The 72,089-nt window shown below is 41.9% G+C and overlaps 1 long non-coding RNA gene across 1 annotated transcript; it reads left to right on the top strand.

Annotated features, from left to right (window-relative positions):
- The first annotated feature begins 30,253 nt into the window (after window positions 1-30,253).
- Window positions 30,254-65,158, top strand: LOC309615176. The gene is made up of 3 exons (XR_014236591.1): window positions 30,254-45,403; window positions 55,751-56,032; window positions 57,316-65,158. It is a non-coding gene; the product is annotated as an uncharacterized lncRNA (long non-coding RNA).
- Window positions 65,159-72,089: the final 6,931 nt, after the last annotated feature.

Genomic DNA, 72,089 nt, shown 5'->3' with positions numbered 1-72,089 from the left:
TACTCTGATTTATTCCCTTGAGTTAAGCACTGCCTTTCTCTAAGATGCTCCTTAAAAGGCAAATCCTTCAAGAAGGCTAATCATGAAGTGTTCGATGCTTGATAAGAATGAAATTCACATATTAGTGGTTCCCAAATCTAGCTGATCATCCCAAGCCCCTGGGGTACTTGTTACGCATACAGATTCCAGGGCCTCACCCCAGACCTGGGGAGGAGTTGGAATATCTAATGATGTGAATCTACATCTGTATTTATAAAAAAGCTTTTTAGGTATTTGAATGATTTGGGAATTTCTTACAGACTCCCAGACATGCTTCTATGTCTGATTTGTCTTCCTAGGAAGAAAAGAAGGGCAAAGTAGCAGATCTGTACTGGGTCCTTTGGAAGAATGAAGAGTCTAGAAAGAAGGTAAAGGGGGTAATTTTTTTAAAGGCTGTGGAGGCTTCCAAAAACAGTTTGCCTACCTTACAGATTTGCTCTAAATTAGCTGTGTCAGTGTAAATGCGCCTCCATTCAAAGCCATCTTTATCAACACAGTTTCATAAAACCATTGCAGAAGACTTTGTTTTCCTTCTGGCACTTCAAATATTGAAGCCAGTCAACAGGTTGATACTGATCCTCTGGCCTTGATATTTTGCTGGTTTAAATTAAGAACCAGTTTATGTCAGAGGAGAGAGAGCTTAATTAATTAATTAAAAAGAACACGAGCACATTCATTTACATCAGCAGGTTACTTCAGTTTACCTGTAGGTGTGATAATCACGGATGGAGGTCCTGGTGATGAAGCATCATCATTTTGGCTTCTGTTCCTTCCTTTCTCAGTTTCCTTATTTCTTAGACTAAAAGGAAGAGATTAGAGTAGATTCTATTCTTGGGGCACATGAAGGTAATGGGACTCCATGTGCTATTTTCAATAACTGAATAAGAAACCAGGATTAAACATTGTATACTTATTTTGCAGTAAAAGTGCATGACCTAACAAAAGAAAAATCATGTTTCTTTGTTTTTTTGGTAATAAGTATTTCAGCTCATTTTTTTTAACACTGGTTCACTCACGTTGAATTGAAGTTATGATCTGGAGTTATACTGTTGATAAATAGATAAATAGAAAAGAAACAAAACGTTTGAAAACATAGGGTCCATTTGTTCATTCATTTGGTTGTTTCAGCTAAAAGGAGGTTCAGATGTCACTCCCGGGAAGCATTTAGATAACAGAATTAAAAATATTCCAAAGCCTTCCAAACACAAAGCAATGGGAGAAATATTTTAAATAGGGCACTTTCCATGAGCTCACAAATGGGAAATTCTACCACATTCTAAGCCCTCTGTTTTATGGTGGGGCTCTTATAGGAAGCAGATTCTGAGATGGAGACTTTCAAGCAGGAAGTTTATTGGGAAGTGCTCGTAGGAGACACCCCAGTGAGGGAGTGAAGGCAGTGCTTTGGGGCAATGCAGAAATCCTCAGCCAATCTTACAGAGAGCTAAGGAACTGGGATGACCTTCAGAATGATGGCAATTTCCAGAGAGGTACTCAGCAGCTGAGCCATCAGTCGCGCAGACTCCAGGAGGTATATGGAAGCACACCAGAGCATCCACCCAAGATGGGTTCTGCTTTCGTGCAGTCACTGATGCTCTACGTCCTGTGATATATGTGGGCACCCGTTCCCCCCACACCCCTAGGACCTGTGTTGTCACATATAACGTATAATGCCTTTTCTTTAGACTTCCTGGTTGCTGAAGAGCATTAACAGAACACATTGAGCTACTTTAAGATGCCAATTCTTTATGTTTTTTCACAGGAGGTAGGTCTCAGAGTTGAACGCTCATGAATTCCCTTACTGGTAATAAGACTTTGGCCATGAAGGGAAGGATGGGGCAGGGAAGAGAAACTAATAGTTACGTGTACCTACCATATGCCAGGTTCTGTACTAGACTCTAGAGACAAAACAATGAATTGGACACAGTAGGAATGCACAGATTTGCAAATTAGTAGTTGCAACAAAGTGTTATGGGTGCTCAGAATGGAGTATGATTATATTCACTGGAGACACAAGAATGAGTATGGTGAGTTTCCCATGAGGAGTATTCAGGGAAAGTTTTCTATGAAATGTGAAATTTGAAATGAATCTTGAAAGATGACTAAATAGTGGCCAGGGAGTGGCACACGGAAAGATGTTCCAGATAGAAGAAGCAGGGTATGCAAAGACATGGGGGCCTGGACTTGCTTGGGAAACTCCAATCACTGTAACGTTGTTGAAGCTTAGGTTTGCGGATATGTAATGCTAAGTGGCAAAGCTTGAGAAGTGGGCAGATCAAAGAGGCTTTGATTTCTTGTCAAGCTCTTTGTATCTTGAAGGCAAATGGGAAGTTCTGAAAGATCTATGTGTATTTCCTCCTTAAAGAGAGGAGTGACATGATCAGATGTACATTTCTGAGAACTCACCTTGACAGTACACATCAGCACTAAGCTCAGGCAAATTGTAAACTCTTTGAGGGACAGGCCTTTTTGGTCTTCATTTTATATAAAGGTCATGGGTAATCAGGAAATAAAAGCTAAGACTATGGTGCTTAAAATATGCTGACTTTGCTTCATTTTTTTTACTAAATAAAAGCAAATGTGAGGACTCACATTTATCAGCCCCATCCAACATTACAGTCTTCATTAAAATCAAACAACTCTATTCACCTTTGCCAGGCCACTTTAGAAATTCATGCTATTGCTTTCTGTTTATCCAGAAGCAGTCTAATAAAATTTAGACAGAGAATTTCTTTAGAACAAGTTTGACAAAGAAAGAAGCCTTCTTAGATATACTGAAAATGTAGATCAAAGAAGCAGTCATATATCCATCAATCCATCGATCCATCGATCCACTGATCCATCCGTTCATCTATCCATCCATCCATTCATCCGTATCTATCCTGGCCCACTCCGGGTGCTGCACAAAACACCAAGGCTGAAAGGATGAATAAACTCAGCCTTTGTTCAAAGAGCTTAGAATCCAAGTTCAGAGACACATATATAAACAGATGATGGCAATACTACATGGTGATGTAAATGCTATTATAAAAAAATATATTTTCAAATAAAATAGAAAATTTATTTTGAAAACATTAAGCACTTGAAATTGGAATACCAGGGTTTAAATTCCAGACATGGGATTTACTATCTAGGTAACTTTGACCATGTTATTTGACCACACTGTCATATAAGTTAAAAAAAAAAGTATACAAAGGAAATAATGATTGTACCTTATCAAAAAGAATCAATTGAAAAGCCATTCAAAGTATGAGCTCAGTAAATTTGCTACATATAAGACAGTACTTAAAACCCAAGAACATTCATATACACCTTTTGTGAGAGACAATCCACCATCAGTCCTAAGTGTCCATGCATATTCTTGCTGGATATGCCAAGAATTCAAGGCCCTGGCCTGGCCATGCTTTACTCTGGCCAGCTCTCAGGCTTGGGTTTGCAGTAAGCTACTTTGAGGGATGAGATAACATCTCTACCCAGGGGAAAAACAGGCTTCCTTCAGCTCACTATTCAAGTGGAGAATACCCCAATCTCAGCATTCCTCTCCTGTCAATGCTGCCCACTGTGTGTGCCATCATCCAGGCTGAGCCCTTTGCTTTGTCCCTTGGGGAGATGGAGAAGTCACATGAGCATAATGCTGACATGCTGGCTACTGCTTCTACCATGAAGAGGAAAGTTCTTTTTCTGACCCAGGATTCTTGTGTCTTCTGCCAGCATTCATGAAAGAGTAACAGGCTGGCATATTGGCTTGTAATTAGTGTACAATCTCAAACCTTGCCTGCTTCTTGACAATAACTATAATAGCTATTTAATACCATAAACAAAAGAGATCTGTCAGCACCAACAAAAATATGGTATGTAGGGATGATTTATGGAAAAAGTACTTTTGACTTATAAGAAGTCACCTTATTATATGTATGTGTATGTGTGTATGTATAAGCATACTATATATAAACATACCATATATAAACCCATATGTTTCCTTTCTCTAGTCACCTGTGACAGTTTCTTTATTACAAATGTTTGTGTATCTATATAGTATATATACGTATTTGTACATATACATACGTACACATGATATATATGCTATGTGTATATAATGCATATACATACAAATACACACGTGTATATATGTACATATACACAAATACATACATATAACACATATATACACATACATACAAATACATATATACATACATAAATATACATAAATACATATGTATCTATATACACAAACATTTATGTATATATAAATACATAGTGAATAGAGAAGGGACACACATATGTATGTTTATATATAGTATGTTTTTACATACACACATGCACATACATATAATAAGATGTGAGCTTCAGAAGGTTGGGAGTCAGTACTGCATTCTATGAAAAGATAGCCCCCAACAGACTAATAATTCAAAAGAAAATCCCTTAGCACACACTAAGCCTTATTTGATATGTAATCCTACCTACTAGGAAATACTTTATGCAAAATTCCCATCAAATAAGCTCTTCTTTCCTGTTTTTTGGGCTGCCAAAATCAAATACAGGCTCTGGGGCAAAGGTTAATCACATCCCTTTAAGGGGAAAACCCTCTAAAATCTGATTGCCAAGTGTTAGGAGAAAGTTGTAAATATGTAGTAAGTTCTGAATTAAATTTAAGGCTATTTTAATTATAAAAGCATTAATGACAGCAGGAAATTTAATGAAATAGTGGACCATGAAATCAGTGTTATCATTTTAATACATAGCAGAATATGACAAACTCTGTAAGATTCCTGTTCTCTTTCATGTCTATTACAATTTCCTTCTATTAGTTTCTACAAATAGAAAATTACATATAAAATTGAGTTTAACCAAATCTCTGTTAAAATCAGACAATCTGATTTGGTATTATATCACCACACTGAAATTTCATTTAATTTAGAAAGGGCTTCTCCTGGTGTCTTGAATACTAACTACTTTTCTAACAACACGTATGCAGCTCTGGGTTTGACAGGGGAATAATCCTTGTGCTGAACAATAGATCAAGATTTTAACAGACAGAAAGAATGAAGATGGATAGAAATGCAGAGCTTGACCCAACCTCCTATAGGAGAGATTTCAAAAGCATTTCTTGAAATGTTCTGAAAATATTTACTCTTCTTTATCATCTTACAAAAGAATTCTTTCTGTGAAAAAGTTGAAGATTCAGATGTCAGGCCTGACTGTCTCCAAATACAGCATGTCAGAGTCTCTCCCCTGAGATCTCTATGAAGAATAAAAAGCCTTAGAAAATAGGTCTTCTGTGTTTTTACTATACTGACTAGTTGTTAGCATAGCGGTCTGCTGTAAATTGGTAATGATTTGAGGTTTTCTAATCTTTCACACAGATGAGAAGTGTTTCAAAATGAAATATTTTAACAGTAGCTTACTTTGTTTATTTCAGAGGGAAGGACTAAATCTGGCAGTTAGGAGAGAGGTGACCCTTGCAGGAAGAGTGCTGATTTAAAGGAAAGATGAGGGGGAAATCTGAGTGTTGATAATGTTCTTGATTTGGGTGCTGGTGACAGAGTGTGCAGTTGTGAAAATTGACTTCTATAATTATGATAGGATTCTGTCATATCCTATCATATGATATGCAATTTTCTGTATGTATGTTATACTTTACAAAGTTTTTTTTTCATTAGAAAGTAATTGCCTTAACCTTTTCTGTTAAAAATACAGTTGCCTGAGATAATGTAAAAGTCTCAGGCAGTAAAAATTTCTAGGTTAGAATTAGTGGAAATTCCTAGGTTCGGTTTTATGTTGTACACCATAAAGATAAGATTAGAAGCAAATAATAGGATCCCTATCCCCTTTGAATCTGGCCAGTCCACTGTGACTTGTCCAATCTATCTCCCAAGAGCCATCCAATGAAAGTACCCTTAACCACGAAATCCTACAGAATCCTAAAATGTATGCCTTAAAATGAAAGCCTAAGCGATTAATTTTATTTTGATTAGTCTCCAAGTTTGCAACCCTCTGTCAGCACCTAATCTGTATTGAATCCCATAATCTAACAGACAGTGAATCACTCACTCGTTTAGGCAAATTGTCCTTCTGAGCATCTAGAAATATAACTCGCTCCAGCCCTTCAGGGTTTTTACACATCTGGCCAACTCTCTTCTCCCTTTTGGTTAACCCTATCCTCAGTGGTAGGGCAAACAGTTCTATCCCCTGACTCTGGGTTTTTAAGGAGATTACTGCAAAGTCAGGCTAGGAAGCAACGCATAGTAACAAAAGTAGCACAAAACCAAGAATCAGAATGAGAATCCATTGTTCCAACCCTCACTTTACTTTAATAGTTGTATGAACTTGTACAACCACTTTGTAAAATAAGGGTCAAATACCTGCCCTCGTGGGTTTATCATGAGGACTGAATACGATAATGTATGAGAATATACCTTGTTCTCATAACAGCATAAACAGCAATGCAGGAGTTATGACAGTAAGGTAGCTTATATATCGCAGGCAATGTGTCTGTGCTCAGGGGCAAGGAGTTACTATCACTTTGAAAATACTTTTAGCTCTTCTCCTGTAGAGAGGTATTCACAACCACAGTCAAGGCATAGGAGGGCAGAACTGTTTTTGTTTCACTTCTGGCCACTTCATTAGGCATCTTTCAAGGCAGCGTGACTTAGCTAGGATGGCAGGGCAGATGCCAAATTACAGTGCCAACCCTGTGAGACAGGACGGTCCTCCTCTCTCCTTCCAGATGACTGTCTGAAAGAATTCTGTGTTTGTCCTCAATTTGCTGTGTTGGGAGCTTCCCAGATAACTGACAACAGTGGATTGTGACCACAGCATTTAGGTCATCAGAGGCATCTTGGAGCAAGTCTGTACAGAAAACATTAAATGAACTTAAATTTTAAGCTCCGATGATAACGAGCAATGGGTGCTCTATTAAGAAACTGGGTTGGGGAAAAACTGACTTCTTGGGATTCTTCAATAGATTGAGACCATTCATTCATTTAGAGGTGGAATGTTTCTTGAATCCAGAAGACATTTGCTTGTGGGAAAACGATAGTATAAACTTGGACTATCTCCTGTGAAATCCTGGGGACCCCATCCCCACATAATTCAAGCAATGTTTTAAAAAATATTCCAGTCAACCCTGCTGGAATTCCGAAACTTGCCTCAAAGGGTTTGCAAGGTTACATAGCCCAGAGGGAGTTGACAACTGAATTGAATTCTTTAGCTTTACAATTTCTTTACCCAGCTAGAGCTTTTTACATATGACATTATTTACTTCGGGGTAGTAGCCTCTTTCTTGTTCTTAAGTCCCAGATAAGCCATAACTAATACTTAAAGAATTACGAATGCAGAGAATAGACAGCTTAAAATAAACATAAAGATGTTTGCAATTCTCATGGAAAGTAACAATTCTCTATTCCAAGGAATACAGGCCATAAATATGCCCATAGACCAGAGTTCTAAATTTTTTTCAGGGGAAGCCAGGTGGCCAAGCAAGTTAATTATATTGTTGTCCTAGGGGCTGGATGGAAGGTCATGCAATGTGTTCAAATGCTTCCTGCAGTTCTGTGTATTGGAAGAATGGCACGCTCATCAAAGTAGCAACCCAGACATCCCGTTTTTCGTCTTATTTCATTGCATGCTTTCAGAGGCTGCAGCTTTCTAGCCGTAACCTGGCATGACTGGGAGAGACAGAAAAGGGGGGACAGATGGGAGGCTGTGGAAGAGGGCCTTACACTCCCACACCCCACCCCCAAGAAGGCCTACGGCATTCTTTTAGGAAGGAGGCCCGGGGGGTGGGGGGTTGGTGGGTACCCGAAGATACAGAAAGAGTTGTCAGCCAAAGAACTGGTGTCAGGTACAGGTGTCACAGGCGCTGGGTAGGGAAGGCAGAATTCTCTGGGCTGGGATTTTCAGCAGCCAGTTACCACCCTTGCTGGCTTAATGCTGGCATCTAAGTCTTCATGTTGCATCCCTTGTGTTGAATGTTTGCTTAGCCAAGCTGGAGCTGCCTCTTTAAAAGTACAAATTTTCTCAAGAGAAGCAACTCATTAAGCCACTTAACACCTCATCATGAATGAATCTGGACAGGTGAGGCTGTGGGGGAGGGATTAGAAAGGGAAGGTGAGGGAGGCCAAGCATCAAACTATAAATTCATGCAGGGCCTTGCCCAGGGAGGGGAGGCCGGGGTGGGGCATCTGGCAGAGGAGACGGCTTGCTTGTTTGCCTGCGCAGTCCTGGGGTAGTGTCCCGTCAGGGGAGTTGGTCATCAAGAGAGGATGGCCAGCGGTGGGGGGGGGGGTTCCCTGCTGCAGGAGGGGTGCCTTCCCCCCCGCCCCCCGCCTCCATTCTCCATCCTTCTCAAGCCTCTTACTCTTTCTGTCCTCACCCTCCTTATGGGTTCCTCCCCAAACCCTCCTGTGTTTGGCTCTCAGGCCCTTCTGAAGTTCACTCTGTGGCATTTCTGTGTGGACACAGCCTTGTAACCCCTCTCTGGTCGGCTTGCTCACTCAAGGAAGGAGTAGGTGGGCGGGCAGGAGCTGCAGTGTAAGGGCTACAATGAAACACCTCGATGGGAGGAGAAAGGAAGTGGGCGATGTTGCTGAGAGGAGATAGAGCTGAAGGGCAACCAGATGAACATTCTGGAACACCGAAGGGCCCTTCGCATGGGGTGGGGACCCCTGTACTCCACCCTCTCCGAAGGTCACACAGTAGAAAGGGAGATCGATGGCAGGTGATGGATCGTGGCTGGAGTTAAGGAAGGACTATCATCCTCCTTTCAAAAACCAGGGCAGATCAAGGGATCAATCCAAGAAGAAGATATAACAATTGTAAATATTTATGCACCCAACATAGGAGCACATCAATATATAAGGCAAATGCTAACAGCCATAAAAGGGGAAATCAACAGTAACACAATCATAGTAGGGGACTTTAACACCCCACTTTCACCAATGGACAGATCATCCAAAATGAAAATAAATAAGGAAACACAAGCTTTAAATCATACATTAAACAAGATGGACTTAATTGATATCTATAGGACATTCCATCCAAAAACAACAGAATACACTTTCTTCTCAAGTGCTCATGGAACATTCTCCAGGATAGATCATATCTTGGGTCACAAATCAAGCCTTGGTAAATTTAAGAAAATTGAAATCATATCAAGTATCTTTTCTGACCACAATGCTATGAGACTAGATATCAATTACAGGAAAAAATCTGTAAAAAATACAAATACATGGAGGTTAAACAATACACTATTTAATAACCAAGAGATCACTGAAGAAATCAAAGAGGAAATCAAAAAATACCGAGCAACAAATCAAACTACCAATGGCATTTTTTACAGAACTAGAACAAAAAATTTCACAATTTGTATGAAAACACAAAAGACCCTGAATAGCCAAAGCAATCTTGAGAAAGAAAAATGGAGCTGGAGGAGTCAGGCTCCCTGACTTCAGACTATACTACAAAGCTACAGTAATCAAGACAGTATGGTACTGGCACAAAAACAGAAATATAGATCAATGGAACAGGATAGAAAGCCCAGAGATAAACCCACACACATATGGTCAACTTATCTTTGATAAAGGAGGCAAGAGTATACAATGGAGAAAAGACAGCCTCTTCAATAAGTGGTGCTGGGAAAACTGGACAGCTACATGTAAAAGAATGAAATTAGAACACTTCCTAACACCATACACAAAAATAAACTCAAAATGGATTAAAGACCTAAATGTAAGGCCAGACACTATAAAACTCTTAGAGGAAAACATAGGCAGAACACTCTATGACATAAATCACAGCAAGATCCTTTTTGACCCACCTCCTAGAGAAATGGAAATAAAAACAAAAATAAACAAATGGGACCTAATGAAACTTAGTAGCTTTTGCACAGCAAAGGAAACCATAAACAAGACGAAAAGACAACCCTCAGAATGGGAGAAAATATTTGCAAATGAAGCAACTGACAAAGGATTAATCTTCAAAATTTACAAGCAGCTCATGCAGCTCAATATCAAAACAACAAACAACCCAATCCAAAAATGGGCAGAAGACCTAAACAGACATTTCTCCAAAGAAGATATACAGATTGCCAACAAACACATGAAAGAATGCTCAGCATCACTAATCATTAGAGAAATGCAAATCAAAACTACAATGAGGTATCACCTCACACCGGTCAGGATGGCCATCATCAAAAACTCTACAAACAATAAATGCTGGAGAGGGTGTGGAGAAAAGGGAACCCTCTTGCACTGTTGGTGGGAATGTAAATTGATGCAGCCACTATGGAGAACAGTATGGAGGTTCCTTAAAAAACTAAAAATAGAAGTACCATACGACCCAGCAATCCCACTACTGGGCATATAACCCGAGAAAACCATAGTTCAAAAACAGACATGTACCACGATGTTCACTGCAGCTCTATTTACAATAGCCAGGACAAGGAAGCAACCTAAGTGTCCATCGACCGATGAATGGATAAAGAAGATGTGGCACATATATATAATGGAATATTACTCAGCCATGAAAAGAAACGAAATTGAGTTATTTGTAGTGAGGTGGATGGACCTAGAGTCTGTCATACAGAGTGAAGTAAGTCAGAAAGAGAAAAATACCGTATGCTAACACATATATATGGAATCTAAAAAAAAAAAAAGGTTCTGAAGAACCTAGGGGCAGGACAGGAATAGAGATGCAGGTGTAGAGAATGGATTTGAGGATGTGGGGAGGGGGAAGGGTAAACTGGGATGAAGTGAGAGAGTGGCATGGACTTATATATACAACCAAATGTAAAATAGATAGCGAGTAGGAAGCAGCTGCATAGCACAGGGTGTCTACCTAGAGGGGTGGGATAGGGAGGGTGGGAGGGAGATGCAAGAGGGAGGAGATATGGGGATATATGTATAGGTATAGCCGATTCGCTTTGTTATAAAGCAGAAACTAACACAACATTGTAAAGCAATTATACTCCAATAAAGATGTTAAAAAAAAAAACAAAAAAAAAAAACCCAACCAGAGCAGGAGTGAGGGAAGGCTTTGTCTTAACCAGGGATAGACTGCTGGAAAAAGTAGGAGAAAAGAAATAATTTGTGGAGTAGAACAAGTTTCCAGTTTTTAAGGTTACTGAATGCTTTTTTGTGAATTAAATTGTATGCAAAACTCTAACAGAAGCTAACCTTCTCTGGTTGAACTGGGGATGGGCTGCTAGGAAGGCAGACTGGTGATTTCTCCTCATCCGCTGAGGCTCTCCGGAGGAATCCCGGGCTTTCCTGAAACACAAATGAAAAATCCCTGGTTGAGCATTTATAGTTTACACAGCACTTCCTCATACTCTAACCCATCTGATCCTAAAAAGAGCCTTGGCATCATTATCTCCTCTCTTACAGGAGAGGAGATCAGGCCAAGAGAGATGAAGGAAGTGGCCACAACTTAAGTCTTGTACCAGCGGGCATTCCGGCTGCAGAGAAACTACCCGCTCCCAGCATAGCCTCCTGGGAGTCATCCACAGACCTGTAAGAACCCCAGAGTCTCAACCTTCTGGAACCTCGGTGAGAAAGTCATACAGGCATAACTGCATCTGCTAGTTGTTCTATGTCCAAAACACAAAGCTGACATCTCGAGCTACTGGCGATGATGGAAAGACAGAGAGCAAACAAGGACCGTGATCTTGATGTGTCTGCCTGCTCTTCCTGCCACACAAATGGTCTGGAAATGGACTGCACCTGGGACACAGGAGTCGGCCTGAAGGCTGAGAGAAGGGCTCGGGGAAACCGGAGGAGAGGACGAGGTGGCAGAAGAGCAAGCTGATGCTTTTAAACTAGTGGGGAAAAGGGAGGCAGATGTGCAGTGGAAATGCTGGCTTGAAATTGCTAAAATCAGGCAATAAATAAGGCAACATCTGTCTTGCCTAATTCCAGGCACAATTCGTTCAAAATGCGATGCAGGTTCTACCTCTGTCACTCGCTCTGGGTAGACTCTCGAGGTCAGCCTCATGTGGAACGGAAACGTATAATTGCAGTTTGGTTTTGAGCTCGGTCCACACCCCTAGTTCCCATCTTGTTATGTTATGTTATATGTTATGTTATTTCTTCCTCCTTTCCTTCCTTCCCTCCCTCCCTTCCTCCCTTCCTAATTTTCATGCAGAATTTGCTCTGAGGCATTTTAATTGGCCTCAGCACTGCCTCTCTCCTCTCTCCCCTCCCTCTTCCTGACTCTTTCCCCATTTGCCTTCCCACCGTCCTTTTAATCTGCCCACATCTTTCTCTCCCTGAAATGCTTCTTCCTCTCTTTGTCTCCTCCACCTCTCTCTCCAAAGACAAGAAAGAGCAAAGAAGGGCAGTAAGGGAATTCCACAGCCTGAATGCCTTCTTCCCTGTGTTCTCTAGGGCCCATTATCAGGGGAAGTTGCTGCTCTGTAATTAAAAAGCAGTATTGTATTTTCCTCATGTGCTGATATATTTTAAAATATTCAAAAAGGAAAAGACTGGTTTCACTGCATGACACAATATGATTTATGTGGAAGAGCAAGTCTGGTAGAAAGTATCTTTCTTAGGAGCAGGGATAGCCCGCAGGCAAGGTTAGGAACCATCCCAGGCTCCGACCTCCTTTCTGCTGCCACAAACACCCACTGACCAGGGCTCTCCATCCTCCGTGGGCAGCATGGAACAAAACAGGGGACACAGGGCCATTGTCCTGAGATCCCAGAGCAACATTTCCACGTGCTCAGCTGGGTCTTACAGACTCTGGACTCCCGCCTTGCTTGCCTAGGACATTTCTAGAAGTGCTTGAGATCGTAACCGATTTCTGGGGATGTGCCTCTGACCTGCCTACACCTTCCCAGTTTTGCCTTTTCTTTCTGCTTGCCTACTCATCTGGTTTCTTACATTCAAGGTCTGGTAGCATGATATGTTTGTGGTACAGAAACATTGCACAGTAATAAGCATTTTTTAAGAGAAGAAAATAGTATTAATATGCAGAAAACCATGATCATCAACTTTGACCTCCCTCCCTAGTGTTTATTAGCTTGTTAGTGGTATCACTGCAACTTTGTTGCATATTTTTATCTCTTTTCTCTGTCATTTACATGATGATCATACTTCAGCTTTTTTATATTCTACCTGCAAAATGGCCCTTGACTCTGTCCCCTCCTTTCCCCGTCTTGGGTCACCGCCCCAGCATGGTCTCCTGTTATCGCTTATCTTAAATGATGCCATTCTGGGATTCTTTCCCCTTTCCTATTCACTTGCCAGATCATTTCCTAAAATCTGAGATATGATTCTAACACTCCCCGGCCTAAATATTGCTGCCGGCTCCCCACTGCTGGCATCGTGTCCATGCCCCTAGCGACCTTCACCCAGCACATTTCCCAGTCCCACCCCCCATCCTGTGCCCCCTTACCCTTCATCACATCTCAGCCCTTGTTTTGATAACAAGGCAGCCCCATGAGACCCCTCCCCTTGAACGTGCTCTCCAATGGCTAGCCTTCACGCTTCAGGTCAAACTGTTTCCTTTTCTTGGAATATGTTTCCGCACATCCACTTGTCTAAACCCAGTGGAACGTCCAAGGCAGAGCTTAAATGCTGTCTCTTCTGAGGAGTCCTCTTCTGTCAGCCAGGCAGAGTGAAACACCCCACCTTCTGTTCCCGTAGTGCTTGGTTCATCCACCGCTTGACATACCCACCATTTCCCCTGCTATTGTAGTTATTACTTACAGGTCTGTTTTTTTCTACTAGACCATGGTCTCTTAAAGATCAGAGTTGGGTTTTTTTGTTTTTTTGGTGAGGGAGGTGTTTAAATATCCGTAGCACAGGTCCTGGTATCCAATAGGCAACAAGTGAGATGTAATTAGGGCCTTGGTGATTATGGCCTGTGTAGAGTGAGATTTGCTGACTCTGAAATCACCTGGTTACCCCTGCAGCTGGCACACATTAGGGGCAATGCCCCTTGGGATAGCCAGGCCCCAGAGGAGAAGCCCTTTCCAGCAACATAAGGTGAGTGGACCAGGGGGTTAAAATGGGACTTTTCCTGTCTTGGGTTTTGTCTGAAGTTTCAAAGCTGAGAACAGTGGATTCCAAGTATCTCCACATTCTAAGGCAGATGTTAGACCATTTTTGAAAAATTTGTAAAAGGGAGTAATAAAAACTTGTTGTATCAGCAATATCTAGACTACAAAAGAAAAGATTAAGAATTCATTAAGTGTTCTCCAAACCAGTCTCCCCAGTTTCATTCTTTCTCCCCTTTCTCCCTGGTATTCTTAACACAGCCACTAGAGTGATAGGGGCAATTGCACCTCTTGTCTCCTCAGAAACATGTAGGCGTGGCTCTCACTGAGTGAGAGCCCAAATCCTTGCAATGGCTTCTGAGGCCCGGCAAAGGCAGGTTTCATTTCCTCTTGAACCTCACCTGCTGTTCCACCTCCCCCTGCTCTTTCTGTTCCAGCCACACTGGCCTCCTTGCTCTTCTTCAAACCTGCCTCAGGGCCTTTGCACTGGCTTTTCCTGGCTAACTATCACACCTTCAAGTCTTCGCTTAAGTATCACTCTCTTACTGAGGCCTACCCCATCACGCTATTTAAAATTGCAAGCCGTAAATACTAGCACTCCTGATTCCTCATGTCTTGCTCTGCTTTTTCTTTTTCCACAGCAGTAACACACTATCAAATTGAATTATTCATTACTTTCTGGTTCATTGTCTGTCTCTGAGGGTGGGGATGTTTCTCTTTTCTGTTTGTGAAGCACCCATTCTACTGATGGAGCATAGAATATGCTTGTTTTCTATACTAGCCATTAGATAAGTCAGGATTTCCAGGAAGGAAAGGATGGCTTATCCAGCTTACTTCCCATAACAACCATATTTTTCCTTGGATTTGAGTCTGCTTTGCATGTCTGCTCTTGAATTCTTCAAAATGGCCCTTTCACTAAAATAATCTCTCACTGTTGTTCACTAGGATTTTAAAGAAGCTATTCAGAGTAGCTTTATCATAAAAGCAGTCTCCTTTGAGTTGTAGGTAATAAAAAAAGATTTTCTGTCTTGTTTTCCTCTTGCTCTATCTCATTTGTGTCATTTCAACGTCTCACCTTACTGCTTTCCCAGGTGGAGGAGATCATTCATCTGTGTGTTCTAACAGAAGACAGTGGGAATCAATTGAGCCAACTGAGGCAAAAACCAATAGCTCTAGGAAGAAAAATTGTGGAGACACATGAAATTAGTTGAAAAGACTGGTCGACAAACCAATCTCTAAAACCAAGCTCGTACAAACAGAAAATGAAGTAACTGTTGTCACAGATTTCAGTATGTGCTCAAATCTCAGAATCACAGCTAGAAGCACAAATATTGAGTCCTTATGTTACCCTACAAATCAGAGAGATTTGGCGGAAGGACTGCAGGCTTGAAGCCAGAAGACTGAGCCGTACCCTGACTGATCCACTAACTCTTACGTAGGTGTGGGTCTGTCAGTTAATCTCTACGTGGGGATGGTGACACACAGGTCATTCTATTTCACGGAGTTATGGAAAGATAAATGAGAAAATATTTGAAAAGGCACTTTGTTAAGTGCTCTATAAATATTGGAATCATTTATTCCAGGATTAAGGGGATTCGTTTATTAGCTTACAAAACAAAGACACTTAGATTCATTCGAATCTCAGCGAAAAAATTCAACATTGCTCCATTTCCTTACACCGGGAAGCAAATCCTTATACTCTTATGGGTCTACATTCATCAACTAGGGAATCCAACCCTCAGCTGCCCTCTTTCCCACCAAGATTAAGAAACACAACAGTGGCAGCTGGAAAAACACAGAAGTATGAGTAGGAGATGAGGATTTCAGACTTCTTAAAAGTCTTCACCTCCATTACTTTCTAGATCAGCAGAGGTTTTCTTGTGACTGGTGTTGCCCATAAGGTATCATCAGCGTGAACCCTGAAGGCCCCTCTACTCTCCAAAAGTTCTGCCATTGTTGCCTCCAAAACCACCATAAGGGATTCTATTTCTTTATATTGAGGCATTAACTTCTGCTCAAATCTCTTTGAATTGTCACACAAAAGAAAGGGGAAAATGAGGTCCAGAGTACCAGGTGACCCTTGAGAATTAGAGGCACTGGCTGCATAAAGAAAAGAATCACTTAAAAAGAGGAAGTGAGAAGATACTGGAGATCAACCTTATCCCCTCTGATCATTACCTTGAGCTGTCCTGCAGACAACAATCCCTCCTGCCCCGACCCTGACTCTTTCTAAGCATGATGAAAAATGCTGAACAGCAGGCACTGAAGCACAACTGTGGGTTGTTACATTTCTTTAGATGTCTTACTTGCAATTTGAAGGCTAAACAGAATTTTCAAGATGGAGATCAGTTTTGTCCTTAGAGTGCCTTGGCTTTTATGAAACTCTGCCCGCAGACAACTGCCAGCGCTAATTCCTGCCAACATTTAGCACCATTTTTTTTTTCTCTGATATGTGCTATCAAGGAAACATTGGGGGTTTTAGACTGCTTAGCAGCTGGCCCAGTTGTGAAGCACAAACTTAGTTACAAGGGCCTGGATCTTTACCAGCTGTAACCAGAAGAGCTACCTTGGGATTTAGTACAATCCCTGGAGAGCCCTGATCATCTTAGGCTAGCATTGCTTATTGTAAGAGAAGCCTGGGATACCCCAGAATTGATCTGGGGATTCTAATGCAAGCCTCTTTGGTCACTGGTTTGTATTTTAGGCTACAGATGTATATGTTGACTTGGTTTACATGAGGCTTGTCACTTTAAAGTGCTGCCTTCTTTTTCCAGATGAGGTTATGGAGGGTAGGGAGGGATGGGAAAGAAGGAAGATGAATCGGCAATGGTTGAGGCCAAAAAATGAGATGATTGTTTTAATATGAGACTAAGCAGTTTTGTAAAGACCCAATTTTCGTGCTTCGTTTGAGGGCAAGTCCATCAAATAAACACAAAGGTGATTCTTAGCTTTCTTCTGTCTGTGCCTGTGAAATGCTATTTAAAGCTGTTGAAGAAATGTTGGAAGAAAATGGTTTTAAATGTCAAAGGGAACTCACGAAAACTAAAATTACAAACAACCAAAGTAATCATTGCCACAATAAGAAAATCAGTCATGTGAATTGCAAAGATCTTCCATGATCCCAAGACAAAGTCTTAACTGCTCCTTTTACAGGAAAAACATTGGAGGGCAACTCATAACTGTCCAAGAGGGCTAAACCCAAGGTGATGATAAATGCTTACAATTAAAGGTACTTGGTAAAGTATTAATTACTTTTATCAATCTCCCTTGGCTTCAAAGATGAGGCGAGAATCTGTCTGGAAATCTAAAGAAAACAGGATTGAGAACAAAACAAAATTGTGACTTTGGAAAAATAATCAGCACTTTAAAATTGTATATAATCTTTCTGTCTTGCTTATTTGGCCAGTTTTGAGTACCCAAGGGGCTTCTCCTTTCCACCATGTAAATAATGCACTTGATTATCTGCCTGTTTGAGTTTATTTAGAAGTAATACAGTATAGAAATTAAGAGCAAGGGCCTTGGAATCAAACTGCCTGTGTTCAACTCTGCCATTGACTAGCTGTGTGACCCTGGTACCTCACCACGTACCTTTAATGGTAAGGATTTATTATCACCTTTGGCCTCTCCAAACTCCAGTTACCTCATTTGTTAAAAGGGGAGAGTGTGGGACTTCCCTGGTGGCACAGTGGTTAAGAATCCGCCTGCCAATGCAGGGTACATGGGTTCAATCCCTGGTGCAGGAAGATCCCACATGCCGCAGAGAAACTAAGCCCGCAAACCACAACTACTGAGCCTGCATGCCCAAACTACTGCAACCCGCCCGCCTAGAAACCGTGCTCTGCAACAAGAGAAGCCACTGCAATGAGAAGCCTGCACAACTGCAACGAAGAGTAGCCCCTGCTCGCCGCAACTAGATTCTCTCGACTAGAGAAAGCCTGCATGCAGCAACAAAGACGCAATGCAGCCATAAATAAACAAATAAATAAATAAATTTATTTTAAAAAAAGGTGAGGGGGAGAGTGCCTGTTATGTACGTAGTAAGTGCCCAGTTAATTTTAGGTATTATGACTGTAGTGAACACTACTGGTGCCCAGCCTACATTCCTTTTACCATGTACCCATCCTCCAGCTGTTTTCAGTGTTAATGCTGAAAGATCACAATTAATCCCTTTTTTTAAAAAAATTATTATTATTTATTTATTATTTATTTTTGGCTGTGTTGGGTCTTCGTTTCTGTGCGAGGGCTTCCTCTAGCTGCGGCGAGCGGGGGCCACTCTTCATCGCGGTGCGCGGGCCTCTCACTGTCGCGGCCTCTCTTGTTGCGGAGCACAGGCTCCAGACGCGCAGGCTCAGTAGTTGTGGCTCACGGGCCCAGTTGCTCCGCGGCATGTGGGATCTTCCCAGACCAGGGCTCGAACCCGTGTCCCCTGCATTGGCAAGCGGATTCTCAACCCCTGCTCCACCAGGGAAGCCCAATTAATCCCTTTTTAAAAGACTTGCTCTTGTCAAGAGAGAGGAAACTCGAAGGGGAGATTGCAACACACCCTGCTCTCTGCTGCTGGCAGCCAATGATTGACTGACATGGGTTACAAAAGGCTACAGGCCCTCCCTGCCCTCTTTGCCCTCCTTCACTTCCCAGCATGGAGCAAGCCAGAGACAAACTTCTCTCGAGATCACATTCTTGCTTAGCTCATTCCCTTTCCCATCCTGCTTCTCTCCCTTCCTTATGGGATATTTTTTCTCCCTAAAAACACTTCCTCCATAAAGTACTTCCTCTCATGCACTTGAACGTCTGTTTCAGGTTTCTGGTAGCCTGACCCAAGACAAAAACCATATTTCTTTGATTTTAAGCCACCCATATTTTCACATTTTAACAATTCTGAAATCAGGATGTATCTTAAAATCACCGTGGCTTTGGCTAACATGGTTTAATGTCATTTTCTGCACATTGAAATAAAAGAGTGCAGAAAATCCTGGGACAACAATGGAGCATTCTTTTGCTGCTTTGCCAGCATTCTTGATGGCACAGAGGACCACATTTTGTGGAAAAACAGTCATCAATGGCTGAGTTGAAAAGTTGAAAAGTTAAGTAGTCATAGTCTGAATGAGTGAAAGTTTTAGGAATATTTTAATCTATTTTGCTTTTGTTTTCCTTTTGCATTTTGTTTAAATGCAAAACAGTGGTATGTAATAGGTTTTATCAAACATCATTCTAGAAGAGCTCTTTCAATAACAAAACAATTTTTAAATGATGATTATGACAAGGTGACATTGCAGTACAGTGGGAAAGTGATGGTCTTTTAAAAAATGCTCTGAATCAATTGGATGTGAACATTGGTCACTGGGATGTCCACATTCTTCTATCACCCAAATCAACCTCAGATGCCTTGTGGCATCTGTGTGAGAGATAAAACAATGCAACTACTGAAAGATATCACAGGAGACCATCTTCATGAGCTTGGGTTGGGGAAATATTTATTAAGCAGGACCTCAAAGGCTCTAGTTCTAAAGAAAAATATAAATACATTGGACTACATTAACATTAAGAACTTCTCTTCAGCAAGACAAACCATTAAAAGAATGACAAAGCAATGTACAAGATGGGAGAAAATATTTACCCTATGAGTATCTGGCAAAGGGTTGTATTTCATATAATAAAAGAACTACAAATCAATAATAAGACAGATATTCTAATGGAAAAATGGGCAAAAGCATGGCCATATCTCAGATTAGGATATCATATGGTCAAGAAACATACGAAAAAGACTTAACTTTATTAGTCATCAGGAAAATGTAATTAAAACCATGATCAATAACAATAAATACCCACCAGAATGGTTAAAAAAAAAAAAAAAGACAATATCATATTGTGAGGTTGTGGAGCAGCTGGAATCCTTCCACACTGCTGGTGGGGCTGTAAGTTGGGCAACCGTTTTGGAACCTGTTTTGGCAATATCTGCTACATATCTACTCTGACTTCATGGTTCGTCTTCTAGGTACTCTATGTACCCAACAGAAATGCATCTAAATGTCCATCAAATAAAACATATGAGAGTGTTTACAGCAGCACTATCTGTAGTATCCCCAAACTGTAAATAGCCTAAACACCCATTCATAATGCAATGGATAATTATAATGTAGTATATTCATGCATGGAATACTGTACAGCAATGAGAATGACCATATTACAACTACGTTCAATAACATGGGTGAATGTCGTCAACATAATGTAGAGCAAACAAAGTCAGACTCAAAAGAGCACATAATGTACAATTCCATGTGCATAAAATTCAAAATTAACTAAAAATTATCCATGTTGGTAGAAGCCAGGATAATGGTTACCTTTGGAGGGAGGTAGTCACTGAGAACTGGCCTAAGGGTCTTCCAGGGATCTGGCAATATTCTAGCTCTTGGTCAGAGTATTGTTTACATGGGTGTGTTCACATGATGAAAATTCACTGAGCTATGTTTATGGGTTTCATGCTTTTCGATAAATAGGTAAAGTGAAAGCATTATGTCATTATTTAATTGGCAACATTTCTCCCTTTTCTTAGCAGTACTAAAATCATAACGTGTCATAATTAATGGCATCTTGGTTGACGTAAAATATGGTATTATTTTTATTATCATTGGTCAAGTAGTAGTATTTCCCTGACTTTGATCTGTCTCTTACTTCCACTTTTCCAGCTCATCTCAAGTGGTCCATGTGACACCTCAAAGTCTCTTTCCAACTTTTTAAGAGTAGCATTCCTGTTTCTTAGCTTGGTGTATATTCACCTGGAGTAAATATTACCCTTCCCAGACTCCCCCGCACTAAGTGTGGCCAATGTGATTACGTTTCGGTCTTTATCAGAGGAAGCCGTACAGGACGGTGTGCCGGAAAGTGTTAACTGAGCAGGGCCAAATTGCTCAAAACTTGCGCATTCCCGAGAAGGATCTGCTCCATGCCCGGCCCTTGGCTGGTTCCTGGGAACTGAGCTCTTGGAATGCTCTGCCTGATAAGAGTGTTTTGCATGCTCTGGGCTTTCAATCACAAAGTACCAGCTCATCTAGATATTTTGTACAAACAATTTCCTTCTGGGGTCTGGAGCTTCAGTGACTGCAGTTAATCCCACAGGCACTATAGGCCTACCTGACTGACACTAGACCCCTCGACTCAGTCAAGCTTCCCTGACCAACGACTCTTTGCATGGGTTGTCACAACTGGTTGCTGGAAGAATTAAGTGTGTCCCAGGGGACTCCACTGGGAGAGACTCTGGGAAGTTAGCACCAGAGTCCTCTGGATTTCACCCCCTGCTGAATTTGCTTTGTATCCTTTTACCATAATAAACCATAACCGAGTATAATGACATCTGAGTCCTTCTAGTGAATCACCAAATCAGTGGGTGATCTTGGGGACTCCTGGCACAGATAGTATAATATAATATTATTATTGAGAAAATATTTACTGCTCTCCTTCAACTTTCATGGGAAGAGTATACATTCCCATAGGATTGATTTTGAACTGGGCCATATGACTAGCCAGTGACATATGGAGAGAAGCGACTTTGTACCAGCTCAAAGTTGAGACCCTAAGAGGCATTGCATGTTTCTATCTGACCTTCTGGGAGCATTTGACCGTGGGAAAAACATGTCCTGTGAAGCTGCCGACTCTGTCAATCCTGGGCCACGGAATGAACACACACGGCGTAGACCTGGGTCCGAACTGCAGTGTGGTGCCAAGCCTTGGTCAGACCTGCCGTCTGAAGCAGAATCACCCTGCTGCCCAGCCGAGGTCGGAGAGCCAGGAGTACGAGAGGAATGAAACAGCGTCATTGTGGAGCAGAGAACTGACACAGGCAGCCCCGGCAACCTCCTGAAAGAACAGCTGGTGTGTGTCCTCTCTTCCTTTGTCTATTTTGCTGTCTGGAGAACCAGATTTGGTCCTCGAGCTCTAGTCACTTTTGTGGGGAGTGAGGATGCAGGCCAGACCCTAAGGAAGGTTAGGTAGAGGCTGGAAGGCACACGGATCCCTAATGACGTTGGGGAGCCGTCGTATTTCTATGCTGTTTAGACCACTGTTAGTAGATTATATGTCACATGCAGCCTCATTTGATCCTAATACAATCAGGAAATCCTTATTCATCCGTGGACTCTGAGGCTAGAAGACCTGAGGGACCAACGCAAATACAGAAAGCCCGGGGGAACTGCTTTTATGTCTCCTGGAAGGTCCTGAGCTATTATCAGAACACGAGCCTGTCACTGGTTTTAGTTTTGATATTTTCCCCTTTCCTATGTCTGTCTTTGATGGATTTTCCATCAGACAATTTCTCTGTAAAAAATGTTTTTCCTTTTTTACCTCCAAGCTCTTTCAAATGAAACCTGAGTGAAAGCCAATAAGTAAAATAAACATGAGGCAAGATGCTTTGAAAGAAGGATGGTGACCAAGTCCAGCATTGTAAATCTGCCCTCTCCCAGCCCTGGGGGGCTCCGCTGAGGCACTCTGGCCTCCTGAAATCCAGGACTGCACCCAAAAGTGGTGCTGTATTCCCTTCTCCTCTGGATTCCACCCCACTCTTCAGCCCGACCCAGGGCTTTGCCGAGAACACTTTATTGAATGTCACATTATTATTCTCTTCAACGCGCTCTCTCTCTTCCATCTGGGGTGGAAGGGAGACAGTGAGGCAGACAATTACATTGCTGATGTGGGATTTTTAGAGGAAAATCGAGGAAATTACAGGGACTACCCAGCTGTGATAAAAACTCCTCACTCTCTTCCCACAGGACCCATTATTTTACAAACTGCAACTATTAAAAATGATTTATCCTCACTTGCCAACTTTACCATGCTGTTACATTCACTTGAATCTTACCCAGCTCTTAAAAAGAGTACAACGGTCAAAGCAAGTCCTCTCTCAAAATGGCGTGGATGGGATTTGATGACTACTGTTTAGAAGGTTGAAATCTACGGCCCCATCAAGGTCCAATCTTATCTCTCCAAGACCTCCTATTCTATTTGATCTTATTTCCTAGATCCTGTCTCCTATATCAGCTTATTTTTACCTCAGAATTTTCTCTCACCAAAGATGTCTCTGGACTTTCGCCTATCAGTCCTTTCTTTCCAAATATGGAGGAAAACTCTTGAAGTTTTTATCCTTACCTTTTATTTAAAGGCATTCACTATGTAATTATACTCACTTTCTTCCTTTCTTCCTTTCCTGTTTCATCAAGAACGACAGTTACCTGGGATGAGTGATAATCCTGTAAGATTGACCCAAATCCTACTGGCTTGGTGAGCTGACAGGTCCTAGTTTAGCTTAATCTCCCGGTTGCCTTATTATCTTAGAATTTTGAAGAGCTGTGGTACAGATGAGGGTAAACAGTGAGGTGTCTATACGGTAGCAGCCCTGAGCAGATCTGAAGCTAATTACTGAAGGGCAGCAACTCCAAAGCTTCGTGTAAGCTTTGGGGACCTGACTTTAGAAGGGAGCTACTATCTGGTTCACTTCGTTTTTTCACTTCAGTGGCTGCGGCATTATACAATTAACACTTAGGAAACGGAAAGTTTCTTTTCTGGAGAAAATGCTCAGGAGACCTCCCAATAGTTTAGATGGTAGCAAAGGAGATGTCTTGAGTGTGACAAAAGTACAAATGAAGCAGGGATAAAATGAGTCACTTCCAAGATGCGTGTTTAAGAACTGGAGAGTAATGAGCTACTTTGAGGAGACGCAAAATGGATAATCTTACCATCTGGCTATCGCATTAGGTGACTATTTTTTTTAAAGGGAAAGGAACTGAGATGCTAGCTGGGTAGCTTTTTTTTTTTTTTTTTTTAAACATGGTATAGAAGAAGGTTTTAATGTTTGGTTTTTATATTATAAAAGTAACTCATGCTAAAAAAAATGTCATGCAGTGGAGGAGAATATTGCATTGTTCAGGGCAGACTGGGCTATGCTGCGTGTGGTCGTCAGCCTCTGAGATGGCCCCAGTGAGCCACCTCCTGTAGTCACAGTCTGGAAATTCTCATCCTCCCGAGCGTGGGCTAGATTTAGTGACTCACTTCAAACAAACAGAACAAGCATAAGTAATGTGATATAACTTTGGAGATTAGGTTATAAAAAGACTGTGACTTCCATCTTGGGATCGTGTGCTCTCTCTCTCTCTCTCTTAAATCTCTCACTCTAGGGAAGCAAGTTGCCTTGCCTTGAGCAACCCTATAGAGAGGCCACTTATGTCTCTGGCCAACTTCCATCAAAGAGCTAAGACTTGCCAACAGCCACATGAGTGGGCTTGGAAGAAGATTCTCCTGCCCCAGTAGAGCCTTGAGATGTCTACACCTTGGCCAACACTTTGATTGCAGCCTCATGAGAGATCCTCAGTGAGAACTACTCCTGAGTTCCTGACCAGTGAGATTATAAATATTTGTTGCTTCTAGCTGCTAAGCTTGAAGGGGTGGGGGAAATTGGTTATGTCCAATGGATAACTAATACGTTATATTAATTAACTCCTAAATCTCAGTGGCTTTACACGATCAGCTCCTTCCCCCAGTACACACACTCACACTCTCACACTGCATCTTTAATTCAAGTTCCTAAAGGACCGGCAATCGGTCCTCCGTGGGAACTTAGCGACCCAGGCTGCTTCCATTTTGTGGCAGGAAAATTGCTTGGAGGACTCACAACTTAAGTATCCCAGACAGAAAGTGATGTATGTCTCTTTTGCTCACGTTTCATGGGCAGCAACCAGTCACACAATTCCACCAAAATGCATGGGAAAATGGAAAATTGGAGAAGCATATGGATAGCTAATGAGAGTCAATGAGAATTAAATGTTTCTGCCACATGCACAGCGTAAAAAGTGAATATCCACTTTTCTCCTTTCATCAAATATTTTATATTTAACTGCTTGAATTGTGGCCTTTCAGGTAAACACACTTATCCCACAAGCATATAGGCATACACATACCGTGTGTGTATATTATGTATATGTGTAACCACATATGTATATCATACATATCATACATATGTCATACATATATGTGTTAAATAGGATCAAATTTCTACATCAAGCTCTATCTCATTCTCGGTAACATCTGCTTGGTATTCTAAAGTAGGGACGTATCATAATTCATTTAATTGCTCCTCTATCAGTAAAGAATAATCATTTCTATAGTTACAAAAATGTCTCAATAGCTCTATTTCCACTAGTTACATTTCTAACTTGTCCATGTGACACCATGTGCATGCATTGGAACCAGTCCACAGAGAAAACAAATCCTGTTTCCACAGCCCTTGCCTCACCCCACTCTTGCTTGCTTTTTAAATAAAGGGCATCATCATGTTTTTCCCCATTTTTTGAATTTTTTATTAATTAATTAATTTATTTTTGGCTGTGTTGGGTCTCCATTTCTGTGCGAGGGCTTTCTCTAGTTGCGGCAAGTGGGGGCCACTCTTCATCGCGGTGCGCGGGCCTCTCACTATCGCGGCCTCTCTTGTTGCGGAGCACAGGCTCCAGACGCGCAGGCTCAGTAGTCGTGGCTCACGGGCCTAGTTGCTCCGCGGCATGTGGGATCTTCCCGGACCAGGGCTCGAACCCGTGTCCCCTGCATTGGCAGGCAGATTCTCAACCACTGCGCCACCAGGGAAGCCCCTTTCCCCATTTTTTAGGGACAGTGAGAGATGTTAGGGAGCTGGTGAAGTATTCACCTTCACTAGACATCATTCTGATATGAATATAAGGAAAGGGGCAGAAGGGCACTAGCACCTATTAAGCACAAAGTGCTTCTGCACTGTGCTATGAATTCATACACTGTTATCACTAAACCCTTATAGTGCTCCTGTGAAACACGTGATTATTATTTAGCTCCTGTGGTAAAAACCTCTTCATGAGCTTTAAGCATCCCCACCACACATACTCACCATGTAATTTCTTTTTCTTTTCTACTTTTTGTTTTTTTTCTAGAATGCAGAGTTAACAGGCTGTGGCGATTGTTGCTTTTCTTATAAAGATCCTTGTGTCCTTTCCCAGAAGATAGACCATATGTAGTAAAAAAGAAAACATGCAGTGTTTGCAAATTTCCTGGGAAAAGTCTCTGTGTTTAAAAGTATGCTAGTTTGATTGCCATGTCTCTATTAAAGAACAAAACAACAAAAAATAAATATATCCCAAACGATGGGAGAGAGATATGACCGACTCTCTCCATTGGTCCACCATTCCTCTTGGGAATCTATTAAAGGGCCAGAACATCCTCTGCCTTCAAAGCAGTTGCCAGATCGTGTCAAAGTTGTATGAGGGTTGCAGATAAATTCCTCTAGGTCTTTCTCTCTGACCAAGGAAGCTGTTCCAGTTTTGAGGCTTGGGACTGCCGGACGGCAAAGTAGTTCAACTTTGGCAGAGAGATGGGAGCAGGGAGGGTAATATCTGAATTTCCATAGCGTTTTCTCGGATGGGAAATAAAGGGAAAGAAGACTTCCTTGACTCTGGCTTCTGGAGTCCTGCAATTTCCTACTCTCTGCACTAAAAGAAGTAAAATGAGGCTCAGACTAGACAAAGAACCATCTCCAATCCTGGCAGGTACTGAGATAGTATTACCATTTCAACTTTGTAGCCGAGCAAACAGAGGCTTCGAGAGATTAAGGAACTTGACACCAAACTTGGAATAATTACACCAAACCACACAGGCCTCAGGACATGTAATTTACCTGTTCGGATTGCAGCAGGTGAGCTCTCGAGGCCTCTTAACATTTCAAATACATGACATAAACAGAGCTATGGCCAAATTACACACATCTAGAAGAACCCTCCTTCATCCTAACACCTGGAATGCTTTCTCTGGACAACTTAAAAATAAATTCTTACACTACAGCCCTTTAGCTGACGAAGAGTTTGGGGAGCATTGGAGAGAACATTCTGCTAAAGAATTTGATGTGTCCAAAGTAAATGAGAAGTTTAACTATAGACTTGCGCCAGGTTTTTCTGCATATGAAGGTGATAGAGAATAAAGTTGTGGCTGGATGGATATTATAATGGGCCTTGTTTTCTATGTATCTGCAGGTTCCAGGACATTGAATGGAACCAGTTAAGGGGAACTGAAGCTTCTCTCTAAACCAGGGTTAAATGGCATATCTGTGCTCAGATGGGAAGGTTATACAGATTAGGTAACATCAGTGAACGATTTTCCTTTTCTTAAATAAAATTGGACTGTCCCTTCAAGAGTTATTGTTTATCATCGCGGTGAGTGTGTGTGTTCTAATAGTCCATGCATTCATTATTTACTTAATAAATATTGAGTGCCTACTATGCAAGAAACACTGATGTAGTTTCTGGGAATAAAGTAATGAACAAAAAAGACAAAACTTCTTACCATCTTGGAGCTTTTTTCATTCTGGTGGGGGAAGAGAATCAAAGCAATAATTAAGTAACATAAGTAGCTTGTCATATGCAAAGAATTACTATGGAGAAAAACAAAACAGAGAAGAGCAAAAGTGAGTGCAGGGTCGGGGGTGGGGATGTTTGCAATTTTAAGTAGAATAGTGAGGAGGTGACCTATGAGCCCTGATGTGAGTGAGGGTAGAATGTTCCAGATAGAGGAGCAGCAAATGCAAAGGCCACCAGGAAAGGCTGGGGAGGCTGGGGAAGAGTGGAGTTGGGAGAAAAGTGAGAGATATGGCCAAATAGGTAAGGGAGGGGCCGGACAGGCAGGACTCAGAAGATGCTATAGGACTGGAGCTTTCATTCAGAGCGGGATGGGACACATGGCAGGGATTCCAGCAGAAGGCTGATAAGATCTGACTTATTCTGTAATAGGATCACTTTGACTAATCTGTTGAAATTCAGCTGTAGGGAGGTCATTTGGAGTCTATTGCAATAATCCGGAAGAAAAGTGATGGTAGCTTTAATCAAGATCAGTGTGGTGGACGAGGCAACAAGTCCTTTGATTCTGAATATGTTTACTGACCTATTGAATGTGGGATGTGAGAAATGGGGGCGCAGATGACTCCTACATTTTTGGTCTGAGCAATTAGATGGATGGAGTTACTATTTAAGGGCAATCAGGAGTTCAGTTTTAAACATGCTAAGTTTGAGATGTCAACTGGATATTTAATGATAACCTATGAGTCTGTATTTCAGAGGAAAGTTTTGGACTGGAGAAAATAGTTGTAGGCTGGTACTTATGTCTTGATATTGATGAGCTCACCTAGGAAATGGATGTAGACAGAGAAAAGAAGTCCTAGGCCTGAGCCCTATTTTTTAAATTACAACTGAAAAAGCCTTTACTCTCTTATATGGGCAGTAGAGTGGGGAATATATTTTTAAAGTAACTTAGTTATCCAACTGTAATGAATAGAAAACCGTCAGTAAGGAATGGGCACGCTATTTTTTCCCCCTCTTAAAATATTTGCATTTAGTTATATATGAAGCACACACAGGCAGCTTTCTAATCCTTTATCCCTTTATTTGCATAGTGTTTTAAAGCTTCATAATAAATTCACATGCATTATTTCATCTTGTCTTTGAAAAATTCTGGGAGATAAATAATATTGGTGGAAGTCCATAATGAAGCTCAGAAAATAATACCTGAATTATTTACAACAGCCCCGTTAGGTGGGGTTATCGTCCTAATTGTTTTCATCTCCAATGTGCAAGCAAGGAAGTCGAGACAGAGTGAGATAAAGGGATTGGATCAAATTCAAGCTTTTCCAATATGTTAGCAACAGAGCTGGGTTTAGAATGAGTGTATTACAGTCATTGTAACTAACTGAGTGCTGATGACAAAGAAGTGAGTCCCATGCAGCTCTTGCCTCTTTCCCAACCTCCGCTCTCCTCTCTCCTTGTTTAGGGCAGGGCTTCTCAACCTGAGCGCCACTGACACGAGGGGCTGGATAATTCTTTGTCGGGATGGGGGGTGGTCCTGCGCCTTGTAGGATGTTTACAACATCCCTAACTTCTACCCACTGGATACCAGCAGTGCACCCCACCCCCACTGCGGTGACCAAAAATGTCTCCAGGCATTGCCAAATATGCCCTGCCGGGGGACGAAATGTCCCTGATTGAGAACCACTGGTTTCCGGGCTCCACTCTGCTTACACTGGGCTGGGAGCAGCCCCTCTGTCACCAGTTTCCCAGGGCAGCTGAGTGAGGGCATCAGAGGCTCTGGGCTGCAAGCCCTCTGCCTGGAGGTGCCTGGGGTCCCAAGGCTGGCCCGCCGTGGCATCCCCTGCCTGGTGGGATCGCTGTATCGCCTCTTCCACAAGGCCCTCTCCTTTGCTAATTCCTGCCTCTAAGGAGGTTGCCCCTTATACCCTCATCTTACTGCCTCCATTTGCTCTGTTCCCTCCAGTGTCCAGTAAAGAAAGCCAAGGACAGGCCCCTGGTGGTTCTCCTCTGATTCCATGTCTATTAGCTAAACGAACAGCAAGTGTATGTAGCTGTTAGACTGCAGGGGAAAATGTTAGATACCTGGACTTGATTGGATTATCTCTGATCAGGCTGAGTAAGTCGAGAAGCGGATGGATATTTGTTGGTAGAAAAAAATCCTATCACGTCAATCAAAAAGCATTTACTGAATACCTAACGTAAATTTGCTTACCACAGATGTGCCGTGTCCCACAATGCTAGCTGTGACATTTCCACATACCAATAAAGAAGCATGAATTTGGAATTTTACTCTAAGTATCTTATAGTTTTTTTATCTTTCTGATCTTCCCACCCCCTGGATATGCTTAGATTGCTTCAGAAAGCCTGGCTCGGTGCTCAGATTTTGTGTGTTTCAGTATATTCTATTGGAATGTTTTCTTTCAGACACTTGTGTCTGCCAAGTTGGTGACATTTCCCTCATGCATGCCTCGATGAGTCACCAAATGCTTATTGTTAAGCTGGAGCTTAATTTCTGCCTTGACTAACTCAGCTTTAGGCATCCGAACCTGCAAGGACTGTGCTCAGGAAGTGGGTCCAGGAGTGGCTAAGGAGAGGGCAGGGAGCTTTCTGCAAAGGCAGAAAAGGGGGACCTTTACCAGTTTGTTTTCCGATTTAAATTCATCAGGACAATCTATTCCTAATGCAGAGCATGTTGTGATTTTGTGAAAGAATTACTGCTCACTCCTCCACTTTTGAATTATTAGTAAGTGATCACCTGGATGATGAAAGGCCTAGGATACCATTTGGTTGGCAACGTGAAGCACTTGTGAATCTTCTCCCGTATTCCATTTTCTGGTTTTCTTTTTGAATTATTTCCTTATAGGAGGGTTTTCCTTATAGTCACCATGTGAATTATGCGGGTTACTGCTTGATTTGCTATATGCTTCTGTATTATTACAGAGTCATGAAGCTCCAGGAAAGGTTTAAATAGAGCAGCTCTAGAGCATTTTCCCAGGAGGGGTCTCATTTGGTACTGTGAGGTTTTCAGGACCAGTAACTGTCCCAGTTTTGTCGAAAAACCTTCTCCCCTGTCTATCTGCCACTATAAAGTTTGATAAAATTTCCCACTTTCCCAACCTCCCTTTAAGCTAGACCTGGTTCAGGCAAATGAGATGGGTGAGGGGATTTCTGGGAAGGATTTTTCCTCATTGATAAAAAGAGAGTAGTAAACAAGGATAGTACTTTCTTACCACCTGGCTACCCACCTGCTTCCTGCCTTTGACTTTAGCCAAGTAAGATGGCTGCAGCTGCGACAGCCACCTTGTGACCACGAGGGCTAAGTCTCTCTTCAAGGGAGTTGCAGAGATGCCAGACTCAGTGCCATAACAGAAGAGGAAACCCAACTAAAAGGGGTTTAAACAGTAAGGACATTTATTGTTTCCTTCGTGGTAGGTGTTTCCATAATCTACAGCTAAAAACAGCCTAACAACAGCTAAAGCTCAATCTCCAAAGTTCAGAGAGCTAATGCTAAAGCCAAGGAATCTTCTCTACAGGAATTCTCTTCCTTTATGCTTCTCTGACTCTGTATATGTAGTGTATAAAGTTAAAGAAACACAAACTCCTTCTACAACTGAACAATAAGAGGTATGGATAATAGTATAGAAAAAGATGTAATGTCAAATTATGTTTAATTTCAAGAATCTTTAAAATTGACCAAATCCAGCCAATAAGATAGCAAATGCAAGACTGAGAGTAGGTCCTAAAGATGCAAATCTCTATATAACACTGAAGTCTGAATTAAGGCAAAACAATGTGAGAGCTTTGCAATCTCATACTCTATGATTTAAATGACTTAATAATAATTTAATTTGCCCCTGGTCTCCTTTAGATCCTCCTCCACCCTGAAGTCAAGCTGTGAGTGAGCACATTCTCTTATTATCTGCAAAATAACCAGCATAAACTGGGAGCAGTTCCCCGGTGCTCTGAGCTGGATCCAGACACTTCCCTTTGGCTTTCTGTATCAAGTCTCGCAGTGTAGAAAGTGAAACTCCTCTCTAACGTTCTGAGCTTTCCTGAAAGGACTTGGCCTTTTGTTCATGTTTTGCCTACATTAGAGGCAAACGTAAAGTTGGTAAAAGGCTTGGGCGTGCAGATGGCATTTTGAATATAACCCTTTAAGGTACAGAACCTATGGGATTTGAAAATCAAAATTACGTTTGCACTGGCAGCTTGTATGCAATAAGGTTCATCTCCAAGTAACTTGAAAGAGCCGAGATCCTAAGCTGCCTGAATCAGCCTTTTGAAAGGAAAAGACGAGCTCAGCAGGCCATGACTGTGTTACTTCAGCGACTACAAGATGCTCAAATGTGCCAGATCTAAGCGGAGTAACGCACTGTGATGTGTTCGGAGGAAGAATTGGATTCCACAAGACAAGAAAGCCACTGATAGAGACTTTTATGCAAGTTGATTAATAAACTTCTGAAAGGATTACACCAAAATCAATGGCTTCCTCTAGAATAACGTACAACAGGACGTGAAAACTCCACTGACATCTGGCAGCAGAATTCACTGCAGGAAGGGAGCTGGTGCAGGTAGGATGACTCACGGGGAAGAAGGTGAGATCTGGAGGGCTTGGGTATTGACTGGCCCTGCAGAAGCCTGGAAGGAAATGGCTAACTGTTCAACTCAAGGGGCATTTTTTGTGCTATTGAACGAGGGTATGAGAGGAGAGGTGGATGGGAGGGGAGAGGCGTGAAGACATGGTGTGAGGCTGAGCAACTATAGAGCATTAAGTAGTCCAAGCACAAGGATGCTTGAAGTTCAACCTGAAGTTCTTTGAGAGGTAAACTCTTGTTTGGTCTCCCTCCAAATCTCCAATACAGTTATCTGATAAACACAAACACTGCCTTTGCGTGTGAATGTTTTTTGTGGGATTTGAGGAAGGGGCTGCAACTTACATCTGAATCTGTGCAATGCAGACCAGAGATAACGTCCATGGGGTGGCAAGGCAATGAGTAGATTGAAGAGGTGGGAGCCAGAGGGGAGCATAAGAATTTAAAGGCACCCTTCCCCCACCCACATTTGCTGGAACTGTTTGGAAATCATGGAGAGGGTTTGAGGGCTTGAGTCATACCATCCCATTACTTGCATTAAGACTTGTGAGGCCCCTATTGGATGGGGAGTTGGGTGCCTTCCTCAGGCTCTTCTGTGCGCCTGTGGGGTGAGCTGAGTCCTCCGTGGCTCTGGGCGCATCCTCTACTCTCCTGCCTCCTGCCCTCTGCCCTGAACGCTGGCCAATGTGACCCGGCTTCCCGTTGGCCTTGGCTCATGGGGAGCCCAACGCAGAGCCTCTGCAGGAGGTTAGAAGGAGGGAGGAGAGTGAAGTCAGCATTTCTATTCCCCTGACCTCCTCCCTCTGAGGTCACTCTGAGTTAAATGTGGCCTTGTCTGAAGATCACTTGCTTCCTTGTATAAGGGGACTGTCTCTTTCCAGGTTTCAGTGACCATTCCTTTCTTTTCTACCTCAGCACTAGATGGGGTGATCAACCATCTTCGTTTGCTGGAACTGAGGGTGTTCCCAGGACATGGGATTTTGAGTTTTAAAACTGGGACAGTCCTGGGCAAACAGGGACAAGTTTGTTCCCTCACCCTAGGAACGGTTAATAGCTCCTCTGCTGTTTCTAACTTCAGGTTACTAAATTATCCCTTGTGGTCCCCCTACACCCCATCCCTTTCTTTGTAAATTGTCCTTTTGTCAAACAAACAAACACACTCTCCCAGAATTATTTTACTCAAGGGCGTTGTCTCTTTTCTGTTGGGACTTGACACTGGGTATCCATGAATACTCATGTCCTCTCTACTTAGGTTTCTTCTACTGCCCAATAAAAGGTTTACACTAGAACATTCCCTTACATCTTTCCGGCTCCAACATCATGAAGTTGTTGAAAAGAACATCATGATCTTTATCTCTCTTTTTTTAAAATTTATTTACTTTTTATTTTTGGCTGCGTTGAGTCTTCGTTGCTATGCACTGGCTTTCTCTAGTTGCAGCGAGTGGGGGCTACTCTTCGTTGCCGTGCTCAGGCTTATTGTGGTGGCTTCTCCTGTTGCGGAGCACAGGCTCTAGGCGCGCAGGCTTCAGTAGTTGTGGCGCACGGGATCAGTTGCTCCGCGGCATGTGGGATCTTCCCGGACCAGGGCTCGAACCCATGTCCCCTGCGTTGGCAAGTAGGTTCTTAACCACTGCACCACCAGGGAAGCCCCGATCTTTATCTCTTAAAATTTTGTAACTCTACTTAATTCATACTGTCATCTTCTGGTAATTCTGCCTAAAGAATTCTTGAGGGCATCCGATTACCAGGCCTCAGCTCTGCCCTGGGGAAACTGAGATGCAGGGTACATAGTCCCGGCCCTGGAGAGGGTCATGTGTGGTCTAGGGGGAGGGAAAGAGGGAGATGCCAGACTGTCAGCAGATTATTTCAGCACAATGTGCTACATATATGCTAAACGAGATTTATACAAGGTGTCCTAGAAGCCCAAAGAGGGGTAGCCAACTAAGCCTAGGAGGTCACGGAAGGCTTCCTGGAGGAAGGGACACCTGAACTGAGTTTTAAATAAGGTGTAGGGCCCAGGTGTTGGGGCAGAGGACATGAAAAGGGCAGACAGAGTATTCCTTGCAGAGGCCTGGAGGAGGCCAAGGACATAAGTCCTAAGAGGAATATGGGAGGATTTGGGGGTGGAGTAAATTAGCTGTTCAGTTTGGGTGGACCCTAAGATGTGAGGCAGGAGATGAGTCTGGAGAAGTAGGCAAGGCCAGATTATAGAGGGTCTGGCAGGCTGCTGAAGAAGGTGACCCTTTACCTTGTGGATGACGGAAAGCCACTACATGATGAGCTTTGTCATTGAGCAGGGTGATCTAATATTTAAATATCCAGTTTCTTTCTGAAAATTAAACACAAAGAGCCCCTCTGAACCACCACCAACAAAAAATAATGTGTGTTCAGCAAACTTCCTGAGGTCTTGCTCATACAATGGAACTTGAAATCCACATTTTTAGTTATATGAAATGATCAAGTGATGCTGCTATTAGGAAAAGTCATCAAACTCTGCCCCAAAGCCTTCTCTGCAGGAAAAATAGCAGATACTAGGCTTGATAGATTCACCTTGATTGTCTTCATTCATTTATTTCAATATTCATTTTGGTTCACCCAAATTTTGAGGTTTTGAGGACAAAAACTATATCTTATTTATATTTGCCTCACCAGCAATTAAGACATTGTTTGGCACATGGAGGGGTCAATAAATATTTGTTCCATGAAAAATGTCTGTTCCACTGAGTGCCTGCTGAACAGTAAGTACCAGCTGCACTAAGGCCAAGAAGTAGAGTAACAAGACCCAAAGTTTCTGTCCTCAGTACATTAAAGGCTGCGGGTGGACCTTGAATTGAACAAACCCACTATAAAAGGACATTTTTGTTCTTTTAGTGAAATTTGAATGTGGAGTGGGTACGAGATGAAATCATTATTATTTTGTTAGGTGTAATAACAGCATTGTGGTTGTATGACAAAACATCTTTTTAAAATGGTAAAATTCAAAGTATTTAGAGTGAAATAACACAATGTCAGGAATTTACATTAAAATATTGTCACTTATGCCTCAAAAAGTTTGTTTAAAAACAAAAAAAATATATAAATTACTGCCAAAACAAGAAAGAAAGAAAGAGAGAAAGAAAGAAAAGAAAGAAAGAAAGAAGGAAGGAGAGAAGAGAGGAAGGAGGGAGAGAAGGAAGAAGTTAGCTGGTTCCAGTCTAGGAGAAGCTTCTAGATTTGAAAACGCAACATTTGCAGTGTTATATACACTGGTGAGTAAATTCGTTTTGCGATGGGGCGTGAAGAAAAGCATAATTACAGTGTGGGTAGAGACCAAGAAGCATGAATCCTAGAAGAGGTATATTTTGAGTCAGGTCTCTTAGGTTCATAACAAGAGCTCATGTCAAATTGAAGCCACCCTTTCCTGTTCTCTATTTTAGTAGAACAATGTTTCTCACTTCCTCTCCAAGTATAGCATCCTTTAGAAGAAACATAATGGGGTAAGACACTCTCTTGTGACAACTTGGTTACAATAAATAAAAATGATCTGAGTAGTTATCTAGAGATGATGTTCCTTGGTGGCTAACCGTGTGACCCTGGTTACTGACAATAATAACATGATTGTTTATTTCCCAAATTCATGAAAATCTTACAGAGTATCTACTCTGTCTTGAGTGATGCATTAGGCATGGCAGCAGAAAACAGGACAAAGTTCCTGCCTTCATGATGCTTACATGCTTGGGCACTATGGTCATAGTTTACAAACAGCTTTTGTGTATAGGATTGTTTTCTTGGCTTCGATCTTGAAAACAATCTGGTGAGGTTAGCTGCGGTTTATATGACCTTCCTTTCAAACGTAAGGGTGGGTTGGTTCATGCCTTGCTCATGGTCACGCTAATAAATGGCAGCAAGTATGATTCAAACTTGGATCTTCTCACTTGGAGTCCAGCCCTGTCCCCAGCGCACCACAGGCTGCTCTTTCTTATGTTGCATCTGTGAACCAAAATGCAATGCAGGTGCCATGTGCACATGGCTGGATGTCTAGAAGGGGGGAGCAGTGCCAGTTCTTCTGGCCACAAGCACACTTTCTACTTGGAGCTGCTCTGTGGTGCAGCTCTGAGGGCGGCTCTGTTAACTACCAGCACGTTGTGACACTCCAGGGGAGATTTTCTGTTACCAGTTAATTATCACTTAAATTTGTCAAGAAGGGAAAAAGCGCCTCTCACATCTTATTTTAAAATATAAAAAACCTTGGAAAAGTTTGAGGGTGATTTGCTGCTCTTCCAGCTCCACAGGCGGCCTCAGCCAGACCTGAAACAAGTATTGGCAGAAGGGCTGTCAGTGTGGTGCCCCTGAGGCACTCCACGGGGGTGGCAATCCCAGGCCGGAGACTGTACACCGAATAAGATGCAAACGACACTGGTGAGTGCCTGGGAAGGGAAGAGAGAGGATGGAAATGGAAGATGGATCTCAAAGCAATGAACTGGAAATGATTTGTACCCAGAAGGGTTGCTGATGCCAAGAGAATAAAGCCAGACACAAAAGACCACATATCGTAGGATTCCATTTATGTAAAATATCCAGAGCAGACAAATCCATAGAGGTAGATAGAAAACAGATTAGTGGTTGCCAGGGGCTGGGAAGCGGGGAGGAAGGATGGGGATGCAGTCGTGGGTCCTTAATGGGTATAGATTTCCTTTTCGGGTGATAAAGATGCTCTGGAACAAGGTGGTGGTGAAGGTTGCACAATATTGTGAACGTACTAAATGTCACTGATAGTAATTTTTATGTTAGGTGTATTTTACCAAGTTAAAAAAAAATATATATATATATATACACACACACACACACATAAACTTAAAAGAATCATCTTACTGGTTGGTTAATCTCAAAACTATTATAATTTTGCAACACACCTGATGAGTGGTCATCCAGATTTTATCAGAATATCTTCTCTGAGAAGAGCATTGTCATCTCAAAATTAAGCTTATTTCATTTTAGGAAGCCTTGATTGTTAGAAAGTTCACTATTAAAGTGACTTAAAAATCTACGAGAGCGAGAGTGACAGAGAGAGAGAGAGAGAGAGAGAGATTGCCCAGTGATTAGGATGAAAGGGTATCAGGTACCTCAGACATTTCCCTCATTTATATTTATATCTGTGCCTTGAGAGACTGCAGTTGCATTTCTGGGCAAAGGGCAACAGTCTTGCAAAGACAGCTGAGTGAGAGTGTGCTCCAATCTAGAGCGGAGTTGCTACATTTTGGGATGCAGAAGTTCTGTCTGGGATTATTCCAGACCTTGGACTGTAGATTATTCAAAATCTAACTTTATGGAGCACTGCACCTGATAGACAGGAATCTAGGAAAAATTTCAGAATTTTCTGTGGGAAGAAATATACACCCATGCTCGTTTTAAGATGAGAAAATAGGTTCCCACCTGAAAAAAAATGCATGAGAAAAACCACATTACCAGAAATCTTATGGGTTTTATAAGCAGATCTACAATACAAAGTCTTTAAATGATGAAACCCCCAAGGACTTTGATTTGACTTATAAAATATAATTTGTCCACTTTTCCAAAAAACGTCTGCTGTGTAAATTCAAGCACCCATGCGCCTTTCCCTTTATTTATATGCTATAACCTAAATAGCACAGACACATACATAGTTTAATATTAGGAGAGATTAATAGTCTAGAAATTATTTTATAATCTGGTTTAATTAATAGTGAAAAAAATCAGTAGAAAAAAGTAAGTGGTTCCCTCTGAGCAGGGCTCAGGGAGTACTGGTGGGAAAGGACGCTAGCAGTTTATTTTGATTCTGATTCACCCAGGGCAGGGCTCCCAGTCCCAGCTCCCTTTCGCGCTTCTCACAGCTCCTCGGAAGTGCCCTGAGTAATGAGGGCTCCCTTCTATGGGGGTGCCAAAGAGCTTTGTGGCAGAACAAAGGAAGATGTGAATTTTGTCCCTGGGAACTAGCGCTGTTTTTTATTTTGAAAGCCCTGCTTTTAGATGGTTCCCAGCATAGGAACATTTGAACAATGTCTTATCTTTTATCATCACTGCAGCGGAAAAATACTAGCCTGAGGCTGTGGGCTGCTTAAAGCTGTCAGAGCCTGCCCACCTTTCGTATTTCGTGATGACTTGATGACGTTAGAAGCTTTCTGCCACCCATACTCAGATCTGACTCAACATGGGAAGAATCCAGAAATACCAGAGCAATTCAGGAAAAACGGAAGAGCAGCAAGGGAGAAGCCAAGAGGAGAGGAAGCTTTGTTTTCGACCCGGATTGAAGGAGACAGAACCAGGTTAAGACACAAAGGATGTGAAAAACATTTATCTTTCCCAGAAAGTGGTGAAAGCTGGGGAACACAGGACCCACGCAAAGCTCCTATTCACTGAAGCTTCGAGGCCTATGATTTTCTCTAACTGTGGGAGGGGCAGGTGGTTTGAGATTAAGGAGAGGCCCAGAACGCAGTGTGATGGTGACAACTTTGCTTCTCCCTCCCTTCCTGTGGATTGATTAGGCAGGCGGGCAAATCGGTGTGCAAAGAATAGTTCTGCTGGATAACAGCTGCGTCAGTGGCACGTTATGCAGTTTTGCAGGCACATACTGATCTGCAGTCGCAGAGAAATGAAATTATATGAGGCCAAGGGCTCTGCGGTGCCAGCTTCAGGGCTAAGCGTTGGCCTGGCCACTCTCTGCTCCCGGAAGGGTTTTATTTGCAGTCTGTCTCACAGCCTGCAGTTCCCTGCTGTGCCCTCCCTAGCCCGGAGGTGGTGTTTACTCACTCAGGTGAAGAGGACATTTTAACTCTCCATCTTCTCCTCCAGCGTGCAGTATTGATTTTCTGCTGGAAGGAAGGAAGAAAGACCTTTCTTCAAAGTACCTTTGGAGGCAGAGTTGGCCGTGGATCGGGTTTAGTGAGAAAGGATCCATATTCAGGGAACGTGGAATCTCTTTCTCAGTTGCAAATTGTGTTTGTGCAATTTACTAGTCATAACAAGTTCATGTTTCACTGTTAGTTGTTCAAGAAAAATCCAACAGATTGAAGCTGCTTCATCACTTGATTAGTCTAAACAAGTTCGGATAATTAGCTTGGCTAATTAATACCTATGTCTAGTGTGCAGTTTGAGTTGACATATTTTGAAGGTGGTGACAGTTCAAAAATGTAGAAATAATTACTCCATAAAACTGGGCATGAGGCATAGTTCCATGGGATTTCACCTTGAATATGCAAATGCTCTCCCTTTTGAAATGTGATTTGCAACAATGAGGAGTATTTGAAAATTCTCCAATCTGGAAATGCTTTTTTTTTTTTTTCAGGAGTTTATGGAAACGCTGATCCTGCCTTAAAGGCATAAAATGCTTTCCAGTAACATCTAATAAAGGAAAAAAATGAACAGAGCTATCTCTTGCTCTAAAAACTCAGGTATATAGTATGCTGAATTTGTAGTCTTGATAAAGCAGAGAATTTGTTTTTTATTACTTTGAAATTAAGTGCTCAAGTTCAATGCCTCCCCATCACTTCCCAAATTAAGTACAGATTCCCCAGCCTGGGTTTCAAAAGGCCTGAACCACATACCCAACCTCTACAGGCCAAATGTGAGATTGCAACGTACTTTTATTAAATATAAATACCACAAGATACTGTACTTAGGTGTAGGGGAAATTCCGGAGGCCATGAGTGAGAGGAAAAGACAGGAGACCAAAGGAAAACAGATTTATCGATTCATTGATTCCTTCGAGGTCTATTTCCTGAGAAGTAACCGAAGGAGATGCATGGTGAATGGTACTCAAAAGAATCATAAAATGAGAAAAATGTCATTAATAAGTTATTGGCAGCTGGAGGTGGAAATACTAATTTACTCTGCAGCATGCCTTCTTTGTTTCGGAAAGGACCAACTTTGGTGGTGCCACGTAGTTATTAAGATGTTGGGCAGAGAATTCCCTGGCGGTCCAGTGGTAAAGACTCCGTGCTTTCACTGCCCAGGGCCCGGGTTCGATCCCTGCTGAGGGAACTAAGATCCCACGAGCCGCGCAGCGGGGGCCAAAAAAAAAAAAAGATGTAGGGCAAATGTGGATTGGGACCAAGGAGGGTTCTTGGAGGAAGGGAACAAATCCCTTTGCGTTGAAGTTTAACGTTCTGTGTCTGATGGGTTGAAGTGACCATGACTGAGGACAGCTGTTTATAAATAAAGATCTCAAGAGGAAACTCATCTTAAGGAAGAAGGCAGTCTAGAGTGGTGGCCAAGGCAGCGCATCATTAGAAAAAGACACAGGGCATCAGGGCATGGCTGATGCTAGAACACCTCTTGGCCAAGGAGCGTGTGTGTGTGTGTGTGTGTGTGTGTGTGTGTGTGTAAACGTAAAGAGCTGAGTCAACAACAGATTATGGCTTTGGAAGGCCAGGCCAATCACAGAGTTCTGTGAGCACTGCTGTGTGTGAGCCTGGAGCAGAGATGCTCCTCCAGACCTTCCCTCACCTGAGGAAATACCGTCACGGCAGCAAGTTCCTGTGGCCTGAGCATGACCAGGAGTGGACGGGGCTGCTCGGGGCTGCCAGTGCCTGGTAGAGGGCACTTTTTTTGACAGAGACTCCATGTTGCACAGCATGGGGCTTTTCAAAATATAGGCACGATTTTCCAGCTTATTGGAGTTCCTGACTTATCTTGTAGCTGGGGGGTTGGGAGGAGACTTTCTATTGAGGAAGGCATGCATTATTGAGATAAATGGAAATAGGGATCTGAGATGGTTGGTTTTAAAATAAAATTAAATGTGACCTAATCTTTCTTGTGCCCCAAAATGGGCAAATCAGTCAGGGCTCTTCACACAAACTCTATCTATCTATCTATCTATCTACCTATCTATCTATCTATCTATCTATCTATCTATCTTCTATCTATCTATCTTCTATCTATCTATCTATCTCCTATCTATCTATCTATCTTATCTATCTGGCCTATCTGTCAGAAATTATACCAATAGGAAGGGAGAGAGACAGAGAAAGAGGGAGAGATTTATTTTATGGAATTGGTTCATGTGATTATGGGGGCTGCCAAGCCCCAAATCTGTAGGGCTGGCAGGAAGTCTGGAAATTTAGGTGAAAGTTGATGTTGTAATTTTGAGTCCAAGATCTGTAGGGCAGGACAGCAAGCTAGAAACTCAGGCAGGACTTCTATGTTACAATCTTTTAGGCAGAATTCCTTCTTCCTTAGGAATCCTCAGTTTTTGCTCTTAAGGCCTTTAAATGGTTGGATGAGGCCTACTCACATTATGGAGGATAATCTACTTTACATAAAATCAGCTAATTGTAAACGTTAGTACATCTACAAAACATCTTCACAGTAATATCTAGACTAGTATTTGACCAAACAACAGGGCATCTATAGTCTAACCAAGTTGAACTGTAAAATTAACCATCACACTGGGGAAACAGGCCAGGCTGGCCATTTACCAAAGAAACTTCCAACTTGATAATGGAATAGTGAATTTATGACAAAACGAAGTATGCAAAGTAGTATGTGGTATGTGTCATAAAAGGGATGCAAACTAAGTGATATAGGGGTTCTGAGGAGTGGGAGCTGGCAAAAACCTGGGGGTGACCCAGACAAGGACATTTCGGATAGAAGCAAAGGCCAGAACAGTTTCAGAGGAAAATCTCAGAGGAAAACATTGAATTGACATAGCAGAGCATAGCATGAGACATGTAGGAAAGCACTAGAAGACTGCAACAGACAGGACACTGAGACTTAAATGGAAAGAGAGGGGGGCTGGTGGGAGTTTCTGAACACGGGAGTGCTTTTGTATACAGTTACAGGGGGTTAAGGGTGTCATGGAAGGCTTGATTTTTTTAATATGGTAGAAATGTGATTAGAATTGTGCTCCAGGAAGACTACTATAATAAAGGTTTTCTGGATAAATGTGACAGAAAGTGATTCAGGATAAACAGTTGGAAGGCTCATAGCTATTATGCAGTGAAGGATGGAAATCAAGGTTGAAGCTGTAGCAATTAAATTAAGGGGTCATGTTTTAAAGATATGACAGAAGTCAATCTATAGGACATGTCAATTAATTGAGGGTAAAGCAAACAGGAATGGGAAGAGTAAAGGCAGATATTAATATTTCCAGACAATATGAATGAAAAAGTAAGGGTAATACTAACAGGACTAGAGAATTCAGGAAGAGAAACTGGTATGGAAGACAAGGTAATGATTTCATCTTCTGACATCTTGAGTTTGACATGCTGGAGGGACAATCTGGTGAAATTCTTTAGAATCCAGTTATAAACATGGTCTGGAACTCAGGAAGGAGGTCAGGATTAGAAATCTATGTTTGTTTCTAACGATTGTCTAGGTTAAGGTATGTCTGTGATACTCCCATGGTGGAGTCTTTGCCCTTCCAGGCAAATATCTCTTCATATTTACAAGGACAATACCATAGAGTGGTTAAAATTTTTCTTTTGGCTTCAGCGAGGTCCTACCCAGTTATTTACAGACTCTGTAAACATTGGGGGTGTTACTGAGCCTCCTTCTGCCTTGGTTTCTTTATCTGTAAGTTGGGAACAATAACATCAGGATGGTTGTATTTGCTAAGTTAATACGCATGAAATACCTGGCTGGGCTACTGTTATGCTCCTGGGACTCTTAACAGAGGTGCCTTTCCTCCTGCGGCTCAGATCCTCACCTGTGGATACCAGACATTCCTCCCTCTCCTGCCCACCCCAAATCTCACGTGAAACTCCTTTTCCTCTGCCAGTACGAGGTGAATTCACCTGGAGTGGTGAGAAAGTGCAATCCTTACCTGTCTGTCTATGGATATTCTTCTTTATTCTCCTCTGTATCTTGAGAGATTAGTTGATGATGTGAAGGTTGGGTTGTACCCTTAGCCTGAGGATGTGTATCTCTGGTTTAGGTCCACTTATATAGACAGAAAAGAAGTTTTCTTTACCTGTTCCCTGGAAGAAGAAAAATCAATCCTTAATCAGACAAACGTACTTGTGTAGAGATGATGGCTGAAGCTGCAGGAGTGGATGGCATTGCCAGTGGAGTGGGTGTAGAAAAAGAAGAGCATCTAGAACAGAACCTTGGTGGATACTATCATTTTTGAGTCTTGGAGAAGAAAAACTTGCTATAGTTATCACTAATAAGACAACCATAATTAATAGCAAGAGTCTTATTTCTTTTGTTCACCGCTGTATCCCCAGCATTTATTCATTCAACAAATACTTATTGATATCTATGAAATATAAACCACTAAATAGGCATTGTGCACATAGCAGTGAACAAATTAGGCAAACAATTTTGGCTTTCATGGAGCTTAGACTGTAGTAGGCACTTTAAAAAATACTTGTTAAATGAATGAATAAATATTTGAACAAGAAGCATGTCTGCAGAAAGGGGGCCTCTAGTATGTGCAAGCACTGCATTTGGTAGGCACTGGGAAGTCTGTAAAGGAATAAAGATAGGAGGTAATTCTTGGAGGATGGACAGGATTTAGAGGAATGGAAAGAAGGGCGAATGTTCGGAAGACGGATGCAGGGAGAGCACAGAGATGGGTATTTGCATGATGTCTTTAAGGAGTAAGAAGACAGTGGCTGGCAAGTTTGGGGGAGCATTCAGCTGCCCACAGGAGTGGAGAGGCAGAGAGTAGAGATAATGAGGTCAAAGAACTTGACTCATGTTGCAAAATAAAGAACATGAGGTTCCTATTTTGCGCAGGAGCCTTCATCCATCATCTCCAAATCAACAAATTTGACCATTACAGCATTTGCTGGTCAGTAAGGAGAGGAAACTAGCATCTGTTAAGCTTCTACCAAGTGCCAAACATTAGATCAGCAGCTATGCGTATATGGGACTTAAATGAATTTATCTCCACAACATTCATGTGCACAGCCATCCTATTTCTTTTCTTATTAAATCAGGTTTTATCTGGATTGGCTCAGACCAGCCAGGGTTGGTGAGAAATTGAATTTCCGTTTTTGCTGGAGAGGAATAGGCTTCGGCTCCCTTGCGGGGCGGGGCGGGGGAAGTGCCGTAGCCTCAGGATCTGCACAAGCCAGGAAGCTTAAAAAGGACTTCTGGTGTTTGGTCCACTGTTACTAAGACGTTTATATTGTGTCTCCTCTCTTCGTCAGCTTAGTGCCTGGACCATTGCTCCTGCCTCCCAGCCTTGAGGTGCTTGATGTCAAGTCCCCACTCATCCACTGGGGACCTCCAGTAGGGCTTCTGCCATCTTTAGGAGCAGGTTTCTGGCTCTCCTCCCGGCCCCAGTCTTCTCAGTACCTGGGGTGGGACACTCGTTTCCTCATCAAAGCACCTGCTCCCCCCCATCTCTCGTCCATAACTGCCCTCCCATACTCTCCTGTGCGGAGGTTGTCTTCAGGGCAGCTCATGCAACCAAAGAAAAAGTTCTTTCCCTCTGTGGTCAAGAAGTCTAAGACACGGGCCTATTCTGCCAGGACATGGGAGGGGGAGGGAAGAGGGGAAAAAAGAAAAAAAAATCAGTTCATTTTCTGGCATTTCCTAGAGAAGCAAGAATAATACAAAAATTAATATGCCAGTGTGTTATCTCGCCATATGCATTATCTCCTCTAATCCTCCAAATCACAGCATGAGATAGGTACTGTTACTAAGATTTTATGGAAGAATTAATTCATTCAATAAGTATTTATTCTCTCTGCCTTACAGTGTCCCAGGCTCTGGAGAACAACAACAACAACAAAAAACCCAGCAACAACAAAAAACAGTGGGGCTTCCCTGGTGGCGCATTGGGTGAGAGTCTGCCTGCCAGTGCAGGGGACACGGGTTCGAGCCCTGGTCTGGGAAGATCCCACACGCCACGGAGCACCTGGGCCCGTGAGCCACAACTACTGAGCCTGCGCATCTGGAGCCTGTGCCCCGCAACAAGAGAGGCCGCGATAGTGAGAGGCCCGCGCACCGCAATGAAGTGTGGCCCCCGCTCGCCGCAACTAGAGAAAGCCCTCGCACAGAAACGAAGACCCAACACAGCCAAAAATAAATATAAATAAATAAATAAATTTATAAAAAAAAAAAAAACAGTAAATAAGACAGAAAAAAATCCAAATGAAGACACTAAGTCTCTGAAAGTAAATACTGTGCTTGGGATCACATAATCCATAAGTGGAAAAGCTACGATGAGCCCAGGACTATTTCTCCAAAGTCCACACCATTTTATGCTGCTTTTGCAATATGAGTTATTCTGCAGAAAACTGCTTGGGCTTTTGACAGACTTCTTGGGAGAATAAAGTGTGATAATAATAGTACTTATCATGTAGTGATTGCCTATCGTGTAGCAGGCAATGGAAGAGATTGCCGGCAGTATCTCATTTAATCCTCACAAGAAACCCACATTGTCATTTTTCATGGTTCAAGGAAACTGAAAATTAACAGCACGTTTCTTGCCAAGATCACTGGACCAGCATGTGAGTGAGCAGAACTTCAATCTAAATATCATTATTCCAATCTGGGGTGCTAAAGAGTACTGTTCCTCATCCTGATTGCCTTGGGGTCTTGTTAAGTAGAAGCTCCTCCTTTCTCCCATCTTGGTTCTGCCTCCGGCTGGGAAACCTGTGGTGGGTCGGGTATGGATTAGCCAGCTTCTCATTCTTGTTCCTCAGTTACCAGCATCTACTGTTTTGGGTTTCTGCAGGTCTGGTTATAGAGGTCAGAGAGGACAGGCAAGGCACAGGGAAAGTCTTATGACTTGATCCCTTTCGTGGACAGTGAACGTCCAGCATTAATTCTTTATCCCAAGGGTCCCTACAGACGTTTCTTGTGGGCCCCCCACTCTGGACTAGGCTTCCAGAGGCCCCTTTGGGTAGCCCAGACTCTATTTAGACTTCTCAGACATAATTGAGGGGCTGGTCCCTACAGCCTTTAAACTCCGAAGAATACATGTTTCACTCTCTAAATGGTTCTTTTGAAGCCCCCTTACCTGGTTTAATGTGGCAAAGGGCAGGATCACCTCCTTGTCTTCTGCCCTGGATGGGTGACCCAGAGGGAAGGGAAAAACCTGACCCAAAGTCATCCTCATTGCCTGCCTCTGCAAAGGCTCAGTGAATTTCTTAGTGTCTTTTACACACCCTGGAGCTGGAGGGTGGGCTAAGGTGGCAGGAGTATCCCAGTGGGACCTGCACAGATTGTGAGACTATTTGGAACCTCTGCTGAAAACACACAAAAAGTGTCATTTAATATCCAGTTTGCATTGGTCCCAGAAGCTGCTTAAGGATGCACAAGATCATAGGCTTTGGAATCAAATTGCCCAGGTTTGCATCTTTTTTCTTTTCCTTACTAGCTATATGAAGTGAGGCAATTATTAACTTTTATGTATATCCATTTTCTCTGCATATCCATCTATAAGACAGGGATTCTACCTACCAACCTCATAAGGTTGTTGGAAGAATATAGGAGGCAAATACGTGTTAACTGAAGCACAACGCCGGTCATGTGGCTAATGTCCCCAAACTGAGCTGTTATTATTCTCACCACGTTGTCCTGTACATCAATTTCTGAGACAGATTGAAGATAAACACTTCTGAGTTTAGAGCACAGGCTTTTGTAAAACCGAAACTCAAGAGGCAGATATAAGAGGTAAAATATATATGAGTTCTTTTAGAACTATGGCTTAATTGGATTTAGGGCTGCCATGATTTCATTTCCCTTTCGAGAAAGGGAGTTTGCTGTCTAGTTTGGGCTGCTGTATTTCTTTCAGTGTGGTGTTACTATTTTCAGGTTGATCAGAAGCAATGTGCCGTGGTAATTAAGCCAGAAGACACCGGGGCAGTCAGACTTAGCCTCTGATCTCGGCTCTGACACTTGATAGCTACTATGACTTTTTGCAAGTTACTTAATTTCCTCATCTGAAACACAAAAACAATACTTGTGCTTACTTCATAAAGTTGTTGTGAGGATTAAATAAGATAATGTAGGTAAAGAGCCTGGCACAAAGGTGGGCTCAAAAAATGGTAGCAATGGTATGGTAGATGGTGCTAGAGTTTGGTTATTGATCATGGATTAGAAGCAAAATGTCTTTTGACTTTTGTTGTCAACAGATCTAAATTGTTAGAACTAATCTCCCCAAAGTAGGTTGGATCTGCTACAGAAAAATTTGAATGTATTAGACTATGAACACACAATCTCAAAAGCTGACATAATGATTGGTGCTGGTGGAGAGGGGTCTGGTTGACTTATTGAGAAAGGCTCAGGTTTCATCTAAATCCCTAAAAATAGTGCTAGAAACAGGGACGGACCATGGGGGTTCAAGGCCCCTCACTGGGAGGTGGAGAGCTCTCTGCTTTCCTCTCAGACTTTGCCAAATGTTTCTTCCACCTTCTCTTCAAAGTATGAGCCTGTTGGTCTCAAAGTCATCCCAGAAGGCCCTTCCCTCAGTCCAAATCCTTGGCATTTATCTGACCATTGGCTTAATCCAGTTCAGGTTAGGATATGCATTTTGTGTCTATTCTTAGTTGTGCTCAGTTCTTTTTACCATATCTTCCTCTTCAGAATATAGTGGAACTGCTCTGGGGACAGATGTAATGAGCCAGGCTCTGACTCTCTCGGCTCCACTCTGTTCTGAAGAGACTCTGCCTAAGCTGCTTTCCTCAGAGGATGCCATCTAGGCTGGGTGTCATCAATGCTTGTTAAATCCCAATATGCACTGATCTTATCTACTTTCTAGCAATATTTTCTTCCGTCCTCACCTTGTAGTTTCGAGTCTGGGCTGGTCATGGCTGAGTGGTTTACCCAGAGGACACAACGATCAAATTGTTACCTAACGCAAGTCCATGTGCCTAGCGCACAACGAGGCCAAAGAAACCAAAATGTCGAAGTTTGGAGCAGAGAAAAGTTTATTGCAGGCCCGAGCAAGGAGATCGGGTGGTTCTTGCCCCCCCAGACCCTGAACTCCCTGAAGGGTTTCAGCAAAGCCTTTTTAAAGGCAAAGTGAGGGAGGGGTGTCTCAGGGTACATGATCAGCTTGTGCACAATTCTCTGATTGGTTGATGTTGAGGTAACAGGGCAGTTAACCATTATCAATTCTTAGGCATCTGTAGGTCTGGGGGCTACATGCTCACGATCATCAAGTAGTTAATTTCTTCCATCTGGCAGTGGTTTCTATTTATTTATTTTTTTAAACTATTTATTTATTTATTTAGTTAGTTGAGGCATGCGGGATCTTTCGTTGTGGCACGTGGGCTCTTTGTTGCAGTGCGCAGGCTTCTTTCTACTTGTGGCACACAAGCTCTAGAGCGCACGGGCTCATTAGTTGCAGCGAGAGGGCTCTCTAGTTGTGGTGTGCGGGCTCAGTAGTTGCAGCACGCGGGCTTTAGTTGCCCTGCGGCATGTAGGATCTTAAGTCCCTGACCAGGGATCGAACTGGCGTCCCCTGCATTGCAGGATGGATTCTTAACCACTGGACCACTGGGGAAGTCCTCTGGTGGTGTGAAAAACTCAGGAAATATGTATGAGATACTATTATCTGAGTACTTCAGAGAGGAGCTAGAGCAGAGTGTATGGGAGAGGGCTCTAACCCGAGAAGGCCCCATAGGGTCCTACTTGGTTACAATATGGCCCCGTTGATTGGGTCGATTGGGATCCTGTAGATCTTCCTTCTGGTAGTGCACTTTGAGCTGGTATTCCTTCTTGCTGGTGCTCCGTCCCACAGGCTCCAGGGTGCTGGTTGTCCAAGGACGCCCCCCCCCACCCCCCCAGGGCTTTTGGATGCTGCTTGGGGGACTGTCATTCTCTTTTTCACAAGTTGTCTTCCTCATGTGCTTATCTTCAGATAAAGATTAATAACACAATTAGGAGCTCAGATTTTTATAATTTTTTTAGAGAGAGAAGTAGAGAAAAAGAAAGAGGGAGAGACAGACAGACAGGGAGAGAGCAACTTCTGTACGACAAGAGGTCTTCTTGTCACATCAGAATCATCCGTAGAGCTTTTAAACATACATGCCTGGCCCCATCTCAGATTTTTTTCTGGGCACCCATCTAAGTTTGTTGACTATGAATATTTGTTGATACCAGTCTTTCCACTTGTGTAGTTTCCCTGTCTGGATCCTCTGAGAGGCATGAAAGAGGCAGTGAGGTGGACTCAGCCACAGATGGAAGTTAGACAGGAGAGTGGATGAAGAAAGGACAAATGAGCAAGGATATTGAGTATGTGGACAAGGGGGTGATTGAAAGATATAGAATCAATAAAGATGGGAGAGCTGTTGAAGATCCTGGTGAGGTCTCAGAACAGGTATAGTGAAGCTGGTTGTGCAGGTCACTGGAAGGAGAGGAGGATGTTATCAGAGCGTGACATTTTTCCGAATTAGGATTCGGAGGGAAAAAACTGCAAAGACAGGACAATAATTCAGGTATGCAATAATCAATATAAATGAGCCTCTGGTAATCTGAAAATGGAATGATTTCTCAATCACCCCAGGCTTTAATTCAGTCCTTACCTTTCCTCCTGGTTGCATTACAGTCTCTATTTAACCTCTGATCCCCTTATTTTGGTGTCTCCAGTTTATAGCTTTTCCCATGTCCCTTCAACTATTGACAAAACTTGGACTCTCTGGCTTTGAACCTCGGTGATAGATTTCTATCCTTCTATTGGTATTTCCTACTGCTGGCTGCTCCAGGGAACCATCTGAATGAAACCCTGGCCCTTACACCACATATCAACACTGATTCCTTACCTGGGTCTACCTTGGCCTTTGCAAAAAGTATTGGGTACCAGGTTTCTTGCCTTAGTCCAGTGCTTTTCTTCACACACACACACTGTCATGTTCTCCTACATGCTTCAGAGCCTGGCTTTCTGTTTGTGACTAAGGACCCAGTTTCACCCTCTGGTCATGCACCCTTTAGAGCTCTCTCTTTGGGTTCCACTGACTCTCCAGATCTTCACTCAGTTGCCTTGAGTAGTGATATGACAGCACTATGGGGGTGACCTGTCTGTTGCTGCTCTCAGCTTTTCTCTAGCTAAGTAGCCCTATTTGAGCTCAGCTCTTGAAATATTTCTGAGAATTTTCTCTTGCTTAACTTGTTTGAGATCAGTCAACTCAACTGATTTTCCTAATTCTGAAAGTGATCAATAAATGACTCAGGAAGCCACAGAAAAGACAGTTAGTGTGGAGGCAGAAGATCCATCCTCATGTGATACTGGTGCTGATTTGGGTAATTTTGCATTGACTTGAGTCAGAATGGGAGTGTGCTGTGCTTTAGAACATGAACAAGGTGACAAGAAATAAGGTTAGCTGCTTTCAGGAGTCACTGGCACTCAGTCTATATTTGGAATCCAGGAACTTTTAGTGAAAAATGGTATTTCTTACCAGGCTCCATGCAACCTTACACTTACCCAAACCTGTCGTTAGACGTTAGTAAAAAGGCAAAGATTTCTACCACAAACACATCTTCCCGGAGATCTAGGGTAATGGTAACAAGATGGCAACAACAAGGGATACACTTTGTTAAATTTCTGTTGTTTTATTGTTTAATTTACTTTAAACCTATGTGAGATGCTACTAACTAAGGCACTTGTAAATAACTAGAGTGGTAGAAAGAACACAATCTTGAATGAGGCAGATTTGATTTTGAATTAGAGCCCACCCCTATGCACTATGTCATCCGGGACAAGTTCTTACTCTCTCTGAGCCTCTGTCTCCTCATTGGTAAAGTGGAGGTATAGTACCTGCCTTACCCAGTTGGCAAAGTGCCTACCACATAGGAGATACTCGTGGATACTATGGATTGGCTATTCAACATCCACTCCTAACGCCCTATGCGGTACCCCCTCATTGCAGAGGCTGGAAAGCTGAAAAGGAAATTTCTCAGACTCTCTTGCAGCTAAAGTTCTGGATTTGATTTCAGTTCCATCAACTACATGCACCCAAATAAGATTTGAATATGGAACAGAGTTAAGGGGAGAGAGAGAGAGAGATTGCAGGAGGTAAAGTGCCCGCTTTGCTGACACAGACTGTGACGGAGACAAGGTGACAGCTGTGAACAGCTCCCCGAAGGAGTGGCTTTCTGCAGCAGCAGGGTCCACTTTCCTTATTATGGGGATTCTGGGGGCTGGGAGTTGTTCCTGGAAGTTTAGTCTAGAGTTCGCTCCCCTAGCCCTTCCAGTAATTGCGGAAGCCCCTGAATACCTGATATAAATCTCTTTATGCTGAAATTGGTAATAACAGTTTCTGCTACTTAAAACTGTAACTGAAACAAAACTGAGTGAATGGTAGCCAAACAGCAGCTAGTCTCCTCCTCCTCCTTATGATGACATATACACTGGGCTATATGTAGGTTCTATATAGGTTGTAGGAAATGCAACAAGGGATGGGGCACAGTTCCCCTTCCTAGGGAGCTTATTGTTTTGTGGAAGAGACACACTTGCAAGTGAACACACTTTAAGATAATCTAAGCACCATGTTATCACCAAACTGCTTTGAGAACCAAAGGATGGGGTAAAATAGCAATGGCTTGATGGGCTGGATCAGAGGGATGGCATTTTATAGTATTGGGAATAAATGCTATAAAAAGATCAATAGGTGGAAAGAAGGGAAGGGGTGAAAGGGGAGAAGAGAGCATTTCCAAATGAGGGGCCCAGTATTTGCAAAGGGGTCAAGATGTGTATGTGCTGTTTAGAGAAGCATGAGAGGCTTGGTGGCTCTTGGCTGCAGCTGGGATGGAGAGGGGTGGGTATAGGATGGGGAGCATTAATGAGTTTGAAGAGTTAGGTTCTGACCAGATTGTGTAGAAATATATGTGCCTAATTAGGAAATTTGAACTTTATCATCCAGTGCTAGTGAGCCAGCAGGGATTTTGAAGCAAAGGAGTGAAAATAAACAATTTTTCTCTTTATGAGGAAAATTCTGGCATCAGTGTGGAGAATACATTGCAGGATGAAGATCCTCAAAGGCAAACAGGAGGCTGTTTAAAAAAAAAAAAGGTGAGAGAATGAGAGTGGCAGTAGTGATGGGAGGAGGGGCAGAATTTAGAATAGGTTTCTGAAATAAATATGTACAGAATGATGAGCAATTAGATTGGAAGGAGAGAAAGTAGAAGGGAATGAAGTACGTAGTCAGAATACAGGGTTCATTGGAGTAAGAACTTTGTTCATGGAAATATCCACAGTACCTAGAATAATGTCTAGCACTGAGTAGATGGTCAATAAATATTTATTAGGTGAATGGGGTGAGCTACAGTGTCATGAACTGGATGATGAGATTATTTTTGGCTGCCTGTGGAACATCCAGGTAGAAATGTTCACTGTGCCAATCTGATGCTTAGAGGAAAGATCAAGCCTGAGGTTATACACAGAAGTCTTAGAGAAGTTGAGCTTAGATGAGATGTTCCAGGGAGAATATGTCAAGTGCGGAGAGAGCTAATGGTGGACTTCCGGGATGCACCAGACCTTAAAAAGTTGGCAGAGTGGGACTTCCTGTGAAGAAGCTTGAGATGCAGTGACCAACTAGCAGTCAGATCCAGACATGTTGGAAAGGTAGGTTAGGAGAAACTTGTTGGTACATAGTGTTAACTCCGTGCTGAGATCAAATTGGATAAAATCCTAAAACAGGCCATTGGGTTTCTAAATTAGGAGGTCTTTCATCTTTTTTGCTAGTCCCACTTGAATAGAGTTGTAGAGACAGGAGTCATATTGTCAATCGGTTTGGTACTGAATGGAAGGTGAAAGATTAACGAGAATAAGTGTTGATTTCCATGTCAAGAAGTACAAGGACAAGGAGAAGGAGGGGGAGAGAGTAGTAACCAGGAGAGAAGCAAGGCTCTCCTCTTTAGAAGTGGCAGAAACCCACCCAAACTTGCTTAAGATGCGGATAAAGAATGCCGCTTGCCACATCTAGTAAACAAAGGATGTTGTAGACATCAGCCACCAGCCACTGCAGCCCCCCGAACTGTGCACCCTGCGGGGATTCAGGATGGAGAAGAGCAGGATGTTAGCCCTAGATAGTTAAGGTGCCTATCAAAGGAATAATTTCAATCAGCCCAGACTCTTGCATCTTCCCACACATAGAAAAGTGCTAAACTTATTAACTTGAGATGTCTGGTTTTCTTTAATTAGCAGTAATTTTTTGATGTTCCGACTACCTAATCTTTGTTGCAAAAACTCCTATATATCCTGGCTTCTACCCTACCTCTTCGGAATAGTCCCTCCGAGCTATCTGAGAGGCTGTGTCTCAGGCTTAAGTCCTCAGCAAGTCCGTGGAATAAAACATAATTCTCAACTTTTAGGTTGTGCATTTTTTTTTCAGTGGACAATGGATGTAAAAAGTTTGGGGAGAGTTACTGGCTTATGTAACCAAAACATGGGTAGGGCAGGGATGCAGCTGGTCTAAGACTGGTCGCACGGGAACTCTGACGGAGCCGTCTTTTGGTCTCTCAGCTCAGCTTTCCTCTGTGTGCCAGTTTTATTCTCTTAGCAAACTTCTCTTTGAGGACCAAGCTACTGGCAAATTCAGCTTCCCACTCATATAGTTTTACCACGAAAGAGGAAAAAAACTTTTCCCTTGCAGTTTTAGTTTGAAAAATTTAGGGAAGGCTTTTGGTTGGTCTTATTTGGGTCATGTGACTGGCTGCCCATTGGACCAGTCACTGCGGTCAGGGACTTGTTCATTGGCCATAGGATCACCGTATAATAATCACTGGGACTAAGTTGATGTGCTCCTGTAAGAAGATGGCAGCTCCTATGTTGCAGTGAGGAAGGATCAGGATGGAGAGAAATTTCTCCCAAAAAAGCAGGGCAGGACAAACAGGGTCACTGAGGGGATAACTGTGACCCAGACATTTACCCCAAATGTTCTCTACTGTAAGAAATGGCAAACAGAATGCAGTAGATTGAGCGGTGCCTAGGAGAGGGGGGCAACTAGGACAGTAAATGCACATTTCTCTTTCGAGAAGACTGGGGTTTGTTTATATAGAGAGTGGCCTCGGAGTGGGGGGGTGATTTATCTCTCCCTCAGAGTCTGAATATCCTCACAAAACACCCCCCCCAAAACATACAATACAGGTAAAAAATTACGATTGCTAGGCAAATTTGGTCTGAAGGCCAATCTCCTAGCTCCTGCACTTGCTGATGAAGGGGAGAAACCTAGTGGAGAGGATGAGATTAAAGATACAGGAAATGGAGGAAGGGGCTCGCTAATGGAAGTTCTAGAAGCTGGAAGAGAGTATGTTTGGTTTTGAAGAGGAGAGTCATTTTGCCTCTAAGAAAGAATCAAAGGAGGAACGTGGAAATATATAGATATTGATATCTATTGCTAAGGGGTTGCAAACAAATATGTTTAGAGTGGAAGGGATGGAGGAGAAAATACTTCACGTGGCCATCATCTGCGTTGGGAAGCGAATGGCACAGCCTGGCTTAAATGAAAGGGACAGTATGCACGGAGTCAGGGATTTGAAGAGAGTGGTTGGAAATATTGAACTTCCATGGCGGAGAGTGTGAATAGGAGCAGCCCATGGATAGAGTAAAGGATTTTTGAGCAGCTTTATGGAGCATTGATGATAAACCTGACTCAGTAGAAAGGGAGTATTAACTAAATTTAATCATAAGAGCTAGCATGTTTTGAACTCTTCCTATACACCAGGCATCTTGTGAGGTTCTTTATTTGAACTGCCTCATGTAATCAACTCAACCACAGGTGAGGGAACTAAGACAAAGAGAGGGAGACAACTTGCTCAGTTCATGCATTTGGAAAACAGCAGAGATGGGATTTAGTTCCAGTCCTGTCTGACCTCAGAGTCGGAGCTCTCACCTCTACAGAACACTCTTCTTTTTGGCTGCTTTTCTCGTTACATGCCCAGGTGGGCTGTCCACAGGCAAGGGAGGTAGAAAGCTCAGAGCCCAAGTTTTATAGCTTCTCTTGCGTTGGGTCATGCAAAGAGCATTTGCATCCCAGCACTGACATTCTTAGCATCGTGGCTTTGGGCAAGGCGCTCAGCTTTTAGGAACAATGAGGTGATAAGCAGCAGAAATGAACCAACTGGCTAGAGTCAGATGGAATATTTGAAGGTACATGGGATTTAGAGGTAGAGAACCCGAATTTGAAATGGATCTGCCACTTTTCAGCTAGTTTAGGGCAAGTTATCTAAACTCTGTACACATTTTTTTTTTTTTTTGCTTCTCACTTTTGAATATAGGTCTGGAAATATGCTCTTGGCAGGAATGTGGTAAAAATGAGAGAAAGCAAAGCATTAGAAGAGTGCCTGGCGTACAGTAGATGCTCAAATCTTAGTCCTTACGTTGTTGCCTTATCATGACAAGGTGGATGGGGGAGAGCCACTCGGCCCTTTGTCTTTACTAAGATAAGCCAGTATATTTGTGCTTTCCTATCTTCTCTCCTAGTTGTATAATACATAGACCAGTGTTCCCAACTGGGAGAGATTTTGCCCTCCAGTGGACATTCGGTTCCATCTAAAGCATTTTTGAATATCACAGCTGGAAGGGAACTACTGGAGTCTAGTAGATAGAGGTCAAGGTTGCTATGAGACATCCTCCAGTGCACAGAACAGTCCCCAAGAACAAAGAATGATCTGGCCATTGGACTGATGTTGAGAAACCCTGCTAAAGAGGACAACACTGATGAAATGAGGCCAGTAGGAAGACATGGTGAGGCAGAGAGGAAGAAGAGGATATTTTCTTCCTTTAGATATGTGACCCAGGTTCATCAAGTAGAGCTTTAAAAAGCTCTGTCAGTGGAATATAAACAGACTAAATCAACCAGCTGAGCAAATGGCCTCCGGAATATTGCTGCCTTTTCCTTTTCCTCTTCCAGTTCTGACAAGAGTGGCTTGATTTGGAAAGCTTGCTGCCACTTCTCCTTGTTGTGAGGGAACACTGCCTGAGGACTCTGTCGTCAGCGTTACCGGATGTGCAATCAAGACTTCGACCACTTTTTCTGAACTGAAAATTGGGTTACCTGATGAGTCAAGTATGAGCGTATCTATGGGAACAAGGTGACAGGACTTGTAAAATTGGGACAACCTGGAGCTTCCAGCTTGTGTCCTTGGAAAAGAGAAGACAGAAAGAACTCTGGACATGGAGCTGGGAGATCCAGGTACAAATCTCCACTCCCCTGATTACTGGCTGCCTGATCCTAAGACAACCCTAATCTTCTCTGAGCCTCAGTTTCTTCATTTGTAAAATTAGAGTAATGATACTTGCCTCGGTGGTTGAAGTACACATGAATGCCAGGATGCATTTGAAAGTGCTTTGGAAATCGATGAGTCCAGTCAATTAACATTATTATTTAGGGTGTTTTAATAAATAGTACTAGTGACATATATGAGGTGTGAATATATAATAATAACATTATATTTTCTATATAAAAATGTACATAAATGTAACCAGAATTTGGATACTCAACCAAATATAGACTTCTTAGGGGCAGAATCCTTGGCTGCTTTGTTCACTTCCTGGCACGTACGTCAGAGGAAAACCACATGAACAATGTTGGAGTCTTTCTATATTTTTCTTTGCAAATGTAAAGCATATGCAAAGTAGCCGAGCTTTCCAATTAGCTGGCTCTCAGAATAAAGTGAGAAAGTGATACATGTAGGTAAAATTGTTATATGATTGTCAACAATTCTGATTAAATACATTTTGCGTCAGTTTTTGAAAACAGAAAGTTTTGTCTTTGATTAAAATAAAATTTGAAAAACAACACCTCCTCCCTAACAGAATGTTCCTAGCTTTTTTTCCCCCTTCTTTTGTGGCTTATCTCAGGATAGAAAACCTCTGAGAAGGCCCTGTAGTTCATTCATGGCTTAGCTCTTACGAGTGAAAGTCTTCAGAAATGTAAATGTTCTGGGTCACGACTGACCATGTTCGCTGGCACTTAGGCTAAGTTTTACTATTTTTGCATAGTAGGCATTTAATAAATAATTGCTGAAGGAAGAAAAGAGGAAGACATGAGATCAGGCATGTGAAGTGGTTATCAGGATGCCTGGCTCATAGTAGTTGCTCAATAAAAGACAGATGCTTGGATTTGTAAACGATGAGATGCCCTGAGTAAGAGTATTAAAAGGAATGTGCTGTGGATTCTGAAGAAGACAAGAAGTATTCTAGGGGCTCCTATAAAAGACTTTGGCCTCTTGGTAAAAGAGATGAGAAACTGCCTTGATTCTCCTTATTTTTATATTGAACCCAGACATGATGCCATTTGTGGCATAAAATGACAGGGGTGAGGACAGAGGTCATATGTCAATGGTGGTTGAGTAAAAGTCCGCCTTCATAACAGCTTAATGGAGCTGACATACCAGCCCTACACTGCTGACCTCCTGACTTGTTGTTGTGTGATTTAGATAAGCCACTAGATGTTGGATTTGTCATTTTGTGCAGCCAGAAGGAATCCTAATGATCCAGCCACACTAGACTCAGCAGGCACATCTGCACATGTGGATCCCACCACCAATGAGGTGCAGTCTTGAGATGGAAAAGCAAAGACCTTCCCCTGTGTCTCCTTTATACTGGCCTTCAGTTTTATTTCTTGGTAAGTTGCCAGTTACGTTTTTATTGATGTTACACACAGGATTATCATTTCTCGAGCTTCCTTCTAGCTCTCATCTCATATTCCCCATGCCTCTTCTTCAGGATGACAATGATGAAGAGGAGGATAGTGTCTATATCCAAGTCCAACTCGTCTCAGACGTTTGGTGGCTCATCTCAGAGCCACATAAATTCACTCCTGGAACTGCCCTCTGGACACCGAGGAAGTAGGCAGGAATGTCAGCTCTGCCTACAAGTGCAGAGATGATCTAGACCAGGGGTCCCTTGGAGGTGCATCAAAGACTTACTGAGGTGGGTGGTCTTGTAGGGGTGCCCAGAAGGCCAGGATCCATCCTCTTCTTTCTCTCCTGTCCACTAGGATTTCTCCATTTTGATCGGTATTGCATAATGTACATTAGAAAAAGGGCTCCATGACTACACTCCTGATACACAGATCAGTAATAAGAGGAAGAGAGAGGTTAATCTAGCACACACTTAAACTTATGGTTACCAAAGTGGATAGCAGCGGGGAGAAATAAATTAGGAGGTTGGGATTAACATATACACACTACTATATATAAAATAGATAAATAACACAGACCTACTGTATAGCACAGGAAACTCTATTCATATCTTATAATAACTTAGAACGGAAAAGAATCTGAAGAAGAATATCTCTATATATATCCATATATATCTGAATCACTTTGATGTAACCTGAAACTAACACAACACTGTTAAGTAACTATACTTCAATAAAAAAAGAAAAAAATCTAACATATACTTGTTGAGAGTCCACTATATACGCAACATCACTGTGGGCAGGTCTGTGTGCTGTACAAATCTAAAGGCTGCAGTTCCCATACACTACAATGTGAATGCCGCCCTGGAGTTGTGCAGTGAGGCAGCCCTATCTACAGGTGCCATGTACATGATGAGTACGATGGTGTGCTTACCTTAAGGCACTAAGAATTGTCTGTAAGGAAGGAATGGGGAAGATATGAAGGACACACTGCAGTTCTTACGTAGGGCAGAGTGAGATAAATATAAGACATCTCAACTCAGGATGATGAAAGTTTAAAGAGATAAAAGGTACAAAGGGGGTGGTATCAAACAACTTTGAACAGGAAGCAATATTTAATATGGACCTTGAAAGAAAGCTAGAAGCATGTGTGGATTAGTATAGACTGGGACCACTGAAAGAGGTCTTCACAGAGGATAGGTGATAGGTAATAGGTGAGTACACAGCTCCTAGTGCCTTCATGGGAAGCAAGGTTATTATCCCCATTTTACAGATGAGAACACTGAAGGAACGAGGTTGAAGAGTTTGCCCAAGGCCTTACAGCTAACAACTGGGGGACACAGGATTCAAAATCAGACTCATTTGCTGTCTAAGCCTGAGCTCTTTCTAGGCTCATCCTAAAATAATTTCAGGCAGAGGAGAAGGAAACTACTCTATAACTTGGATTGAAGACTTAATCATCTAACCCTCATGGCAACCCCAGAAGGTCCTGCTGTTATCTTCACTTTAAAGCGACCCCCGAGCCAGATTACACAAATTGGGGTCCTCGTGCAGCCTTGATGATGATCTAAGTATCCTTTATTTCAAGGCAATACACCTTCCTCTCAAGCACATGGCTTCCTCACGTGAATCAAAAAATAAGGTTGGGAGTGGGGTGAGGGAGGATTTGCCTACTCTAGATCTTTCACATAGACGGAATCATACAATATGGGATCTTTGTGTCTGTCTTCTTTCACTTAGCATAGTGTTTTCAAGGTTGAAAAACATATTTTGAAAGGAGTATTTTTGTTGCATCCACCAGCAATTTCGTCCTGCTTGGAGGTGGAAGGCAAGTCCTCCCTGCTGTCACTGCTTGCAGAACAGCGGCCCCTGGTGGACTCCGGGAGAAGTTCGCTTGTCCACCTGCAGACAAGCAGTGAGGAAATGAAGGTTGAGAGGGTTCATTTAAAAAGACGGGGATTTTTAAAAAAATCAAATTTAGCTTGTCCTCACTACCAAAGCCTTACTAAAGCAAGACCGCAGGGGGAAACATCTGTCAAACTGGTGTTAGCAATTGATGGTCATCAAGCTCTGTATTACAGGGAATCTGCAGGGTCGAGATAAGTGTATGGGGTCATTTGCATTTCTTGTGATTACTCCAGCAGGATAGGATGTCCTTGTAAGTTAGCTCCAATAAAATAGCAGCTGCCTTTAGAGAAATCCATACTTAAAGTTATGTTAAATACCCATAAATTAAACCTAAACACTGTTGTGCTATTACTTTGGTTATTAGTAGCAATCAAGTGTTTAAGTGCTGAAAATTGCCCCATCAAAATTCAAGTCCATGGCAACCAAGATAATAAAGAAGAAACATATTCTTATGTTGATAAGGTTATATTTGAAACTTGTCCTCCCCCAGTGAGACAAGCTAAGTAGTTAAATAGATCTTCGGCCAAATATTTGTTCCCATTAATTGGCTCCTCTTCAGCTCTAGCACATTCCTAGGTACATTTTCTTCTCCTGACATAAAATGGACCCAGGGCAATAGAAGAGAGGCACCTAAAGGGAGATTTTGTAGAGAGCAGGTGGGAAGCCAATATTCACTAATCCTAATAAAAGCCTCCTTGTGTGTTTCTTCCATGGCTCCCTGAACTTCTTTCAGCAATTAGTAAATTGTTGATTACTTAATTATTTTATATGTCTGTTCTTCCTCCATGGGGAGATGTGCTGAATATTTATATCTCTGTATCCCTATCTACCTATCTATCTAACCCTCTATGTAACCATCTATCTATCTATCATGTTTCCTAAAGTCCAGATGAGGGCCTAGCTTATAGTAGGTCCTCAGTAAATATTTTTGGATTGATTGTCTAATTGAAAAGCATTCTGGAAATATGGTTTCTAGTTTTGACTTGGTATCTTGTGTTTTGACTTATCTAAGTTCTTGTGAGAATCAGATGAGATAGTGTGCTTTAAAATAGTACTTTTAAATAGTAAGTTTCCATTTTTTTTACCATTTTTAAATTGAAGTATAGTTAATTTACAATGTTGTGTTAGTTTCAGGTGTACAGCAAAGTGATTCAGTTATACATATACAGATTCTCTTTCCATTATAGGTTATTACAAGATATTGAATATAGTTCCCTGTGCCATGCAGTAGGTCCTTGTTGTTTATCTATTTTATATATAGTCGTGTGTATCCATTAATCCCAAACTCCTAATTTATCTCCCTCCCCTGCTATCCCCCACCCACTAATAAATAGTAAGTTTCATAATGTTACTTATTAAAATGAATGATAATAATTAGCCTTCTGCAGTCTTTGGTTTGGTTCAATGTAATTGATTGAGTGCCTATTGCATGCAAGATATAGGTGTGGACATTGCCCAGGCGCCCCAGAAAAGTTAGGCACAGCCCCTGTTCTAAAAGAGATTTACAAGATTTGATAAAAGAAGAGAACAAGACAAAAACGAAAACAAGCATGTCAGGTAAGCTCTTCAAGTTACTTAACTATTGGTGTGACATAGGCAACTAACAATGAGAACAGAAGTCAGCTGGTAAAGCTGAACATCAATCCTAAGTAGAGGTAAAGTGGGCTTTACAATTATGTCTTCAGTGAAAAAGAGAATAAGGAACAAAGTAATAGTGCTATTCAAACTTTCCCACTGAAGTACACATAAGAGCAAATAAGAGTTTAAAAAAATGTCCATCGATCTGGGCCTGTGTGGCCCCAAATGGCCTGCTATGATTTTGAAATTACTTTGAAGTCATGGGCTATGTCTCAAACATCATGTACATTTTGCATTCTATACCATAGTGTATCTCATTTACCTTGTGTTATAATATAAAAATACCCTGTATCCCTGCTCAAAACCTGAACATAACTGATGTTCCAGGCAGCCTCAGTGAATTTGTCTAGGACCCTTGGGCATGCTTCCTTGCACTGTGGAGGGTGTACCCCACTTGAGAAGCTGGGGACCCCAGTGGGGAAAACATGGAGTAAATCATTCAGTCAGAGGTAGACTTTTGTCCCAAAGGATCTAATTCTCTTTTGGGTCTGCACACTGTGTGTGTGAAGGGCAGCGCATCTTCATTTTATTTACCTTTTCTTCCAGTCTTATTGAGATATAATTGACATACAGCGCTGTGCAAGTGTAAGGTATACAGCATAATGATTTGACTTACATGCATCATGAAATTATTATCACAGTAAGTTTAGTGAATATCCAACATCTCATATAGATACAAATGAAAGAAATAGAAAAAAAACCTTTTTCCTTGTGACGAGAACTCAGGATTTACTCTCTAACAGCTTTAATAAATAACATACAGCAGTATTTATTGTGTTGTACATTACATCCCTAGTACTTATGTATCTTATAACTGGAAGTTTATACCTTTTGACTGCCTTCATCCAAATCCCCCTTTCCCTCATCCCCCAACTGTGATAACCACTAATCGGATTTCTTTTTCTATGAGTTTGTTGAAGTACAATTAACCTACAACACTGTTAGTTCCTGGTGCACAATATAGTGATCCAATATTTCTGTACATTTCAAAATGATCACCACGAGGAGTCTAGTTACCATCTGTTATTATACAAAGATATTCCTTTATTATTGACTGTACTCCCCATGCTGTACCTTTCATCCCTGTGACTCACTGATTTTTGTAACTGGAAGTTTGTACCTCTTAATGAAAGACATTTAATTTAATTTATTCCAAGCTTAGAAGACTTGGAATTTTGTCATTCACTGCAGAATTTTAAAATAAAATCTTCAGTTTTCCTGTTTCTAGACTAGTTTGACTCAATTTTTTGTGACAACTATATATTAAATACCTTATATATTGTGCTATAGTAAAAACCAAACCAAACCAAAACAACCTTATTGAGTACTGATTCTTCAATAACCCCATTCTTCCCATGGATGAAGAAATAAAGGACCAAAGAGACTGCCTTGGCCCAGTTCTCACTGTTGGTAGATGGCAGAACCAGAACATCAATTGACCCAAGGACTTGGAATTCAAATCCAGTGCTTTTCCCATCATTACACTTACTTCTCTTCAAATTCAAATTGTGAATATAAATCTTTATTTAGAAAGTTGCCCTTAGGTAAAAAGGAAGGTTGTTTAACGGTGACTCCTGTAAATAATGATGCCCTCAGAAGCTTCCTAAACTACCTGGATGACTTCCCAGGCTCGTAAGGGTGAGCAGGGCCAGAGGTTTGATTAACACTCTACGTCCCCCATGCCAGCCATTCTCTGAGGTCCCTGGTGATTTTCTGAAGACCAAATTCAATTGCTTTTCCTCAGACTCACCTATCTTGACCTCTCTGCAGCATTTGGACATTGGGGACTGTCTCCTCCAACTTGACAAAAAAATTTTTTATTGGACTTCTGTGAAAATACACCTTCTTTCATTTTCTTGTAGTTTCTGCTGTCACTGTTGCTGAGTTTTCTTCTTAAATCTTGCCTCTTATATGTGGGTGATTTTTGATTTTTAACAGTTATGTCTCCCTCTTTACTAATTATCTCTGGGCGACTGCTACTGATGCGTGATGCTAAACAAGAGCCTTCATAGACAATACCTGTGGTCCTAACCACTGCCTGAGCTCTAACTCTGTATCCCACAGGGCAGAAGACTTTCCACTTACATGTCTTCCTATTGCCTCAAGCTAACAAGGCCTGGTTTTCATCTTTTCTAGACCCACCTCACCTCCCGACGTGCCCATTTCTGCCAGTGTCACCACCTTCCATCCTCACAGTCGCTATGGCTCAAAACTTTGGAATCATCTTTCCCTCATCCTTCTCATTTGTATGTACATTATATCCTCCCGGTTACCAATACTTATCAGGTAAATGATTAATGGTCACTGAGCTCTGAAAGAATTAGTATCACGGTTTCACTTAGTATTAATCTTTGTGATTTTCTCATTTTCCTGCCCACACTTTCTGATCCTTTCCCTAGGCTATCTAAGGCAGACTAGGGGGAATTGGGATTTTAAGGGGGAAATTGGGATTTCAATGGACGAATGTAAAGATAGAAAGGTTAGCTTTCAGTTCTTTTGACATCCAAACTGTATTCTTGAGAATCAAAAGGGAAAGCCCCAGGGCAGGTAGGATTTACTGTTTATGCAAGGATGAAGACTAGAAAGAGACTTGAAGGAGAGCATTAGAGGGTAAAGACCACAGGGATTAGGTGGGAGTGAATTGGGAGGATCTTTTAGGGACGTGTGTAACACACATGGAAGATGGCAAATGCCAATGAGCCTCTGGGAGCCGACCCCTCCCCTGACATCCACCCAGCCCGCTGCATGCCTCACACCTCTTGGAGGAGGTTGGTCCATTCTGGCATTTCATCTCATCCATGGATTATCCCCTAGGGCTCCTGTCTTAACTGCCCTACCTGTTAACGCCTACCCCCAACCCAGCAGGGTAGCAGCAGTGGTGTTGAAGTGTCAAACAATAATCAGTATTGAGGCTGCAGAGAAAAAGAGCTTTATTTGGCGGTCTTAGGAATTGTAATTCAGGAGACACGTTTGACTAAAACCGGGAGTTCTGGGGAAGAGAAAGAATCGAGGGATTATAAAGGCAGAAGTCACAAGGTTGCTAAAGTTGTCTGGCAGGAATTATGACTGACCCTGAGACTAGAAGGGATAGATTGCCCTGAAGGGATAGATTGCCATGAGTTATTTAAGGGTAAAGGTCCGATAAGTATCTTGAGTTTCTGAAACATTGGGCAGACGTTCTGGATGACCATGTTAAGACAAAAAGTGGTCAAAATTCAGGTTCCATCCAGGCTGAGACATGCATAAGTCGCACTTCCTCAATGGCTTCCTGGTTCCATTTGGGAGAGTTCTTAACAATACTGACTCCATTTTGATTTTCCTTTCACAGAAGAGAGAGCCCAAAGTTTGGACTTGGGTGGGTCTCTCATTACAAACACCTCAGTGACTAGTATCTGCCAGAGCAGCCTTTTGCATGACATCGTGAAAGGCTGATGGAGAAGCGGAATCCAGCTCCTTTCTTTCTCTCAGCGGAGGTCTCCATAGCCTGGAGGAGGTTTGGAGATATTCGTCTTCCTCTGAGCAGCCCTGAGGTCTGGCCACCTAAAATTAGTGAAACAACAGGGAGACAGATAGGAGGGTATGAAAGACTACCTGGGAGATGATTTTATTTAGGCTATCACAGTAGGGGAAATGTTCGCTAGTGAGAACTATCTCAAAGAAAAGAAAGAAAACCTGGAGTTTTACAGAAAAGCAAGTAAACAAGGAGTGCTGAGAAAAGGTAGGAGCAAGTGAGCCTTATCTGAGTCCTGAAGAATCTCTGCTAGGGCAGGGCGATCCTTTGTGCTCTGCCCTTTCTTGGAACATGATAGCATTGGAGGGGATTTCTTAACTGTAGCCGCTTTCTGGGAACACAGGGCTCAGATAAAGTTCAACGTTGTCAAGGGAAAACTCTAAAGCAAATATGTATATGCTATTTCCCACCTCTGCAGTTAAAGCCTTCTTTTTTAAAAAAATTGAAGTATAGTTGACTTATAATAACATATTAATTTCAGGTATACAACATAGTAATATGATATTTTTAAAGAATATACTCCATAGAAACTTATTATAGAATATTGACTATATTCCCTGTGTTGTACATTACATCCTTGTAACTTATTTATTTTATACCTAGTAGTTTGTATCTTTTAACCCCCTTCACCTATTTCCCCCTCCCCTACCTTCCCCCCCCTCCAATAAACCCTAGTTTGATCTCTGTATCTGTGAGTCTGTTTCTGTTTGTTTATATTTGTTCGTTTGTTTTATTTTTTAGATTCCACATCTAAGTGAAAACCTACAGTATTTGTCTTTCTCTGTCTGACTTATTTCACTAAGCATAACACCTTCCTGCAGTTAAAGGCTTCTTTTCACACAGCTGGCATCCTATCTTGTTCCTGGCTAGTTGTCAACTAATTCTTAATAAAGTGTGAAACACCTAAGGTTCTGATTTGCATAAAAATGGTATTTGTGAGCTTATGTTTGGACTACGTTTTGACTTTTAAAGGAAGAAGAGGCCCATTTTAATAGTAATCTTTAAAAGCGAAGTTTCTGACACATGACAATTCACTTGGACTATTACGTGGAAATCCCTGCCACAAAGGGAAGAAACTTGCATTTTCTCAGCACACCCAGGTTTGACAGGACTCCTGTGATCTTAGGTCCTCCTGCAGCTCTGCAAAGTCAGAGTTTCTCAACTTCTGATAATGGGGGCTGGTTAACTCTTTGTGGTAGGGTCTGCCCTGTGCATTTTTGGATATTTTGTGGCATTCCTGGCCTCTCCCCTTTATATGCCATCAGCACTCCCATCCCTCCCTCCCCTCTGCAGTTGGGACCATCAGAAATGTCTGCAGACATTGCCAAATGTCCTCTGGGAGGCAAAACTGTCCCCAGCTGAGAACCAGTGATTAAAGAGTTTATGTTTTAGATTCAGAAAATGTCAGGATTTGAATAGGAATGGAAAATGTAAGCCCTACTTTGAAACAGAGTTTAATAAAAGAATTAGGTTGATAGCGTAGTAACCTGAAACAACATTGCAGTCTATGGAAGTAGGCAGAAAAGCACAGAATAACTAGGACCAAGTGTTAAAAATCCAAAGGAAGGGATGAGGGAAAGACTGGTGCTTAATTAAGAAAGACCTGGGAGTTTCCAAATGAACAACATTAAAGAAAAAATGTGATCAGGAGATTAAAAGTCCACTTAAAGGTCATATGGTATAGTTGTTGATTTCCCATTCTGTTATTTTAATACTTAATTATTTCATATAAAGATGTATATATTTTTATTTTGTTCAATTTATATTAATAAGTGATATTTAAAAGGACACATGTTCAGCCATGGTCTTTTTCGTTTCAAGAGAACTTAATTACTCAGTCCGAGACTCAGTTGTGCCATCTGGTGTTACAAACCTCAAACTGCAGGCAAAAAGAATCCTGAGAAAATTCTCTGGGGGCCTAACAGGCAGGTTTGCTTTTTCTCAGAGACAAAACAAAAGCAAAAACAACAACAAGAACAAAAAAAAACCCACAACAAGGTGGTACTGAAGGCAGTTTAACATGCAACGGTTTTCAGTAATATTTCGTTTTAACAGTATTTTCACTAGTTTTAAATGTCTTGTGGGCAGGGACCCGGTCTCATTTGCCTTTGTATCCCTAGCATGATCCTTAGAATACAGTAGATACCCCTGAGAAAACCATAGGTCAAAAAGACTCTTGTACCAAAATGTTCATTGCAGCTCTATTTACAATAGCCAGGACATGGAAGCAACCTAAATGTCCATCGACAGATGAATGGATAAAGAAGATGTGGCACATATATACAATGGAATATTACTCAGCCATAAAAAGAAATGAAATGGAGGTATTTGTAATGAGGTGGATGGAGTTAGAGTCTGTCATACAGAGTGAAGTAAGTCAGAAAGAGAAAAACAAATACAGTATGCTAACACATATATACGGAATCTAAGGGGAAAAAAAGCCATGAAGAACCTCGTGGCAAGACGGGAATAAAGACACAGACCTACTAGAGAATGGACTTGAGGATATGGGGAGGGGGTGGGGTGAGATATGACAGGGTGAGAGAGTGTCATGGACATATATACACTACCAAATGTAAAATAGGTAGCTAGTGGGAAGCAGCCGCATAGCACAGGGAGATCAGCTCGGTGCTTTGTGACCACCTAGAGGGGTGGGATGGGGAGGGTGGGAGGGAGGGAGATGCAAGAGGGAAGAGATATGGGAACATATTGTATATGTATAACTGATTCACTTTGTTATAAAGCAGAAGCTAACACACCATTGTAAGGCAATTATACTTCAATAAAGATGTTTAAAAAAAAAAAAAAAAAAGAATACAGTAGATACTTAATACATATTTGCTGAATAAATGGATGAATACCTGTGGTTTGAGACTCAAAGAAATGGGTCTCCTAGGTAAAATTTCAGGCAGAGACAGGTATGTTGTTCTGGGCAGTGGTAGGACAAGGAAAAAGCATCGTGGCATTTGAGTAGTTTCTATGCCATCATTGGGAAGCGATCCTTAGAGAATAGACCCGTCTAGTAATGTGGGCCCAACATTTCAGCATGGTCTGCAACACTTGTCATGATCTCTGCAAAGAACCTTAACCGGGACCGGGGATGTATTTAGAGCCCTCTCACCTCTGAGCCACAGCCATCATCCTCTGAACTCCAGCTCTATTAAAGAGGACTTAATTCTGCAACCAAAATCCACATAACCAAATTAACTGGTAGGAACTAGAGAGTTTTCTAAGATCCTGTTCACTTGTGAATTTGCATGCCGAAATGAAGATGTAGAAATATCCATGATAGACATTCTCGTGTATTTCGCAATGTGGTTGAGTGTTATGAGATTTATAGCTTGAGAACATAATGCACAGATTTGTAAAATTTCATGGAGTTTTGCCAGAATGGATGGAGTCAGTGATATTCCTCTGATTTTAAGTATTTATTTTATCGACTGGTGAAATGATAATCATTTTTATTCTTTTTTTTTTCTCACTCATTCCTTCTATAAACATGTGCTAACTGAGTGCTTGTTCTGATTAGAGAACTGTGCTAGGAGTCTTTAAAGGTTTGAGGAAGGCAGAGGCTCTTTCCTCTAAGAGTTTAATCCAGTTGGGGTGACTTAGAAGAGGCAAGGCACACTTCCTTTCTACGTATTAAAAAAAAAAAAAAAAAACGAGAAAGAAGAAAGTTTAATAGTGAAAATGAAAGTTTAAGAGTTTAAGTGAAAATGCAACTGGTGCAACTTTGCAAGCCCCTGACTACATTCTGTGATTACGGTTTGAATTTGAATATGCTTATTTGGTGTAATGAAGGGAGCACTGAGCAGAATAAATTCTCCTTGTTCATCCTGTCGTTCATCGTTTGGTTAATTCATTGAATGCCACTTGAATGGCTGAATATTTGATGATGGACAAAAATGGACAAAATGTGAGTACTGCAAAAAACGCAGTGAGGAGGGGAAAATAGGAACACAGCCTCTGATAGAGGAAAATTCCCACTTTTAGCTAGTTTGCTTTTTGGGCAAGGAGAGAAAGAAAAATTTATTCCTAAATCCTACAGTCAATCAATCTTAGGCCTTACTGCGATTCATATCATCAGTTGAAGGATCTGAGAGGAAATCTTTGTAAACCAACTATAATGCTTTCAATGGAGAAGAAATGTGAAGTTCCTATCTTACCCACCAGCCTTAAGAAGTTTACAACATGCAACCTACCTAAAATCTGAAGAAGGCATGCCACCTGATCTTTTTCTTTTCCATCCTTTAGTTTCCTTTAATTAGCTCTAGGGAGTAGACCTTAACATATCTGGCAGATGGAACATTCACACATTGGATCATTTGCTTTCACAGCCCTTACCTTCCTCAAGCATCACAGTGTATTTAAACAATCATGCATTTTAGTGGTTGTTCTGTTTAGATTTCAGTTTGAACATATGTCCGTTATAGTTTCTGAACTTGAGTTAATGTCTTGAAGTGACAACAGTGAGAAAATCCCTTAATTGGGGTTCTGTTTGAGTTAGATTATTAACGATAATGAGCGTAACTATTTATTAGTCTACTTAAGTCCCTCTGCCATGTAAACATCTGTCATGTGAAAGTACTAAGGCTATGTACTACACAGGCAAGTATGGTGTACAATTCCGCTTCAGTGATGAAATGTAATCTTACCACCAATAAAAGGGCCTGCAATTACATAAAAAAACATCCAGCTGAAAAGAGGTGTAAACTTGACTTTATAGAAACGCTGTTGGCCATTGTTCTTTATCCACAAACATTAATCCTAATTTGAACTGGTCTATCAAGTTGTTCTGATCCTGTTCTTTTGGTATGCTCTTCTACCCCACCCTCCAATTTTAATCACTCCTCAAATATTAATTTAAAGCCCCCTTTCATGCTGTAGGTGCAATTGTTGAGAAACTCCTGGAATTAGACCCAGTGGGTGGTATCATGAGTGATTGAGAACAAAGAGTGGGCAGGCTGCGATAATTGCTGGGCATAGAGACGGTTGCTTGTGGCTGTGCAGGTCTCCTCATGGACCAGGGCACGAGATAATGCTGAGTTTCTCAAAGTGCAGATAATGACTCTCTTCACAGTTTTCACCCTATCAATGTATTGCCTGTGCAATTTCTAATTTAAATTTTTCCTTTAAATTAACTCATATTTTAAAAATTTACATACTACTTTAGCCTCATCTTAATAATATCCATGTATCAGAGATGTGATGTGCCTTTTGTATACCTTATTTCATTAGATCTATGGCCCCCATTTTTTCACATTGTTAACATATCTGAAGTCGTGATGTCTCTGTCAATGGATGCCAGGGACCATCCTTGCGTTTTCTGTTGACCAGTCAGCAGTCAGGATGTAATTGTCATTGCCTGACACCTTCTGGTGAGAAGAAGAAGGTACTGGATAAAACCTGAAGAATGGATGTCAGTGGCGAGGATGAAAATCCCAAAGGCAATGCGGGAGCATCCTTGAAGAAATGCAGCCTCCAGTGCCATGCTCTCCATGGCATGGACGATGATATATCATGGGGCAAACCATGGACATTGTTGACCTTGAGTTTCAAGTGATTCAGAAGAATTGGACACTTGACAGTAAAGAAATTTAAGAAATATTTTAGCCAATTAAATTTGTTTGTATGTTCTGTTGTATGTATGCCCACGTGTAATTTATTTTAAAATGCTATACACAAAAGAAGCCTAAAAGAGTTCTTTCAGCAAGAATAAAATAGAAATATTAACTGATAAGAAAACATTGGGTCGTGCTGTGTTTTTTTTCTTAGCAATACATAGTAAAATACTGGTGTATGTTATAATTGAAAGTGTCTTAAATTTAATGAAATATTGTATTACTTTTCTAATACACATTGAATTAAAAATGAAACAATCCATCACGCACCACCTTAAAGCTTCTCAAGTACCCTCAGTGGTACATTTGCTGTGTTTGGGGTAATGTGTGTATAGTGATTAAGTGGAGTCAGTTGTGGGTAGCAATCTGTCCCTATTCACTTACTAGTGGTGTCATGTGGGCAAGTGGCTTACTTGTTAGGCCCCAGTTGCTCTATCTTTTAAATGGGTTTCCCAAGTGGATACCCTCAGAAACAGACCCTGAGACAAAAGTGTGAGTGAAAATAGTGTTTGGGATCCTAGGAAGACGAGGTGGAGGGAAAGTGAGACAAGGAGAAAAAGGAAGCCAGCACAGTTGTGTCCATGGGCAGGTCACCACTGTGGGCAATTAAGCCTGGATCCCAGTGGGATCCTCTGACCCTGGCATGTACGGAACATGCCTCAGAGTTAACCCACCCAAGGGGCGAGGAAGATATTGATTTATCAATTACTTATTTATTAAGTTTTTGATACTTGGTAAGTATTTATTTATTGAGTACTGTTCTGTATTATTGAGGGCTACTTCTGGGGATGTCAACTCCGCAGCAGCTCTGGCTGTCCCGTGCACCTGCAACCTTCTCCCGAGGCAGAGAAGTGCTGGCGCTTGCGGGAGGAAGCTGTTGACACGTGATAATGGTGAGCACTAAGGGAATACAGGCAGGACATCAACAACATTGCCTCCGATGGGAATGATAACACCTCAAAGCACTGTTGTGAGTGTTAAGTGCAATCAGACATAAACACACCTGCATTGTAGTCAAGTTCAACGAACGAATGTCGGCCAACTTATTATTACGTGTCATTCTCACCTTGGACTGTTATTCGTCTCACTAATCTGTTAGGCTGCAGGTCAGTATTTCTCTGGCGGTCTCATACCACACGAGGTTTGGTTTTTGTGTGTCCTTAAGCGTTTCCTTCTTTGCCTCTTGGTTAATGTGTTTTCACTCCAACCGGCCAATCGGCAAAACTGTAAGAAATACGTTCTCCTCTCTTTATTTGAATGTGATACTGCTGCCTCTGTATTTGAATGTGATACGCTTGGCATTTTGGAGGATTGTCCTCTTTTTGGTATTTTTTCACTTGGTTCCACTCTTGACAAATTGTTTTAAAAGTAGATATTTTTTCCCACCAATTCCATAAGAATTACATGCTTATATAAAGCTCAAACAATTACTTCTAATCCTACCACCGTGATAACTCCTGCCAACTTTCAGTGTATATCTTGTCAGGTCTTTCTATATTTTAGTGGGCATTCATCCATCTTCTACCCAATACTGACACCTTCCCTCTAAACTGCACCCAGATTTTGGAGGGTATAGGCACTCTCCACCATCATTACTATGTATAGTAGTCATATGGTTTGGTAGAACAGACCCAGACCACTTCCAAGGATGAGTCTTAACTGGCCTAAGTCTTTCAGAAAATCCCACCTCCTTGATAGAACTTTTGGTTCCGGGATGGGCATTAACCCAGGCCTAAGCCAATCAGTGCATGATATTCCTCTGGTTCAGAAGTAGCCATAACACCTAAAATGGCCCAGTTGGATTTAACGGAAGGGCCTACATTTAATGACTGAGGTGAGAGACTGTCTCCCTTCTTCTGGACCAGAATGAGAAAGTCTATAGCCTTGATTGTTGCTGACAACTTTCCATGCTCTAAATTTGAGAGGC

This window comes from Balaenoptera borealis (genome assembly GCF_965194805.1).
Source record: "Balaenoptera borealis genome assembly, chromosome: 17".
Lineage (NCBI taxonomy): Eukaryota > Metazoa > Chordata > Mammalia > Artiodactyla > Balaenopteridae > Balaenoptera > Balaenoptera borealis.
Note: the sequence above shows the minus strand (reverse complement) of the source record. Positions and strands in the feature narration are given on the sequence as shown.